This window comes from Haemaphysalis longicornis, unplaced genomic scaffold, assembly GCF_048455015.1.
Source record: "Haemaphysalis longicornis isolate Haplotype H1 unplaced genomic scaffold, Haemaphysalis longicornis Haplotype H1 scaffold_14, whole genome shotgun sequence".
Taxonomy (NCBI): domain Eukaryota; kingdom Metazoa; phylum Arthropoda; class Arachnida; order Ixodida; family Ixodidae; genus Haemaphysalis; species Haemaphysalis longicornis.
In genome coordinates, this window is record NW_027526245.1 from 21,942,755 (window position 1) to 22,014,843 (window position 72,089).

At 49.2% G+C, this 72,089-nt stretch overlaps 1 protein-coding gene across 1 annotated transcript; it reads left to right on the forward strand.

The window, feature by feature from the left end:
* Positions 1 to 5,243: 5,243 nt before the first annotated feature.
* LOC144164801 (uncharacterized) lies at positions 5,244 to 59,107 on the forward strand. Its single transcript, XM_077695068.1, has 4 exons — positions 5,244 to 5,488; positions 18,510 to 19,236; positions 25,342 to 25,403; positions 58,975 to 59,107. The coding sequence occupies exons 1-4, from the start codon at positions 5,244 to 5,246 to the stop codon at positions 59,105 to 59,107; spliced, it is 1,167 nt and encodes a 388-aa protein (XP_077551194.1).
* The last annotated feature ends 12,982 nt before the right edge of the window (positions 59,108 to 72,089 follow it).

Sequence of the window (72,089 nt, forward strand, 5' to 3'; positions counted from 1 at the left end):
TCGTTCCCTGAAACAGTGCTCGCTCGACAAATATGGTCACGTATGACACCGTTGCTTGCGTCAATCGGCCAGTGTCGTCTGAGACAACCCCAAAGCCCCACAGTGCTGTGCAGCTAAACCAAGCATAGTGCGCGCAGTACCAACAGCAGTACGCATCAGTACTTCTATGTTTACATGTGCTTTCGTAACTTCCACTGTTTGTCCCACCATTCTTATTGCTTTGTAAAGAATGTGCCCTAAATTTAAGCGCAAATCGCTCGTTCGGCCAGCTTCTAAGCTCTACCTAATTTGCGTCTGCCTCTGCCAGCCTCCGCCAATCGCAGAGCTGGCTGGAATGACATCATAGATTCTGTGGCGGGAAATGATCTGGTGGGTCGCATGGCCAATCCCTTTTTTTCTAATTATGTAGCTTAGTTGAGCGAAGTTTAATTTAAAAGTGGTGTCAGTATGGTTCTAACGTGGCAATCTCTCGAATGAAGCAAACTTGTGTTTTGTCTTCATGGCGCCTTTAAATAGAGGAATCAGAATAAATTTTAACGCTTGGCCAGGCATGCGTCAGAGTGAACAAGGCTTCCGTATGGAAGCCGATACGTCTTGTTTTTTAAACTAAACCATTGGTCGGCGATAACCAGTTTCTTCAACTATAAATATTTCAACCGCCCCGACGGGATTTCGTCCAACCTTAGATTTCGTGCGTCAGCGTGGCCCATCACTTTGTCTAAAAACAAACTAAAATTTCTATGTTTGCGCAGATGAGTCACTCGTTCGGCAGTTATCTATATATTGTGGCTCACTCACAATAAAACCAGTTGGAAGTTTAGCGCAGTTCTGGTCGTCCCCTCTCTGTCCTTGTCTCTTTTTGCGCTGGTTTTCCTTCAATAGAATATCGCATTTATTGTTCGCAGTGGGGACTAGTGGATGATGCGTAACTGTATAGGGGGAAGAGTTTGATCTTTGAGAAGGAAAGCAACGTTGAGAGGAGGAGCGACAACAGAGGTGGACGGGCAACTAGCAACGAAGTTGTCACTTGTGTCATTGTCCTCACGCAACATGACGCAACTGAGAACTAAGTTGCTAGCTGTCCATCGACCTGTGTTGTTCTTTGTCTGTAAGGTTCAAGCACTTCCCTCCAGCCAGAATAAAGCAGAGTCACCCTCGATATGCAGGACATGGCGGAAAATGCAGCAGTGTGCACATAAGCAGACAGCCATAAAAAATTGGCTCCAAGACGTCACAGAAGTTCATATATTACGCTTTTAAGAACGTCCCCATTCACCAGCGCCACAAAAGACGGCTGATGGTTTACTTCTTGTGCCCAAGCGCCTCCAACAGGTCTACAAAAGCCGCATATTGTAAAATTTAATAAAACAGAAACTAATCCTATAAGTCTGCAAATTCCGGGAATTTCTGGGCAGGGGCCACCACTTTTTTTCCTTTTCCTTTTCTTTTCCACGTATGTACTACGGGAGGTGTTGCTACAGCTATCAGTTGCTAAAAATCTTGCGGATTGAATTGTTGGCGGCTTTCAATATGACGTTTTCTCTACGCAAGAAATACAAAGCGACCTTTTTTACGTTGGTCGGTAGATGATAAAAAGAGCCCTTCCGTTGTGAACGTATTGTGACACCTGCAAAGTATACCAAACAGCAAGCGTTGGTCAGTATGTATTTGTCTGTTGTAGGTTGCACATTTTAATAAGAAATTAACTCAGGTGTTCCTCTAAGAGGAAGTTCTCAGGGGCAATGAACATGGCACCGTTTTTTTTTCAAAAAAAAAAAAGACGATGCCGAGGAAACGTGCAGGACATGACGCCCTTACCTTGAGAAATTTGGAACTTTCGGTGGAAAACGTAGACCTTTTTGAGCAGTTCGTGTACCTTTTCTATCTCAGCAGCCCCAGGAAAAAATTATAAGGGTGCTCACAACTTTCTAAGATTTTGAACGTGGAAGCACACTTGGACATTATGTAGATCTGACGTTGAACGTTCTGTTGGATCTGCATGTAGCAGTCGTCGGTTCAATGCCGCAACTTTATTCATAGCCGCTTCATTCCAGCGGCGGTAACGACGAGCGGCAATTAGAGCTGCGGTAGCCTCTTCCGCCGTGGCGTACTTTCCCGGCATTCTCCGCCTGCGACTAGAATAGAGTCCGTCGTCACCCTTTGGAATGTAGAATGAAGCTGTCAGCAGATCTTTTAGCCTAACGCAACCACTTTTCTATCAAAAACTTATTAACACGTTGTATTTTGCTTGCTCAGTCGCGTATCATCGAATGTGGGCGCCTGTCGAAAAAATTTCAATGTGGATCTTGCGAAGGGCATTTCGTGGGTACTAAAAAAACTGCAAGAAATAACTACGCAGGCTTCGCAAAGCAGTGTTCGGGCCTTCCTGAGAAAAAAAACCGAAAATCTCAGAGTGACCTGCATTGGGTCGAAGAGCGGGGTGCTGAATGCGACTTTAAACCTCCATTCCGCCACCACATCTCACTGCATAAGCTGCAAAACGGCGGCGCTCCCCGCTCTAGCCACACTAAGAAGGCAATAACAAAATTTGTCCTCGCGCTCTTTAGCCGCGCAACTAGATAACAGCGGCCACCTCGAGCCCCTGTTGGGCCACGGGCCTGCTCCGGCCGAGGTAGCCGTGGGCGTCAAAATTTTGACAAACTGTGCACTTACGCCTTAATTGAGGTAGAATGTTTCCGAGAGGAGGGAATGGCGGCACGCTTGCCAGGTTTCGCTCTGTGTGGAAAGGCACGACTTGCACTGCTGCTACACTTGTTAAAACGAGAAGTTGCTGAAGAGAGCTTTTCCAGCGCAGCGTTCTCTCCAGGACCTTCGCGTTTATCGCAAGTAATCAGCTTGATGGAGCCCATACAGCATGATTTCCGGGTCTATGGGGAAACGTCGCCGCAATCGTCCGCACAGCTTCGTAGTGAGCGTTCGCCTTTGCCTCCGGGACAATCCTTCCCGAGCTTCGCTCTTACAGGAAAAGACTGAAGGTTCTTCAGCACTCGCTCATGGGAACGGAGGAGGTGTTACTGTGGCAGCTCGACACAAACACGTCGCGCCACAGAAACAGTACCCAATTGTTTCTCGAACTTCTGTCGTCACAACGGCCGCACGGTGATCACGCAGAAGAGATACTCTACGCGATGTGGAGTACACGAAGATGATTCAGTACATTGTGGTTCGATATATTGGCAATCCAGTATATTGACATTGCTACCCCCGCAGACCCTCGTCTCGGAAACAAATACCGGAGAAGCGATCCGTGCTCAACGGCACGCTCTATATACTCCACCCAGATTTAGCTAGCGAGCAATGGCTCACAAACCGGGCAGCCTGGGCAACACATCGGCCAACGTAGCACCGGATTACAGAGGGCCCGACCGCTTGTCTCCTTACTTAGAACTGCAGATTAAGTAAATTTTCTTTTCTCTTTCTCTCGGCCGTTTCCCTTCGGATATTGCACTACGTGTGCCGCTCTTATAAGCACACCTCGCACAATGCACTCCGAGCGCTGAAACTGATTCGGTGAAATGTGCTGCTAATATATAAACGACGCTCAATTATTTGAGCAAATTATACCTGGCTCATTTTATATAAAAAATTGGCCGCGTATCGGCTCCTTTCGTTGCGAATGTCGACAAAAGACGTTAGTCTTTGTCGACATTTGCCAAGTAAAGGTCTCCCTTCGCTTCCCCCCTCCCGTCGCATGTTGTTTTTCTTGCGTAGCGCTCCTCCAAAGGTAAACGCGCTAAACGTTCGCTCAAGTCAATTTAAAATTACCGCGTTCCACTGCTTCGGGTGGGTGCCTCGATGCCAGCGCTGCCGCACGGCGGAGGCGCGCGTTAATCGAGGCACCCGACTACAACGTTTATAGAACTCCGTTGCCCTAGTACACGTGCGTTCCAAGCAGAACGTCGAACCTATCTAGTAGAACACTTCGTACCTGTTGTCGCTTGAATTCTTAAAATGCCGCCAGAAGCTATAGTGGCGCGGGCAGCAGCAGGCGACAGTGTGATTTTTTTCTGCAGTAGATGTAGTAATTAATTTATCAACACTCAAGCATCTATGAAGTTTTATTATAAAGAAACACTGTAAATATCCCTTGTGTATTAATGTTCTGTCTTATACTTGCGTAATGTCTTGATCTTGTTCAACAATGTTGACAAGTATATATATATATATATATATATATATATATATATATATATATATATATATATATATATATATATATATATATATATATATATACCCATATGAACATATAAACTAGACTTAGATGTTTAGATTTGCAGGTGACTGTATAAGACTATTGCGCAGACTGCGTTTCACTTTGGCCGGGTGGCTAAATCGAGTCGCAGACAAACAGACATACAGACAGGCCAAAATTTCTTGGTTTAAGGAGCCCAAGAAAGACTATCGTCTTAAAAAAAATAGTCGTTCTCCAATACCTCATAGTGTAAACTTCAGCCACAAGATAATGTACTTCGTCGATTTTCACATTCCGGATGCTTCAGAAGACATTAACTTTGCACTGCAGGGTCAAGCTACTGCGTATGCTTTTCTTATTCGTTGACTTTCATTCACTGTTCTCTTGTTACGTGCACCCAATCATATATGCGACGAGAACAAACACTCAGTGTTTACGTGCGATGGCTCAAGCTACATTACAAAAGAGGGGATGTCTTTCAGTTAATTGCGTAATAACCGGTACAACAGGTTTTCCCAGAGTTGTTTTGATATCGAATATCCCTTACATGACTAACCGGGCTGTCAGTGTGGGTGCCGTCGTTCCCTCTAAACAATCTTGTTGCGTTATGACACACCACTGAAATAAACCGCCGCGGGCTAGCTGTTTGCGTTGCACCCACGGGTTGGCCTGACGGTTCTTTTACCTACTTTTCGACCCACAACGGTGCGCGCTGCTTGCGCCGGTAGGGTTACAACCAGAGCAGACCGTACTTCGTATGCTGAGATTCCGGTCTCTGCCAAGAGTTCTGTCGATTTCCAGTGGGATAGCTGTTTATTGTACTGATTTCCTGCACACTGTCGCAATTATTGGTGAAATAAACGAGGTGTTCTATGCAGGGAAGCATGATTTCTGATATAGAAGTCACGTCGTTGCGGTGCCAGTGTGCGTGTAATACTTAGTACTTGGATTTCACCATGTTGTGGCGCCAATCCGCACCACGGACACAAAGGTGAATTGCAACAAACAAATTTTGCAGCTGATAAATATGCCGGCCGAAGAGAAGCCCCTTGTGCCGCCGCGAAACAGCGCACCGTCCGGATCCGCTCCGCCAGCGCCGAAGACCTCGGCCCCATCCTCCAAGAGTGAGTCGCCCGGTGCGAGGTCTCCGCAGACCGGGACGGCGTCCGGAGCAGCCGCGGGCCCAGCCGCACCACCACCGCCCCAACCGGGACAGCCGGGGATCACGTCCTCAGATGAATCGGCTGGGAGGCCCCACAATGAAAGGGCAGAGTAAGTCCTCCCGCAGTGAGGCTGGTCACTTCCTGCACGGATGCCCCGAATGCCAGAAGCAGCATTCGGAGCGGGATTGAAGCACAGGGATCTCCTTTTCTGAGAGCCGCAATCAGTGACAGAAGGAAAATTGCTTACGGAGATGAATTCCTATTACAAGTTCTATAACGTCTAGCATCGAGCGCTGCATATTTTTTGCTTACCGATTGAAGGAAGGACGCTAGCGTCAAAGCGTCACATGAAGATTAATGAGTGCATGGTGACATCCACTGACTAATCGTCATGCGTCGTTTTGACACCGCAGCGCATGAAGGAGCTTTGGATGCTGGTTGTGGGTGTAGGGGTAAAGAATCCTTCTTGTCGACTGCTGAGTAGCCACACAGCGCAAAGAATGTCAAGGAAGCGCGAAAAGTTCCTAGCTGTAGCCAAATGTTTACTCACGTAACGGCAATGAGACTTGCCTTCGTCAGAGTATAGCTACATAATTTTGCTGTCACACAAACATTTGGAACGCATTTCTTATTTTCGCAACTTTCACCAACAGTGACGCCGTCGTGTGGTGGCCGCCGGAACCAGTTGAAAGATTATACGCCACTGCGTCGGCTGTAAACGCTGCACCCAAACATCGGTTCTTCTCTCTGTGTTTTTACGTTTAGTGGAGTGTGGCTTCGAACTAGTTGTTGTCAGTGGTCCACGGTCTTGTTTAGACAGGCAGACAGACAAGGAACTTTATTGGTGGTCCTGAGAGACTCCGATGCCCCCCTTTTCAGAGAGGTGGTGAAGCCGAGGGCCGCTCCCACGTTGGGACGGGAAGTACAAACTTCACCGCCGCATCGTGGGCTCTCAGGACAGCCCATAACTGACATGAAAACTCTGAGCTCCGTAGCGCAGAGCTCCACTCTTCGGTGAAGCTATTCGGGCCTCTCTGTAACGAGGGGCATCCCCAGGAGGAGGAGAAACACTATTTTCAAACTGGGTCTAGGGGAGAGGCGTGGCGGAGGATGCGATCTTTTCCGCGACCTGGGCGGCTCGGTTGGTTAGTGCCAACTGCACTTCCGGGTCGGACCTCTCCAGGGCCTGCTCCCAGTGTAAGGGTGAAGGAAAAGGGGGAAATGGGTCGTGGGGACACTCGCAAAGGGAATGGTAGCGGGTATCCGGCTGGAGACATTGAGGGCAAAGAGGCGAAGCAAAGATTGGGGTTGATGCGGTGAAGAAAAGTTCGTCAGGGGGTTGTGTGGGTTTGAAGTAGCCGCCAGTGGCGAGCGGCTTCGTGGGTGAGGGAGGGTGTGGGGGAGGATATATCCTGCGGAGGAGGAGGAAGTGCTGGGTAATGTCCCGGTACGAAACTAGAGCGTCTCGGAAGCTGGGGGTGCCGTGGGTAGAGCCAAAAGGGCCTGCTCGGGTGACAAGAGCTAGAGCTGTACGGTGGGCTGCTTCATTGGCTTCTGTTCCCGTGTGGCCCGGGGTCCACAGCAGAGCCATGGGGTGTGATGGTGTTCTGCGGCAGAGGATTTTGAGGACGATTGGGGAGAGTAGCCCTGCAGAGAAGTTGCGAATTGCCGACTGAGAATCCGAAAGGACAACTCTGGGTGTGGGAGACTGTACTAGGGCGAGGGCGATAGCCGCCTCCTCCTCAGCGGTAGCTGATGTCGTATGTAGAGTTAGTGCGTCCAAGGGAGGGCTGTCGAGCGATGAAATGACGGTTGTGGCGAAAGCCCGCTGATCGTGGTAGCTATCTGCGTCGACGTGTAAATGATGCTAGGAGGGAGGGAATGTGCGCTGCAGATGTCTTGCCCTGGCCAGTCGGCGGTCGGCGTGGTGGTGGGGCTGCATATTGCGAGACAGTGGGCGAAACATGCAAGAGTTGGCGTAGAGTAGAGGGAATAAGGGAGGACATAGGTGAAGGGAAAGGGGAGGTCAGGTTGGCCGCTGCGAGAGGGGCGCGGCTGGGATACGTGCGTGATAGTCTGGCTATCTGGGCTGTGCGGTGGGCTTCGATGATTTCATCGACGGTGTTGTGAATGCCCAGGGCTAATAGACGGCTGGTGGGGGCGCTGTGAGGTATTAGAAGCGCAACTCGGTATATGCGTCGTAGTAGGCAACCTAGTTTTGTTTTGTCAGAGGCATTGAGTTTGCAGTACGGGAGGTAAAACGTAAAGCGAGAGAGTACGAAGGAATGAAGAAGTTGCAAGCGTTCAGGTTCGGAAATGCCGTGACGCCGTGTGGTGATTCTTCTTAGGAGGTTGAGCGTTTGAAGTACGTGCGATCGGAGTGTAGTTAAGGTGGTCGCGCTGCCCCGGTTGGCCTGAAGGGTGAGACCTAGCACGCGGAGGGAGGAGACATGAGGGACGATATGGTTGTCGACGTAAACTGTGATGGGGGGTTCCGTGGGGGGTTGCTTGCAAGGGGGTTGCAAAAGAAGTTGGTCGGATTTGTGCGAGGACCAATAGAGGACTAACTGAGAAGCAGTTGCTTGGACAATGTCTGCGCCTTGCTGGAGTGTGTGTTCGATTAGAGCATCGCTACCTGATTTGACCCATAACGTGATATCGTCTGCATAGACAGAGGTGTGGAGATTTGTGATGGAGGAGAAGGCAGTGGCCATGGGGATCATCGCCAGATTGAATAGGAGAGGAGATATTACCGAACCCTGAGGTGTGCCTATTGCAGGGAATGGGAATTTCGAGGTTTGGAGGGGTCCGAATCGTAGAGTGGCCGTGCGGTCACGAAGAAAGGAGATGTGAGAGTAGGTACGCGCACCGAGTCCAATCGAGTTTATAGAGTTAAGAATGGTTACGTGAGAGACGTTGTCGAATGCTTTGTGGAGATCAAGTGCCAGAATGGCCGAGGTGTCCGCCTTGGAAGGGTTAGCTATAATGTCATGATAGAGACGGAGGTGCGTATCCTGTACGGACAGCCCTTGGCGAAAACCAGTGAGAGTGTGTGGGAGCAGGTGATGGATTTCGAGGTAGGTGGGGATCCGCGTGTTTATGATATGCTCGAGCAGTTTTCGAAGACAAGAGGTGAGTGATATCGGACGGAGGTGCTCCAATGTAATCGACACGGTGGGTGCCGTGACCCACGGAAGTGGGAAACAACGGCCAAGGCAAGAAACGGCGAAAAATGGCCGAAGGACATTTACGTACCGTGCGATCGCTGCGCGTCCCAAGGGTGGTCTTTCCGGGGAGTCTCCTGCGCGCATCCCCCGTCGCCTCGTAGGGAGAGGAGGGAAGCGCGCGAGGATCGCCCTCGCCCCACCAAGGAGAAGGACATCACTAGCGCCTCCTCGCCCCGATTTGAGGGGCTTGGCCCCCACATCCCCCTCTCCTTAAATGCCCCCCTGACGGTCGGAAAGCCGGCCATCAGGTACTCATCCCAAAAGAACAATCTTAATGTAAGTAAACAAAGCTAGTGCCCACCAGCCTCTACTCCAGCCCTTAAACAAACACTGCATTCACAACGCACGCTACACATTCTTAAGATATACATACACACTATGAACAATGTGTGAAACAAGAAATGTACACTATAAACAATACTCTACTCACTTGGTGAGGGAACTAATATTACGCATACAGAGGAGATCAACTAAGGTTGAACTACGTACACTATACTACACGAACACAGCTGTTACTTATATTACACAACCTACGGTTAATTATAATGCACTAAGAACACTTAATTACATTACATTACGTACACCTCATTACATTACACTAGATACACAGGTGTAGAAAGGTACACAGAGGTGGAAAAATTGCACTAAGTCCGCAAAGGGCTGCAGTGATCATCACTGGGCTTCGCATTGTTTGGCAGTACGGGGCACAAAGGGGCGAAAAGATCATCCCGCTGTCAGCGTTCGTTGTCGTCACTTTGGGGTGCTACGAGGCTCACGAGGGGCGCAGATAATGGGCGGACGCGCAGGCGCGATTCCACCGTTGCGTCGAGCCGTGTCGCTCCGCAGAGGGATGGAGAGGGAGGAAGCAGCGCGTGAGCCGACGACCCACCAGGAAGGCACCTCAGCACGTGCACCGGCTGGAAGCCAGGAGTCGGGATCGGCGCTGATGAACGGGGCAACAGCCAGAGAGGGGAGCGGCCCGAGCTTTAGTCCCACGCAAGGAAGGAGGGGGGTTAGGCTGAGTCGAAGGCAGCCCAAGGTCAGCTCGGCCATTCAAGGCGCCCGCATTCCTGGAGACGAAGGGCACCTCTGCGCTCGGTTGTCGGCGTCCCTGGCCGCAGCTAGCTAGCCGAAGAGGCCACGGTGCCGGCACACACCACGCGCACTCATACACGCCAGTCTGTGGTGTTGCCCGCGAGGATGGAACGCGGGGGCGGAAACAAACACCGGAAGCACATTTTTCCCCCTCGGCAAGCGCGCACACACGCCACATTCATCAAGGCAGCAGAAGCACAAGGATCGCCGCGGCGAACGGACGACGCTTTCGGCAAAAGTTCACGCTCAGCAGACGCCAAAAAAGCGTTCGCACACACGTACACCACACTGCTTGGGCCGAGAACACGCAACAAAACAACAGCAGCCGCAGTCCCGCGCGGGCGAGGCCCGCGAAAATCGTCCTAACGGCCGAGAAGACGCGGAGAACGAACCGACGGGCAGTAACTCAGTCACTCCACACACAAAATGAACACACACACAACAGATGAGATAACGAAAGCTACCGCCAACCCCTGCAAAACGCCGCTCCCGATCTCCCCCCCCCCTCTTCCACGCAAGGACGAGACGGACCGCGGCAGCGACAAGAAACGCGGGGCTGAGGGAAACCAGAGTACGGACTCGCCCAAGCAAGGTGGCCATCACCCTCTCTAACCCAACGTTACTGCTCTAACCCGCGTCTCTCTGCCGCGGAGAAGCCCAAAACAAAATACACACTAAACCACCCTCGGAATTTCCAAGAACCGAAGGAGGGGAAAGAGACGGCCAACAGCCCCGAGTTCCCCCCTCCACGGCGAAGGCGAAAGCCATTACGCTTCTGTTTTTTTTTTCGTCTTCTCAACACTGTCGAAACTAAATCTCTTTTACACTTCTCTATACAGGATGCTTGGGACTAGAGAAAGAAATGCACAATTCTTATCACAACCATACGAGCACTGCCATGGAAAGCTGCGAGCATGTACACACAGCGCCAACACTAACAATACACATCAAATAATTCACAATAAGAAAAATGCGTTCTCTCACTTACATAGCGGGATGGAGAAAGGGTCAACGGGCTCACCAGGAATCGCCTCGGGAGGATTGTTGACAGGCTGGTGTGCGCGTGCGGGGTCATCAATCGGTTGTAACCGTCATCAGACCAGGTGACTCCACAAAGGTGATATCGGCAGAAACGGTACAATGTGTCCGCCCAAAGCAGTCGGACATACCGAAGGTGCTCGGGCCACGCGACGGATAAGCCGGGCGCGGTATTGCGACGTGCTCCAGGAATAATCCAGGTGCACAATTTCCACACTATGCTGGCTGCACATGACTAAGATCATCACAAGCCAGGTGTCTCCCAACAATAGAAAACCCAATTAAATAACTAAAAACATCCCACTTGACACCTGCCAGTGACACTGCGGCTGATCATTTACAAGATCTTCGAGCCTACCAGACTGTATGGCCAAGGTGAGCCAAAACAATAACGCAACAATGCGCCTAACTGACTATTCGGGACTTCCGCCTTTAACCGCTCATACTCATCGACGGTGACGATGTATTACACCACGAGCCCCCAATCGGCCTAGCGAGACACTCATCCCCGGAACCACCAGCAATACAAGCTGGTCCCTGTCCCCAGCGCTCGTTGCAAAGCAAGTCAACGTCACGGCGCTCCGCCTGCCAAAGGCGGCCGAGAAACTGCTCGGTAAAGGCCGATCCACAGGACGGACCGAGTCCGCGGTCCGATCGGTCACGTGATGCCGCGTCACGGCCCGCCGCGGTCCGATGCAGCGCCGAGAGCATCCACACGGCGGACCGCCGTAGCAGACGACAGAGCGGTCCAACCAGCAACACTCTCCACCACAGTGCTTCCAACCAGACGAACTCGCGAACCCATACGAACGGCTCGCGCCCGCGCCGCACATGTTTAATGTGTATTTTGCGCTTGGTTTCGCCAGGCCTCTCAAGCTTGGACGTTCCCCGTCTTCCCTATAGGCGGCGTAAAAATCGACGCCCCACGTGACCAACCTAAAGCGCTGTTTTCGACCATCAAGCCCAGCAGACGGCGCAGGCAAAATGTTACTTTTGGTATAGAATACAAAACATTCATTCCGTGACTCAAAGAGCCCACACAGTTCGCTTACAATGTGTTATTTAAAAATACTATTAACAAGTTCCGCATCAAACATCCGTTGAGCAAAAATGTACGCAACTTTTTACGAACAGCCGACTGGTGCACCACCTCGTTTCTGAATTCGCAACCACAAAGCCGCCAATTCAAATTGAAACCGCTGCAACGGCCGACCATTTCAATGTGCGCGGAGCACCGGTTTCGTGACTGTTATTGCTGTTAAGTGCTTTTGCGTCCATCAGTTGTTGAGAGGACTGGCAAAACACGGGAATTGAGTGCTTGTGGAATGACAAATGTGGGAAATTCCGCATCGGAAGGCAGCTGTCGAGGCCAGAATATTCGATTCTTCCAACAGAAGGTGAGTGTTATGCACTCCGCTAGAAAGATGGTGCAAAGGAAACCGTTGTCGCCGTCAATACTTCATTTGTGCCCTTCGTTCGAAATCTTAGCGCAAGTGAACGAGTTGTTATGGCAAAAAAAAAATGTTGTCACGAAAGCGACGTACAATTGCAGCGATCGAAATGAAATGATGTCCTGGCCTCTGTAAACTTGCGGATGTCAATAAACGATTTGTTCTCACTTGCTGCTCACTGTGGTCTGTGCCAGTCGAGGCCATCTGGTCACCTGGCGTAACATCACTTCACTAGCGCGGCGCAAGTAAACACGCGACCAGCGTGCCAGCCAGGAGCCAGCAGGAGCAGCCACGGCCGGACTCGACGCCCCTTTCGCGCGCGGGAGGAGGAGAGTCGAGTCCGGCCGTGGAGCAGCGAGCCGGCGGCCGCCGTGCGAGGGCAGCCATGTTACTAAGGAGCTCAAGCGGCCTGTGCAAAAAGCATCCGCCATGTTTACAAAGCCGTGTTTACAGCGCCATCAAGCGGGCGTACTGGGTAGTTCACGATGCCGCCACTACGCTTTTTCTGGCACTACAGGCAAAGCTAGACCTTTGCTTCTCTAAAATCCTCCCTGTTCTGTGGTTTCGCGGTTCCGCACGCATTTTGGAGCAGTCGAAATAGAAACAGAGCGCAAGCGTCGTTTGGCCGCTATGGCGTTAGCTTTGTACGTTGATGAAGAAGACTACCCTGCGCCGAAAAGGTCGTGCTGGGTTAAAAAGTGGATGTGTCGAAAAGAGCTGGGACTGCGGAACCAAGTTGTGGCGTGCGGAATCCAGAGCAGAGCGCATCCACACGGCGGGCCGGCTGAGCGGACCGGGAATGGCCGACCGTCTGAACACGCAAGCTGGAAGTTGGAACACAGGCGCCGTTTGGCCGCAACAACATGTTGTAACGCACAAGCCTGCACGAAACGTTTCATCCCCACAGTAACAGCCACCCGCGTGCCAGCCGGGTGGGCGCGCTCACGCAGCCGCCGGCGTCGTTCGCACGAAGGCGACACTACCAGCGGCAACGGCGGGGTGATGCGGGCTGCATACTGCTCGTCACCGCTCGCTGGAACCGAACGCTTCCCGTAAATTGAGTCCACATGCCTGAAACAAAGTGATAATGATGGCTAGCATTGCACCAGTAAGAGTCGTAGGACTCGCTAGTAAAAGCGCGGATGAAGTATGCGTCGCGATTGTAAGCCTAGCCCGCCGCCTATCCCAGCGGGGGTGATTGACAGGCTCCTTCGAGCGCTTCGGTACAGCCGCGCTGCCTGCGCCATTCTCTATTGGCGCAACTGGACCCGGCTCCGCCCACGCGGCGCGGGAGCTGTCAGACCACGCTGGCTGATGTTGCGGTCCGCCGTCGAGACCGCGGACCGAAAAGCCTCGGCGAATAGTTGGACCGCGAAGACCGCGGTCCTGCGCGGTCCAACGGCGGTCCGCGCGATCTGGTGACGTCCTGTCACGTGATGCACGGACCGCGGTCCAAATAATCGTTTTGGTCCGCCGTGTGGATCGGCCTTAACTAGCTCTTCGGGGTGAATACCTACGATACATGGCATCCCCACAGAGGGAACCGGGCGCATTAACTCGTATAGATACGAGATCAAGCACTAGCTTGAATACTCCGCATTGTGGAATGAGGTTACTCCAATTCAAGCATCTTCTTTTAGCACCCGAGCGTGGGTTGCGTCAAAATAAACCTCAAAATCGAACACAGCACGAAAGCCCTATGTTCTCATGCTCGAAGCAAGGAAAACCTCGAGCTCTCGAGCTCCGCCGGCATCCACAAAACGAGGAGCCGGTCCGGCCAGCGGCCCGAATGCGGGCTCTCACCGGAACGTACACTGCACGCAACTAGCGTGCCTGGCGCGGCCAGCCGATTGCACAAGCAAAGCTCGCTACGGTATGGCAGCAAATGAGCAATCAAACGCTGCCCCACGTTGGGCGCTAGAAATGTGGGCATCATTTTATCCTTAATCCTTGCCGTTAGCATTAAGGAACAGAATAGAATAATAGAATAACGCGCCATCGTTATTCTCACTGCTCTCGCTCAGCACCGAACTGCCCTGCCGAGAGACTCTGCCCACAACGGGTTCGAGAGCGAGCCACGACTGTCGCCACGAGTGTACGTTGTCAGTCACTCCACATGGAAGCGAAATATTTCATAGTACAGGGGTTTATTTTATTACGCGAACAACCACGATAGAAACGCTACACTGCACTACGCACTTAGCCCCTGGGGCATACAGCCGTCAGCGTGTGCCCAGCCCGTAGTCGGGCAGCAGTTAGCGTCCGCCGGCGTTGGCCGGTCGCAACGCTCGCTGGCGTAGAGGAAGGGGGCTCTCTGTGGCCGCTACACATTTCAAGCCATTGGACTCGACCGGGCGGCATCGGCGCTCGTCCGCTGACCTTAGACGGCGCAAGCCGTCACATCGCGGACGCGGGGGCAACCACCAACGAGTGAAATATGCCCGCGGAGACTCGCCGGGCATCTTAAATAAACGCACTGACGCAAATCGAGGCATGCGCTAATCGCCATGGTGGCTACCACCTGGCTACCACCTGGCTACAACCCTCAACCTGGCTACCACCCTCAAGCGTCAGATACAGTTGTAGTGAATATAAATACCCCAGAAAGTGAAGGAGAACACAGTCGCCCAGATAGCCGTTCGAGATAGCCCAGACTCGTAAGGCATTCGAGAAGTATCGAATATATATATATATATATATATATATATATATATATATATATATATATATATATATATATATATATAATATATGGAAATATTACTTTGGAGAAGGTAGCGGCCTCAGACCTCTGCCAACGTTTCGACAAAGAGACTTACCTTTTTCAAGGCATCAGGGTGCATCTCTGGCACACTGTTTTATAGATACAGATTGAGTCGGAAAGAGAGGGGGAGGTTGTTAAGAGCGGGACCGAAAGGAGGACAGCAGAGTGGGTCACCGTTCGGTTGAAAGTATCGAAATAGTAAGAGAGAAAGGGAGGTGTGGTTATTGTGACAGGACTGCGCAGTAGAGAAAGAGGGAAGACTACGCGAGGGTCGGAGAAAACCGGGGGGAACAGTTTAAGCTGGGCTGCGGTGGGGCCGGGCGAACTCAAAGGAGGCTTCAGGGAAGATCGGGGACAAGAGGGGCGTCTTGGGGGTGCAATTGCAAGGTTAGTGAACTGTGTGTAAGAGAGAAAACGCGTAAACAGCAATAGCCGGTATAGTTTGAAGAATTCCGTCTGGGGAGGTCAGTGCTCGCTGAAGAATAGAAGGGGTACACCTGGGTCTAACCCACGCGGAGCTTTGCGGTACATTCAAGGACTTTTCTGTTTTCTTTCTTTTCTTTCTTTTTCCCTTTTTCCTTTTTGCGTGTGTGTGTAAAGCAGGTAGTAAGATGAAATGCCGAAGGTCGAGGGAGGCGAGTGCGCGTGGTATGTCGAAATCAGCTTGGAGCAAGACAGGAGAAAGAAAAGGGGAGGGGGAGAAAAGCACAGAAATTGTATTCAAGTATCAGCTTTGGGGATGGGCAGGCAGGAATATTGCAAATGGAGATGCCCACTTCTTGTAAGTGCATTATTTTTCTGTTCGATTAGGATGCCGTAAGGTTTCTAAGCGGCCTTTCGAAGCACTGATTCCAGCCGGCTCCAGGCAGTTGAATGTATGGATTAAGTACGATTGTCTGTATTTCCGGTCCCTTGGAGACTTAAAGCTTGACTGCAGAATATAGAGCTTGAGATCATGGAAATTGTGGTTCGGCTGGTTGAAGTGTTGCGCTACTGCTATGAAGCCACTGTTATGAGTGTCGGCCCGATGTCCATTCAGGCGTAAGTTCATAGGTTGACTCGTTTCTCCAATGTACTGCTTTTGCCAGAATGAGCATGCTAGCATATACGCAATGTTAGAGGAATTGCAAGTGAAGCTTGGATTATTCTTGTGAACGTATTGGCTGGCAGTGCTATTGACAATGCAATCCGTCTGCAGATGTTTGCAGGTCTTGCATCTAGGGCGGAGGCAAGGGCTGATGACTGGTTCCTGGGAAGCGCTAATTTTGGCATGCACTAAAATGTATTTTGTGTTCTTTTTTCTTTTCTAGGTAACTCTTGGGGCTTCCGGAAACGTCTTTTTAAAACTCTTTCGTTACCACGCCTATTCAAATCGATCACCGGTGACCGATTATTTATATCGCCTATTTCGACATGTTGTAGTCGTTTCTCGTACACCTAATGCGGCCAGTGGTTAGTCTGGGCACTGCCCTTTTAGAATCAGTTTAAATTTTCCCGCTCCGGCGATATTGAGATTTTTGACGGCGTTTTTTGCGAGCTGAGGTGCGTGTGTTTTTGAGGAAGGGGGCGTGGCTGCTGCACTTGAGAAAAAAGGATGCAGGTCGTGGTTAGGCTGCATTATAATCATATTTTTTTATTTCAAAGGCTCCTGGCAAGTCAAATACCAAATAATGCGGTCAACTTTGTAATCCGACAGCGTTGAGAGGTGATAATTACTTGAAAACGGCCCCAGCTATTCACTAATGATCTTTGGTTAGGACAAAGGGCAGCTTTATTCTACCAAAGCTTATTTCCGATTGTCCCCCGCATGTCTAGCAAGTGTGCCTGACATTTTCAACCAGTTTCGATTTCGTTTTCGCATTGCAAAATTCATATTTGGCGCTACTACGCAGCTACCCAACTACAAGCTCATTTCCCATGGCGCCTCCGTTGCCCGCTACTGCTCCTCAAAACAAGCATTCCGCTCGCGCTTCAACTTTATCTACGCCTTGCTTCTGCGATTAGACCTTCCGCTGAAAGTCAAACGATAACACCAAGTCGTCAGGTATCAGTTCAGACAAGGAGAACGCTTCCAATTGGCCTTGAACACCACCAGCTATTCACCGGCCAGTTTCGGTTTCATACGAGGGTATTTCCGGAGATCTAGTGTCGCTTCTTAGTAGTACTGTCTATTCTGACAGTCTCCAACAGCCTTGTATTTGTTTCTTTTCGAAATTGTTAGGTGGCGCTGCAATGTAGTAGGCTCGAAGTGCTGAACTCGCTTCACAGCCCGACGGCGGCTTGGTGAAAGCTTGCTGGGCATGATTCTAGCGCATCGTACCTTATTCCTGCAAGCAGGGCTACCAGAGTGAGTCAGAATATGATAATAAACTGCAAATGAAAGTTCTGACGGATAAGTGATCATCAGAACGTCAACAAGCATCCACCAAAGAGTTTCGTTCTCAATTCCAAGCGGATTTTTTCACATCGCTTGCTTGCCTTCAATATTGTGCCGGTCATGATCATTGAAAAGGTGTTTTTAAATCACGTGGAGGCTAATTTGGGCCTTTAATAATGTCAAACCACCAGATTTTTTCTAGAGAACTATCCAAAATAGCAAAACCTGAAATAGAGGTTGGGCTTCACCACATGGCTGGGCACCACCCGGGCTAACATTTTCTTTTATATCTGACAAATTGTACTGCGCAACTCAATTTTTTTTCTAGGATGGGTTTTTGAAATGTCTACCTACAAAATGTATATTCTAAATTTTTTCTACTACTGGTGGTTTATTATACACAACTTATTTTTTTCTTATTTTCTTCGACGTGTTGACAAAAATTTTGAAATCGATAATTTTTTTCGGAATCATTATTTAGGAAAATATTATTAAAACTGGTGTCTTTGGAAAGCGCGTAGAATAATCTGCATTTTATGTCACTGCAATGCGTGCCTAGCCAATATGTATAGCACAAAAAAAATATTTTGTTAGACCCTGCAAATTTGGTCAATTTCCCGCGGTAACGAAAGAGTTAAGTCGGTAATTACTGGCTAGAATGGGGTAGTATTTTCGCAGGATGTTGTTTATGTTAGGGAGCGCGTTTGAGAATTTGGTTATTAAGGCTGTTGGTCGGGCGCTTTCGTTTCGAGGTTGTTGCTTGAGCACTTTGTCCCTTTCTAGCTTGGATGCTCTTTCGTAAGCCATATCCACCGAGCTGACCGGGTGATTCCTGCTTTCCAGGGTGGACTTTAGTTCATTAAGGTGTTATATATATATATAGTCGGTGTTATCACTGCATACACTTCGTAGTCTGGTAGCCTGTCCTACAGATATACCTTGTTTGCAGTGTCGTGGGTGATGACTAGTGTAGTCTAGGTACTGTTGCCTGTCCGTTGGTTTCCTATAAAGTGTGGTTTTCAGTTTACCATTGTCAAGAACAGCGGTGTCTAGGAAGTTCAGTTGATCCGAGTACTGGCATGAGAACCCAATGGTCGGATGCGAAGAATTAAGATGCGAAATGAAACTTTCTAGGGCTGTGCGGCCGTGCTCCCAAATTATGAAGATGTCATCTATAGTGGGCTTGGCAGGAGCGGCGTGAGCACGATGCCTGATCGCTGCTTGCTTTTGCAGTTCGCTTTTTGGTCCGCCGCTCTGCTGGCGTGTTCTGCTGAGCCAAGGATCGTGCCTTACCCATCACCCTGGCCGGCGCATGCGAACTTTGCGGTCGCTCCGAAATTTCTTATCGACGACGTGCCCGGCAGACTGGTGATGCTAGATAGCCCTATCTTGGGCTGCCTGCCTCGCTTACCTTGCCGGGATGCCTGCAACGACCCCTGGAAGACGACGAACTCCTGGCCAGTGACGTCACACTCGACCCGTTTAAAAGGACTTCACGCCGTCATCTTCTTCAGTGGGCTAGGCAGGAGCGGCGTGAGCACGATGCCTGATCGCTGCTTGCTTTTGCAGTTCGCTTTTTGGTCCGCCGCCCTGCTGCCGTGTTCTGCTGAGCCAAGGATCGTGCCTGACCCATCACCCTGGCCTGCGCATGCGAGCTTTGCGGTCCCTCCGGAATCTCTTATCGACGATGTGCCCGGCAGACTGGTGATTCTAGATAGCCCTATCTTGGGCTGTCTGCCTCGCTCACCTTACCGGGATGCCTGCAACGACCCCTGGAAGACGACCAACTCCTGGCCAGTGACGTCACACTCGACCCGTTTAAAAGGACTTCATCCCGGCATCTTCTTCAGTGGGCTAGGCAGGAGCGGCGTGAACACGATGCCTGATCGCTGCTTGCTTTTGCAGGTATGTTACCTCACAGATGCTGCGTGCTTTAGAAGCAATGATCGTTTTCTGCTGCTGTGTGCCTGCCCACGAAGTGTTGTTTCCTGTTATTCACACATTGCGTTTTGCTTACATCGTCTTATCCTAAGCGGTGACGTTGAACTGAACCCGGGCCCTGCCAAGGAATCCGCTCCTAAGGTTACTAATAACACAAGTGATTCTGTCAAACGACCATCGACTCGCGCCAAATCAGCTTCTGATGTATTGGTAGCCACTCCTTTTCCGGGCGTTTCTGATTCATTCGCGGAAACTCTTGCGCAGATACTGGCTGGTCAAAAGCCAATCGCGCGCGATATCTTTGAGATTAAGCAGTCCTTCAACGCCCGTCTTGAGTCTCTTGAAGCGCGTGTGTCTGCACTCGAATCAAATCCGGCATCTTCCGTGAACAGTTTGTCTGAGCCAGAACGTTCGAGATTTTGCACTTATCACAAACAGTATCAAAACTTGTTTCTAAAAACGACGAACTAGAAAATCGCTCTCGAAGGAACGACATTATCATCCATGGTTTGCCTGAAGAATCAGAAGAAACAAATGTTTCCTTACTCGCTACCGTTGCGAAATGTATGTCCGAGCATTCGGGAATGGTGTGCCCTCGTACTGAGCGCTGTCACCGAATCAGTACGGCGCACAATGGTCTTCCACGTCCAGTCATTCTCAAACTGTTGGATTTCGGAGATAAAATGGATATTCTGAGCAATGCTCGAAAGCTAAAAGGTACTGATTTCCGCATTACTGAAGATTATTCTGCACGAGTACGTTCGTTACGTAGGAAACCTTGGGAGGCCACCTCGTCTCATTGTAGCAATGGTTCCACAGTTAAAATACGTTTCGGCCATGTTTACATTGACGACACTCGTCATGACTGGGACACTAATCTCAATATGCTAGTTAAAAGTCGGGTTAACGTAAACCGCCCCCCCTTCTGTGCGTGCATCCGTTCAGTCTAGTTGTTCGTCGCCTGCCTGATTTGCACGTAAGCTACCAGATAACCTCACCCTCCTTAATCTAAACGCCAGAAGTATCACTAATAAATTTCCAGACCTTCTTGCTCTTGTCTCCTCGTATTCCCCCCCAATCACCGAAATATGGTTACATGATGGCATACTTGATTCAGAATTTACCCCACTAGGATTCATCGCAGTTAGGTCTGATCGCTATAATATGAAAGGCGGTGGTAATGCTTTGCTACTGCGTTCTGACCTTAAGTTTTCGGTGTTGCCTTCTCCAGCTGCGACTGGATCAGTATGGTGCAAGCTGCATCTACCTAAGAAGTCAATTGTAATCGGTGTATTTTATCGCCCTCCTGGGTGTTCGGTTGAAAGCATTCACTCCCTCAGTCAATTCATTCTTGAACATAACGTTTCTGCGGCACATTTCGTTTGCATGGGTGATTTCAATGCACCTGGGGTTAACTGTTCGGCAATGACCTGCAGCGGTCGCGATACCATTATTAACAAAGCACTCCTAAATTTGTCGCTCTCTGCTGGGCTTCTCCAGATCGTTACCGGCACCACAAGGTCCAACGCCCTACTGGATTTAGTTTTTCTTAGTGCTCGTGCTGAGCAGAATGGCTTCACTCATGAGATAATTAAAGGAATATCTGACCACAGTGCAGTTGTTGTTAACCGTCCTTCTTCAGTGCCTAAACCTGGTTCGCTGTTCACAACTTTCCCTGTCTTCAATAACACTGATGATAATTCTATTATCGAGGAATTGTTCGATAGCTTTGAGGCATTCAGCGAGCTCAGTCTCAGTGGTGACACTAACGCCCTTGTAGAATTCTTCGAGCGGCTTGTTAACTCCTGCATACGGCACTTTATCCCATTAAAGAAGAAGAAGACTAATTCCAGTGTTCCATGAATGAATCGCGACATTCTACACTTATCACGCCGTGTGAATTGCCTCAGGCGATCTAAACGTAACAATAACCCTTACACTATTACCAAGTTCAAACTCGCGAAAAAAGAACTTCGACGGATAACCAACTCGGCTATGGATTTTTATTATCGTGTACAGCTTCAAACTTTGCTTATAAGTAATCCCAAAAAGTTTTGGAGTTCTATCCTTACCAAATCCACTTTACCGTCTTCATTCACTTCTGATGGCAAAACATTATGTGATGCAGCTGACATATCAAATGCCTTGAATGACTATTTTAGTTCCAATTTTTCTGTTGAGAATAACGTTGTGCCTCCCTTCCGAAATCGCCTTTCAAATATCTCCATTGGGATTATTACAATTACCGCAAAGGGCATTCTGAACCTCATATTGAATCTGGACGCAAAAAAATGCAGTGGTCCTGATTGCATTCCCAATGCATTTCTACTCTGGTATTCCCAGTGGTGTGCTCGGTACCTTGAAATTATTTTTAACTCATCGGTACCGTTCCCTCGTCCTGGAAAATAGGTAAAGTTCTTCCTCTGTTCAGATCCGGCGATGAGCACTCTTTTTCCAATTATAGACCTATTTCATAAAACCTCATACTCTTGTAAAATGGTTGCACATAATCTTTAAACATATCATGAACTTCCTCGAGTCTAATAACATTCTGTCCAATTTTCAACATGGGTTTCGACGCGGGTTCAGCACGGTGACGCAACTTATTGCCTTTTCACATGTCATTTCCATGAACCTTGACGCAGGAAATCAGATTGACGCCATCTTTATCGATTTTTGCAAAGCCTTTGACACTGTTACTCATTCAAAACTCTTGCACACATTAAATAAGATCCTCAATAACTCACAATTAGTTCACTGGATTTCTTGCTTTCTTTCGAACCGATCTCAATTTGTGTACTTTGATTCCGTTGCTTCTTCCCCGGCAAAAATCACTTCTGGTGTTCCGCAGGGCTCAGTCCTCGGGCCTCTGTTATTTTTGCTTTATGTTAAGGACTTGCCTGGTATTGTTCACTCTAAGATTCGTTTGTACGTTTATGATTGTGTTTTCTATCATGTAATTCACTCGCCCAATGATCACATCGTTCTCAACGATTCATTTGCATCTTTCTGCAACTGGTGCCGTTCCTGGCAAATGAATATTAACTACAAAAAAACTGTGTTCATGTCCTTTACTAATAAATTACTTCTTACAGATTTCAACTACTCATTTAATGGACTGTCCCTGCTGAGAGTTTACCAATATAAATACCTTGGCGTGCTTTTTACTCCTAACCTGTCCTGGTCCCTCCATATTGATTACATTACTTCTAAAGCCCGAAAAAAACTTGGTTACCTCCGTCGTACACTATCTGCGGCCCCTAGCGATGCAAAACTGTGTACAAGACCCTTATCCGCCCAGTGCTCGAATACGCGTCACCTGTATGGAACCCCTACAACCAGTGCGAATATAACAAATAGAATCGGTACAGAAAAAGGCCATTAGATTCATCTTCAGGCGATATGACTCTGCTTTTTCACCTACGTCAGCATTACCATTTTTGAACCTATCTCTACTTTCATCGCGAAGGAACATTGAGTCTCTCAAGTTATTATATTCTATAATTTCTTCGACGTGCAAACTTTCCAAAGATCTGTACTTAACATGTTCCAGACCTTCATCAACACGCCACTACCATCCTTTGAATATGACACCCTTCTACGCCCGTGCTAACACGTTTAAATTTAGCTTCTTTTCACGAACCGTTGAACTTTGGAATAACTTATCCGGTGACATACGTTCTTTGCCCTTAAACGAATTCTTGTTTTCCATAAAAACCCTTGGACAGCTTCTTTTGCTGTTTGTTTGCTGTGCACAGTATGCACAGTATGCACAGTTTTGCACAGTATGTTTGCTGTGTTCTGTTCCTTGCCGCCATGTCTTCATTATGCCACAATGTGATGCCATGTCTTGCCACTTTGTATTTTACTTTCCTTCGCAAAGTATTACACCATGTTTGTTTTGTACCAGCCTGTTCCCCACTCCTGCCATAGCCCTTAAGGGTTGCAGTATGTATAAATAAATAAATAAATAAATAAATATCGAAAATAAACCTTCGGCTTGAGGGGGAAAGAGTCTAAGAGGGAAGCTTCAAGTTGTCCCATAAAAATGTTGGCGTAGGTGGGTGCGAAAGGAGTGCCCATGCTCTTTCCAAAAACTTGCAAGTAGTAAGATGAGTCGAACTGGAAATAGTTGAGAGTTAGAACTAATTTTAGTAAAGTAACGTAGATTTCCAACACATGTTGGTGCCGGTTTTCTGCTAAGGCCTTTGATGTATTTTCTATTCCGTCAGTGATGCGAATGTTCGTATAGAGGGCGGAGACGTCGAGCGTGACCAGAAGGGCGTCATTGGGTATTTGCCCACAATCGTTTATTGCTTCTATTATGCGGTGGAAATGGGGGTGTCCTTAACAAATGAAGGAAGAGAAGTCAGAAGGTCTGCCAAATGGTGATTCAGAAACGCAGACAATGTTTCCGTGGGGTCTTGCTGTTAGAAACTATGGGTCTTCCCGGAATGTCAGCTGACAACAATGCTTCTGTTGACTTTATGGATTTTGGGGAGGAGGTAGAAACGTCCTGCTTGCTTGTTCGTCGGTCTAATGTAGTTTAGTTCTGTTGTGGTGATTGATTCTCTGGCCAGCAGATCTTTGAGAGTGCGAAGGATCGTTTGACTGTATTCGTTGCTGGGATCATGGTCTAGAAGCTGGTAGTGACCATGGTTGTTAAGCTGCCTATAGGCCTCATCTTTATATTTTTCCATTGGTAAGACGACAACGCTACCTCCTTTGTCTGGAGGTTTAATTATTATGTCTGTTCTGGCTGCTAGGTAATTTAGAGTTACTTCTTCTGAGGGGGTCAAGTTCCTGTGTTTATTTGATTTCTTGGTTGAGAATAATATTTCTTTTGACACTGATTTTATTTACAAATCGAGTTCTGGAGATTCCTCGGAATCTGGCGTCCAAGTGCTTGGTGCACAGAGTGCGTGGTCATTGATTTCACTATTGTCTTGCTTATCGGAAAAGAATTCCTTCAGCCTCATTCTACGGGTAAATTCGGTGAGATCCTTGTGTAACTCGTATTCGTTCACGTGGTTGTTGGTAAGGCAGAAAGTGAGGCGTCGTTCTAAGATAACTTTTTCGGTTGTCGATAATGTTTCTGAAATATCTATAACGTTGCTGTTGCACGTGACGGGGGAGGTGGATACAACATTCTGTTTGGGAACAGGTGTCATGTTGCTGTTACTCCTACTGTGGGAGCTAGATTCTACATTTTGGTTATTGGCGGGAGAGAAAACTTCCACCAAAGCAGATTCTGATGTGTCTGCGGGGGCCGCCACATGATTTAGTGCCACGTCTTCCGGCTTAGCGAGGACAGGAGGTTCAATGGTGCAATGTGCGTCAGGCAAAAGGAGCTGGTCACGTTCAAATTTAACTCTTTCTTTCTTGCACAGTTCGTGTTTTTTAGTATTTCAAAAGGCATCAAGGTCAATTTTCTCTTGCTCAGTGAGTGGAATGATTTCAATCTGCTCATTTGAAACCCTAAGTTGTTTGTCACAGTGCTCTCTGAGAATCTCTAGAAGGGAAAGCGATGCACGCTTGAAAGTGTCCTGCCATTTAGCTTCTAGTTGAGGGGGGAGAACTCCAAGGGAGCAAATAGCTTTAAGGCGGAGGCCTTTAGGGATTTTCGTGGCTTGGAGGTAAGAGGAATAGGTGTTGAATTGAAATGTGTAGTGTGTTTGTTTGCCGACGAGTTTTCGAACCCGAAGGAAAGCGCGGGATTGGAGGGGCAAGGTGTGCGGTCCGCTCGGTGCAGGTCATTTTCGTTTGTTCCGAGTGGACCTACGGGATGGTTCTTTTTTTTTTCGGAGTCTGTTGTTTACGGGGGCTGTTAGGGGTGATGTCCACGCCAATGCCTGTTTGGGTGCTTGTTTGCGTTTTAGTGCGTATTAGTGTCTGTGTGAACAGCGTGATGTCCTTGGTTGGTCGTGATGTTGCTCTCTTACGTGCTGTTCAGGTGGTGTTGTGGCTGCATCTACCGTTTGTGTGCTCGCGTCACATGTGGGGTTCTTGTGGGGACAGGGTGGTTCGCTACTTTTGGGAATGTCAGGTTTGGTCTGCTGCTCGGTGCAGGCCACTGACGGGCCGGTGGTGCCGGTAGTGGAGAGCGTCACCTCAAACGACTTGCTCAGCCTGTACGTGAGGTTATTTGCCATTATCCAAACACCTCGGAAGTTAGGGTGTAATTCGTCTTTGGCCGGATGTCCCTGGGGGTCATGATAGATATCTGTGTGGTAGATGATGTCCACGTTTTGCTGGGTGAGTTCTAGGTCAAGGTCTAGCCACGTGAAGGTCAAGGTCAAGGTCTAGACAGTATTGACCGGCTTAAAAAGACGTTTCCGGAAGCCCCAAGAGTTACCTACAGAAGAAACAAGAACCTAAAAGACATTTTAGTGCATGCCAAAATTAGCGCTTCCCAGGAACCAGTCATCAGCCCTTGCCTCCGCCCTAGATGCAAGACCTGCAAACATCTGCAGACGTATTGCATTGTCAATAGCACTGCCAGCCAATATTTCACAAGATTAATTCGAGCTTCACTTGCAATTCTTCTAACATTGTGTATATGCTAGAATGCTCATTCTGGCAAAAGCAGTACATTGGAGAAACGAGTCAACCTATGAACTTACGCCTGAATGGACATCGGACCGACACTCATAACAGTGGCTCCCTAGCAGTCGCGCAACACTTTAACCAGCCGAACCACAATTAACGATGATCTCAAGCTCTATATTCTGCAGTCAAACTTTAAGTCTCCAAGGGAGCGGAAATACAGAGAATCGTACTTAATCAATTAATTCAACTGCCTGGGGCCGGCTGGAATCAATGCTTCGAAAGGCCGCTTAGAAACCTTACGGCATCCTAATCGAACAGAAAAATAATGCTCTTATAAAAAGTGGGCATCTCCATTTGCAATATTCCTGCCTGCCCATCCCCAAAGCTGATACTTGAATACAATTTCTGTGCTTTTTTCTGTGCTTTTCTCCCCCTCCCCTTTTCTTTCTCCTGTCTTGCTCCAAGCTGATTTCGACATACCACGCGGACTCGCCTCCCTCGACCTACGGCATTTGGGCTTACTACCTGCTTTACACGCACACACGCAAAAAGGAAAACGGAAAAAAAGAAAAAAAGAAAGAAAACAGAAAATAAGTCTTGAAAGTACCGCAAAGATCCGCGTGAGTTGCACCCGGGCATACCCCTTCTATTCATCTGCGAACACTGACCTCCCCAGTCGGAATTCTTCAAACTATACGGGCTGTTGCTGCTTACGACTTTTCTCTCTTACACACAGTTCAGTTACCTTGCAATTTCACCCCCAAGACGCCCCTCTCGTCCCCGATCTTCCCGGAAGCCTCCTTTCAGGTCACCCGGCCCCACCGCAGCCCAGCTTAAACCGTTCCCCCCGGTTTTCTCCGACCCTCGCGTAGTCCTCCCTCTTTCTCTACTGCGTGGTCCTGTCACAAGAAGCACACCTCCCTCTCCCTCTCACTATTTCGCTCTTTTCAACCGACCGTTGATCCACTCTGCTGTCCTCCTTCCGGCCGCGCTCTTAACAACCTCCACCTCTGTTTCCAACTCAATCTGTATCTATAAACCAGTTAGCCAGAGATGAACCCTGATGCCTTGAAAAAGGCAAGTCTCCGTGTCGAAACGTTGGCAGAGGTCTGAGGACGCTAGCGTCGCCAAATTTCTATCTGGTGACCATCTTCAAAGCCCTCTCCTTCCATATATATATATATATATATTGTAGTGAAGAATATTAGCTATGCTCCGAAAAAGCATCGGAGGCGTCATTACCCAGAATGGGTCATGTTGACCAGTACGAGCAGCGTCATCATCAGCAAAAAGGCTGTCGGAAATCCTTATCGCCATCGCCTAGAACGACGGGGTTCACTCGGACTGCTTCGCTCGGCTCGTGTCTGCTTCCCTGGTCCGCGATTGCTGACCTCTCGGCTTCAGAAAGATCTTCGGCAATAAATCACCTTTCAAGTGGTGAAGGTGCGTGGTCACGCCTTAATCCTGGAACTCCGGAGCCGGAAGTTACCCTCGGCCATGAACAACCAACCGAACCAGAGTGGTACGCCCTCATCGCCGACGTTGATGTGCTACGGTGCTATGCAGCGAGAACCTCCATTCTTCAACGGAACCGATAATAACGACGCCGAGGATTGGCTGTCCGTGTATGAACGCGTAAGCACTCATAACCGATGGGACGACGCCATGAAACTGAATGACGTCGGCTTCTCTCTGAAGGGCGCCGTCGAGTTATGGTATGGGAAAAACCAGCGTGACTGCCGGACGTGGTCTGAGTTCAAGGTAAAGTTCCTTGCGGCCTTTGGGCGTTCAGCGGTGCGCAAGCTTGAAGCGGAGCAGCGTCTGCGTGTTCGAGCACAGCAGGCTGGCGAGAACTTTATTAGCTATATTGAAGACGTCGTGGACCTATGTAAGCGCGTCGACCCATCTATGGCGGAAGCTGATAAAGTCAAGCATATTTTAAAAGCCATAGATGACGACGCCTTCCAAATGCTTTTGTCCAAGGACTTGAGGACGGTTGCCGATGTCGTCAAGCTGTGCTTAAGCTTTCATGAACTGAGGAAGCAACGGCCCTCACTCGAAAACCTCTTTCACGGGATGGCTCTGGGTTGAGTTTGGCAGCGGTTTCCGCCGATTCCGCGCTCTTTACGCAAATTAAAGACTTCGTGCGTGAGGAAGTGGCGCGACAGCTGTCCCTCCTACCCTCCACGACGACGTCGGTGTCCGCGCTAGAGCCTGCTCTCAGAGATGTCATCCGGGGTCAAATTGCTGAAGCACTTCCACCGCCGCCTCCGCAGTACGTGCCAGTAGCTGCGCCAGTCACTTATGCCGAAGTCCTCGATAGACCATTGCAGCAGCCTGCCGTGACGTTCCAGCCGACATTCCCAGTTCGCCCTCGGGTTCCGCCCTCGGTGCTTCCTCAACCTCAGTTCGTGCCGCAACCCCGGAGTGTATGCCGTACACCGGACAATCGCCATATCTGCTTTGCGTGCAGGATGCCTGGGCACGTTGCACGCTATTGTCGTCGTTGTCCGCCGCCAACCTGGAACTCTGCGCCTGCAGACTTCCCTCAGTCGCCTCAAGTCCATGTGGCGCCCCGCTCGTCGTTCCCGACGAGGCAGCACCCAACAAGCTCTAAGTTGAGCTACTTCAGAGATTCCGTTCGTCTTTCGATTTGTCGCACAACGCGCTTGGTCGTACGTCCACTGTGGAGCACACCATCGACACTGGAAGCCATGCTCCTTTTCGGCAACGGCCGTATCGCGTCTCCCCAGCCGAGCGTCGCACCATCGAGCAACACGTCGATGACATGCTCCAGCGTGGCGTTGTTCGACCCTCAAGCAGTCCCTGGGCATCTCCTGTCGTTCTCGTCCGAAAAAAAAATTCACAGCATATCCACGGGGTGAATGATGATGAGTGGGCGAAGCTCGTGAGGGGAAATCATCGGTAAAACCGTGATTCTTTAGTGAAAGTTCGCCCACTACATCTGTGTCCGAACGTAACGTCTAGAAAGTCTCGCTTAAACCGCGCGTCGGCACCTTGGGGCTGAGCTCGCCTGATGCGTTTTGCAGACGCCTCACGAGCTCTCACTGCATCGGGGTCTGCCTGCCGATACGCGCGCTTTCTCGCCGCTTCCCGTTCTCTGACGTTACGGAGATCCTCTTCGCGCCGCAGCCGTGCCGCTTCGCGTACGGCAGGGTCCTCGCGCCGTTGCCGTGACGCTTGGGCCTCTCGTTCTCGAACGCTGGGATCTTGGCGGCGTCGTCGCGCAGCCAGACGACACGCTTCGGCCTCCCGCTCTCGTACGGCAGGATCTTGGTGGCGGCGTCGCGCAGCTTCACGGAGCGCTTCTGCCTCGCGGGCTCGCACATCTGCAGCCTTATCCATCGGGCGACTCCGAGCGCGCGCCAACAGCGAACGGATTTTATTACAACGCTCCCCGCCATCTAGTAAACAATCCAAGAACTAAACTAGAGGTAGCCACGCCATCTAGTAAACAATCCAAGCGCATCTTTTCATCATATACAAGTACCGCCATCTAGTAAACAATCCAAGAACTAAACTAGAGGTAGCCACGCCATCTAGTAAACAATCCAAGAACTAAACGAGAGGTGGCTACATACATACGTCGAAGATGGACAGACCCACGCCCTAAGGAGCTTCGCCCCTAAAGGATGGCTGTATTCAATTTTGTGTAGACTATCGCCGCCTCAACAAAATCACGCGCAGGGACGTCTATCCGCTCCCTCGCATAGATGATGCTCTGGACAGCTTGCAGGGGGCAGAATTTTTCTCGTCACTTGATTTAAGGTCCGGGTATTGGCAGGTTCCTATGGCAGACGGTGATCGCCTGAAAACAGCATTTGTCACACCTGATGGGTTGTACGAATTTTATGTCATGCCGTTCGGGCTGTGCAACGCCCCTGCAACATTTGAACGCATGATGGACAATGTTTTGCGCGGCCTCAAGTGGAAGATCTGTCTTTGCTATCTAGACGACATGGTCATCTTTTCCGCCGATTTTCAGACGCACCTTCACCGTTTGGAGCAAGTTTTAACATGCCTTTCACGAGCTGGGCTCCAACTTATCCTAAAAAAGTGTCGTTTTGTCGCCACGAAACTTACCATCTTGGGTCACGTTGTCTCCAAGGACGGCGTGCTCCCCGACCCAGCCAAGCTTCGCGCTGTCGCCGAATTCCCGAAGCCAAACAACATAAAATCCCTTCGGAGCTTCATTCGGGGCTTTGCTCGTACTTCCGACGCTTCATTCGCAACTTTGCTTCCATCATTGAGCCATTGACGAAGCTCCTCGGTGGTTCCCGTGACTTGCCTGCCTGGTCTCCGGCCTGCGACCACGCGTTCCATACTTTGCGCCGTCTCCTTACATCGCCACCCATACTTCGACACTTCGACCCTACAGCGCCCACCGAACTTCATACTGACGCCAGCGGAGTTGGCCTTGGGGCGGTGCTTTGCCAACGTAAACAAGTTTTCGACGAATATGTCGTCGCCTATGCCAGCTGCACCCTAACGAAGCCAGAATCCAATTATACAGTTACCGAGAAGGAGTGCTTGGCCATCATCTGGGCGCTTGCTAAATTTCGACCATATCTGTACGGCCGCCCATTTGATGTGGTCATTGACCACCACGCCCTGTTTTGGCTGTCTTCTTTGAAAGATCCGGCAGGTCGTGTGGGGCGATGGGCACTTCGCCTCCAAGAATATGATATACGAGTGAAATACAGGTCTCGTAAGAAGCATTCGGACGCCGTCACGCCGACGCTCTCTCCCGTTCACCCGCACCTGCTAATCTATCGGACTCTCCGGGTGACCTGGCTTCTCTTGCTGTGACTGACATGGCAGCTGAGAAACGGAAGGACCCATGGATTGTTGCCCTTCTTACCTCGCTCACCAATCCTTCCCAAGCCGTAACGACACGGTAGGCAAGCATCTCACTTTGCAGTACGCGATCAGCTGCTTTATCGACGCAACTACTACTTGGATGGCCGCAAATGGTTGCTCGTGATTCCACAGCATTTGCGGTCCGATGTTTGTGCCTTGTTCCACTCTGATCCCACATGTGGTCATGTCGGCCTACTGAAAACCTATGAACGTTTGCGTCTTCGTTACTTCTGGCGCGGGATGTACAACTTCGTGCGAAAATACGTTCGATCCTGCCAAGATTGCCAACGCCGAGGCTCGCCGGTACCTCACCTCTGTGGTCCGTTACAGCCGCTGCCTTGCCCAGTGAAACCATTTGACCGTGTGTGCATTGATCTGTACGGACCGTTAACATGCACAACCGCCGGCAACCGCTGGGCTATAGTTGCCATCGATCACTTGACGCACTATGCTGAGACCGCCGCTCTACCAGCTGCTACCGCACGGGACGTCGCCTCGTTTCTCCTGCGGCGTTTTATACTCCGTCACGGTGCGCCTAAGGAGCTGCTCAGCGACAGGGGCCGCGTCTTTCTGTCTGACGTCGTCGCGGAGCTTCTTAAGGCATGCAGCGTCATCCATTGAACGAGCACTGCCTACCATCCGCAAACGAATGGCCTCACGGAGCGCTTCAACCGTACCCTCGGGGACATGTTGTCCAAGTACGTTACGTCTGACCATGGCAACTGGGACCTTGTACTCCCTTACGTGACGTACGCCTACAACACCGCCATACAAGCGACGACGGGTTTTTCTTCGTTTTTCTTCCTATATGGGCGGGAGCCATCGTGCATGCTGGACACCATCCTTCCCTACCGCCCTGATGTATCCGAGTGCACGCCGATTTCTGAGGCTGCCAAACACGCCGAAGAATGCCGCCAGCTTGCCCGTTTTTTCGTCACTGAAGAGCAGGAGCGACAAAAGTCCATCACGACTGGCGAGCCCGCACCCGACTTCGTTCCCGGTTCTCTCGTGTGGCTCTGGGTACCCACCAGGACTCCTGGCCTGTGCTCGAAATTCCTGTCGAACTACCAGGGGCCGTACCGTGTTGTTGAACGCACTTCCCCGGTGAACTACGTCGTCGAGCTGCTACCACCTTCCCAGGATCTCCGACGCCGTGGATGTGACACAGTGCATGTTGCTCGTCTCAAGCATTATTATGACCCGCTCGTCTCGGCATCACCTTGAGTCGCCAGGATGGCTACCCTCTTTTCCGGGGGGGTGATTGTAGTGAAGAATATTAGCTATGCTCCGCAAAATCATCGGAGGCGTCATTACCCAGAATGGGTCATGTTGACCAGTGCGAGCAGCGTCATCATCAGCAAAAGGACTGTCGGAAATCCTCATCGCCATCGCGTAGAACGACGGGGTTCACTCAGACTGCTTCGCTCGGCTCGTGTCTGCTTCCCTGGTCCGCGATTCCTGACCTCTCGCCTTCAGAAAGATCTTCGGCAATAAATCACCTTTCAATATATATATATATAATTTATATAATTATATAATATATATAATATATTATATATATTATATATATAATTATTATTATATATAATATATTATATATTATTATATATATATTATATAACATATATAATTTATATATCAAAGTTGCAGTCCTTGTTGCCAGTGCTGTTTGGGGTTTTAACAGTGTTTCTATAGTTCCGAATAAAGTATGACTGCCTTTTTTTTCATGCAGGAATAAATAATTGAAAATTCAAGTCGGGAAAAAATGCGCCGTTTTTTCCGGAAGCGGGAATCGAACCCACAACCTCCGCTTAACGCGTGCGGTGCTCTACCATTGAGCTAGTTCCGCGGCGACTCCTCTCTCGACTATACCGCGGGGTTTTGTATTTACGACTGCTCCGAGCCCGGTCAACTAGCACCGCCCCTCGACCACCGCGGGAAGACGTAGAACGTCTTTTCCCAGCGGCCGCACGTAAGACGTGGTCGGAAGTCGGGGATAGCCAAAGGCATTTGAGACTGCTGAAGCCAGAACCCTCGTAATGCATTTTGTAGAACAGAGACGTACGGGACGAGGGATTTCGTAAGGACACATATCAAAGTTGCAGTAATTATTGGCAGTGCTGTTTGGCGTTTTAAGTGTTTTTATAGTGCCGAATGAAGTATGATTGGCTTTTTTTTATGCAGGAATAAATACTTGAAAATTCAAGTCGAGAAAAAATGCGCCGTTTTTTCCGGAAGCGGGAATCGAACCCATAACTTCAGCATAACGCGTGCGGTGCTCTACCATTGAGCTAGTTCCGCGGCGACTCCTCTCTCGACTATACCGCGGGGTTTTGTATTTACGACTGCTCAGAGCCCGGTAAACTAGCGCCGCCCCTCGACCACCGCGGGAAGACGTAGAACGTCTTTTCCCAGCGGCCGCACGTAAGACGTGGTCGGAAGTCGGGGATAGCCAAAGGCATTGCTGACCGCTGAAGCCAGAACCCTCGCAATGCATTTTGTAGAACAGAGACGTACGGGACGAGGGATTTCGTAAGGACACATATCAAAGTTGCAGTCCTTATTGCCAGTGCTGTTTGGCGTTTTAAGTGTTTTTATAGTGCCAAATGAAGTATGATTGCCTTTTTTTTATGCAGGAATACATAATTGAAAATTCAAGTCGAGAAAAAATGCGCCGTTTTTTCCGTAAGCGGAAATCGAACCCACAACCTCCGCTTAACGCGTGCGGTGCTCTACCATTGAGCTAGTTCCGCGGCGACTCCTCTCTCGACTATACCGCGGGGTTTTGTATTTACGACTGCTCAGAGCCCGGTAAACTAGCGCCGCCCCTCGACCACCGCGGGAAGACGTAGAACGTCTTTTCCCAGCGGCCGCACGTAAGACGTGGTCGGAAGTCGGGGATAGCGAAAGGCATTTGAGACTGCTGAAGCCAGAACCCTCGTAATGCATTTTGTAGAACAGAGACGTACGGGACGAGGGATTTCGTAAGGACACATATCAAAGTTGCAGTCCTTATTGCCAGTGCTGTTTGGCGTTTTAAGTGTTTTTATAGTGCCAAATGAAGTATGATTGCCTTTTTTTATGCAGGAATAAATAATTGAAAATTCAAGTCGAGAAAAAATGCGCCGTTTTTTCCGTAAGCGGAAATCGAACCCACAACCTCCGCTTAACGCGTGCGGTGCTCTACCATTGAGCTAGTTCCGCGGCGACTCCTCTCTCGACTATACCGCGGGGTTTTGTATTTACGACTGCTCAGAGCCCGGTAAACTAGCGCCGCCCCTCGACCACCGCGGGAAGACGTAGAACGTCTTTTCCCAGCGGCCGCACGTAAGACGTGGTCGGAAGTCGGGGATAGCCAAAGGCATTGCTGACCGCTGAAGCCAGAACCCTCGCAATGCATTTTGTAGAACAGAGACGTACGGGACGAGGGATTTCGTAAGGACACATATCAAAGTTGCAGTCCTTATTGCCAGTGCTGTTTGGCGTTTTAAGTGTTTTTATAGTGCCAAATGAAGTATGATTGCCTTTTTTTTTATGCAGGAATAAATAATTGAAAATTCAAGTCGAGAAAAAATGCGCCGTTTTTTCCGTAAGCGGAAATCGAACCCACAACCTCCGCTTAACGCGTGCGGTGCTCTACCATTGAGCTAGTTCCGCGGCGACTCCTCTCTCGACTATACCGCGGGGTTTTGTATTTACGACTGCTCAGAGCCCGGTAAACTAGCGCCGCCCCTCGACCACCGCGGGAAGACGTAGAACGTCTTTTCCCAGCGGCCGCACGTAAGACGTGGTCGGAAGTCGGGGATAGCCAAAGGATTTTGAGACTGCTGAAGCCAGAACCGTCGTAATGCATTTTGTAGAACAGAGACGTACGGGACGAGGGATTTCGTAAGGACACATATCAAAGTTGCAGTCCTTATTGCCAGTGCTGTTTGGCGTTTTAAGTGTTTTTATAGTGCCAAATGAAGTATGATTGCCTTTTTTTTATGCAGGAATAAATAATTGAAAATTCAAGTCGAGAAAAAATGCGCCGTTTTTTCCGTAAGCGGAAATCGAACCCACAACCTCCGCTTAACGCGTGCGGTGCTCTACCATTGAGCTAGTTCCGCGGCGACTCCTCTCTCGACTATACCGCGGGGTTTTGTATTTACGACTGCTCCGAGCCCGGTCAACTAGCACCGCCCCTCGACCACCGCGGGAAGACGTAGAACGTCTTTTCCCAGCGGCCGCACGTAAGACGTGGTCGGAAGTCGGGGATAGCCAAAGGCATTTGAGACTGCTGAAGCCAGAACCCTCGTAATGCATTTTGTAGAACAGAGACGTACGGGACGAGGGATTTCGTAAGGACACATATCAAAGTTGCAGTAATTATTGGCAGTGCTGTTTGGCGTTTTAAGTGTTTTTATAGTGCCGAATGAAGTATGATTGGCTTTTTTTTATGCAGAAATAAATACTTGAAAATTCAAGTCGAGAAAAAATGCGCCGTTTTTTCCGGAAGCGGGAATCGAACCCATAACTTCAGCATAACGCGTGCGGTGCTCTACCATTGAGCTAGTTCCGCGGCGACTCCTCTCTCGACTATACCGCGGGGTTTTGTATTTACGACTGCTCAGAGCCCGGTAAACTAGCGCCGCCCCTCGACCACCGCGGGAAGACGTAGAACGTCTTTTCCCAGCGGCCGCACGTAAGACGTGGTCGGAAGTCGGGGATAGCCAAAGGCATTGCTGACCGCTGAAGCCAGAACCCTCGCAATGCATTTTGTAGAACAGAGACGTACGGGACGAGGGATTTCGTAAGGACACATATCAAAGTTGCAGTCCTTATTGCCAGTGCTGTTTGGCGTTTTAAGTGTTTTTATAGTGCCAAATGAAGTATGATTGCCTTTTTTTTATGCAGGAATAAATAATTGAAAATTCAAGTCGAGAAAAAATGCGCCGTTTTTTCCGTAAGCGGAAATCGAAACCACAACCTCCGCTTAACGCGTGCGGTGCTCTACCATTGAGCTAGTTCCGCGGCGACTCCTCTCTCGACTATACCGCGGGGTTTTGTATTTACGACTGCTCAGAGCCCGGTAAACTAGCGCCGCCCCTCGACCACCGCGGGAAGACGTAGAACGTCTGTTCCCAGCGGCCGCACGTAAGACGTGGTCGGAAGTCGGGGATAGCCAAAGGCATTTGAGACTGCTGAAGCCAGAACCCTCGTAATGCATTTTGTAGAACAGAGACGTACGGGACGAGGGATTTCGTAAGGACACATATCAAAGTTGCAGTCCTTATTGCCAGTGCTGTTTGGCGTTTTAAGTGTTTTTATAGTGCCAAATGAAGTATGATTGCCTTTTTTTTATGCAGGAATAAATAATTGAAAATTCAAGTCGAGAAAAAATGCGCCGTTTTTTCCGTAAGCGGAAATCGAACCCACAACCTCCGCTTAACGCGTGCGGTGCTCTACCATTGAGCTATTTCCGCGGCGACTCCTCTCTCGACTATACCGCGGGGTTTTGTATTTACGACTGCTCAGAGCCCGGTAAACTAGCGCCGCCCCTCGACCACCGCGGGAAGACGTAGAACGTGTTTTCCCAGCGGCCGCACGTAAGACGTGGTCGGAAGTCGGGGATAGCCAAAGGCATTTGAGACTGCTGAAGCCAGAACCCTCGTAATGCATTTTGTAGAACAGAGACGTACGGGACGAGGGATTTCGTAAGGACACATATCAAAGTTGCAGTAATTATTGGCAGTGCTGTTTGGCGTTTTAAGTGTTTTTATAGTGCCGAATGAAGTATGATTGGCTTTTTTTTATGCAGAAATAAATACTTGAAAATTCAAGTCGAGAAAAAATGCGCCGTTTTTTCCGGAAGCGGGAATCGAACCCATAACTTCAGCATAACGCGTGCGGTGCTCTACCATTGAGCTAGTTCCGCGGCGACTCCTCTCTCGACTATACCGCGGGGTTTTGTATTTACGACTGCTCAGAGCCCGGTAAACTAGCGCCGCCCCTCGACCACCGCGGGAAGACGTAGAACGTCTTTTCCCAGCGGCCGCACGTAAGACGTGGTCGGAAGTCGGGGATAGCCAAAGGCATTGCTGACCGCTGAAGCCAGAACCCTCGCAATGCATTTTGTAGAACAGAGACGTACGGGACGAGGGATTTCGTAAGGACACATATCAAAGTTGCAGTCCTTATTGCCAGTGCTGTTTGGCGTTTTAAGTGTTTTTATAGTGCCAAATGAAGAATGATTGCCTTTTTTTTATGCAGGAATAAATAATTGAAAATTCAAGTCGAGAAAAAATGCGCCGTTTTTTCCGTAAGCGGAAATCGAACCCACAACCTCCGCTTAACGCGTGCGGTGCTCTACCATTGAGCTAGTTCCGCGGCGACTCCTCTCTCGACTATACCGCGGGGTTTTGTATTTACGACTGCTCAGAGCCCGGTAAACTAGCGCCGCCCCTCGACCACCGCGGGAAGACGTAGAACGTCTTTTCCCAGCGGCCGCACGTAAGACGTGGTCGGAAGTCGGGGATAGCCAAAGGCATTTGAGACTGCTGAAGCCAGAACCCTCGTAATGCATTTTGTAGAACAGAGACGTACGGGACGAGGGATTTCGTAAGGACACATATCAAAGTTGCAGTCCTTATTGCCAGTGCTGTTTGGCGTTTTAAGTGTTTTTATAGTGCCAAATGAAGTATGATTGCCTTTTTTTTTATGCAGGAATAAATAATTGAAAATTCAAGTCGAGAAAAAATGCGCCGTTTTTTCCGTAAGCGGAAATCGAACCCACAACCTCCGCTTAACGCGTGCGGTGCTCTACCATTGAGCTATTTCCGCGGCGACTCCTCTCTCGACTATACCGCGGGGTTTTGTATTTACGACTGCTCAGAGCCCGCTAAACTAGCGCCGCCCCTCGACCACCGCGGGAAGACGTAGAACTTCTTTTCCCAGCGGCCGCACGTAAGACGTGGTCGGAAGTCGGGGATAGCCAAAGGCATTGCTGACCGCTGAAGCCAGAACCCTCGCAATGCATTTTGTAGAACAGAGACGTACGAGACGAGGGATTTCGTAAGGACACATATCAAAGTTGCAGTCCTTATTGCCAGTGCTGTTTGGCGTTTTAAGTGTTTTTATAGTGCCAAATGAAGTATGATTGCCTTTTTTTTATGCTGGAATAAATAATTGAAAATTCAAGTCGAGAAAAAATGCGCCGTTTTTTCCGTAAGCGGAAATCGAACCCACAACCTCCGCTTAACGCGTGCGGTGCTCTACCATTGAGCTAGTTCCGCGGCGACTCCTCTCTCGACTATACCGCGGGGTTTTGTATTTACGACTGCTCAGAGCCCGGTAAACTAGCGCCGCCCCTCGACCACCGCGGGAAGACGTAGAACGTCTTTTCCCAGCGGCCGCACGTAAGACGTGGTCGGAAGTCGGGGATAGCCAAAGGCATTTGAGACTGCTGAAGCCAGAACCCTCGTAATGCATTTTGTAGAACAGAGACGTACGGGACGAGGGATTTCGTAAGGACACATATCAAAGTTGCAGTCCTTATTGCCAGTGCTGTTTGGCGTTTTAAGTGTTTTTATAGTGCCAAATGAAGTATGATTGCCTTTTTTTTTATGCAGGAATAAATAATTGAAAATTCAAGTCGAGGAAAAATGCGCCGTTTTTTCCGTAAGCGGAAATCGAACCCACAACCTCCGCTTAACGCGTGCGGTGCTCTACCATTGAGCTAGTTCCGCGGCGACTCCTCTCTCGACTATACCGCGGGGTTTTGTATTTACGACTGCTCAGAGCCCGGTAAACTAGCGCCGCCCCTCGACCACCGCGTGAAGACGTAGAACGTCTTTTCCCAGCGGCCGCACGTAAGACGTGGTCGGAAGTCGGGGATAGCCAAAGGCATTTCAGACTGCTGAAGCTAGAACCCTCGTAATGCATTTTGTAGAACAGAGACGTACGGGACGAGGGATTCCGTAAGGACACATATCAAAGTTGCAGTCCTTATTGCCAGTGCTGTTTGGCGTTTTAACAGTGTTTTATAGTGCCAAATGAAGTATGATTGCCTTTTTTTTTATGCAGGAATAAATAATTGAAAATTCAATTCGAGAAAAAATGCGCCGTTTTTTCCGGAAGCGGAAATCGAACCCACAACCTCCGCTTAACGCGTGCGGTGCTCTACCATTGAGCTAGTTCCGCGGCGACTCCTCTCTCGACTATACCGCGGGGTTTTGTATTTACGACTGCTCAGAGCCCGGTAAACTAGCGCCGCCTCTCGACCACCGCGGGAAGACGTAGAACGTCTTTTCCCAGCGGCCGCACGTAAGACGTGGTCGGAAGTCGGGGATAGCCAAAGGCATTTCAGACTGCTGAAGCTAGAACCCTCGTAATGCATTTTGTAGAACAGAGACGTACGGGACGAGGGATTCCGTAAGGACACATATCAAAGTTGCAGTCCTTATTGCCAGTGCTGTTTGGCGTTTTAACAGTGTTTTATAGTGCCAAATGAAGTATGATTGCCTTTTTTTTTATGCAGGAATAAATAATTGAAAATTCAATTCGAGAAAAAATGCGCCGTTTTTTCCGGTAGCGGAAATCGAACCCACAACCTCCGCTTAACGCGTGCGGTGCTCTACCATTGAGCTAGTTCCGCGGCGACTCCTCTCTCGACTATACCGCGGGGTTTTGTATTTACGACTGCTCAGAGCCCGGTAAACTAGCGCCGCCTCTCGACCACCGCGTGAAGACGTAGAACGTCTTTTCCCAGCGGCCGCACGTAAGACGTGGTCGGAAGTCGGGGATAGCCAAAGGCATTTCAGACTGCTGAAGCTAGAACCCTCGTAATGCATTTTGTAGAACAGAGACGTACGGGACGAGGGATTCCGTAAGGACACATATCAAAGTTGCAGTCCTTATTGCCAGTGCTGTTTGGCGTTTTAACAGTGTTTTATAGTGCCAAATGAAGTATGATTGCCTTTTTTTTTATGCAGGAATAAATAATTGAAAATTCAAGTCGAGAAAAAATGCGCCGTTTTTTCCGGAAGCGGAAATCGAACCCACAACCTCCGCTTAACGCGTGCGGTGCTCTACCATTGAGCTAGTTCCGCGGCGACTCCTCTCTCGACTATACCGCGGGGTTTTGTATTTACGACTGCTCAGAGCCCGGTAAACTAGCGCCGCCTCTCGACCACCGCGGGAAGACGTAGAACGTCTTTTCCCAGCGGCCGCACGTAAGACGTGGTCGGAAGTCGGGGATAGCCAAAGGCATTTCAGACTGCTGAAGCTAGAACCCTCGTAATGCATTTTGTAGAACAGAGACGTACGGGACGAGGGATTCCGTAAGGACACATATCAAAGTTGCAGTCCTTATTGCCAGTGCTGTTTGGCGTTTTAAGTGTTTTTATAGTGCCAAATGAAGTATGATTGCCTTTTTTTTTATGCAGGAATAAATAATTGAAAATTCAAGTCGAGAAAAAATGCGCCGTTTTTTCCGGAAGCGGAAATCGAACCCACAACCTCCGCTTAACGCGTGCGGTGCTCTACCATTGAGCTAGTTCCGCGGCGACTCCTCTCTCGACTATACCGCGGGGTTTTGTATTTATGACTGCTCAGAGCCCGGTAAACTAGCGCCGCCCCTCGACCACCGCGGGAAGACGTAGAACGTCTTTTCCCAGAGGCCGCACGTAAGACGTGGTCGGAAGTCGGGGATAGCCAAAGCCATTGCTGACCGCTGAAGCCAGAACCCTCGTAATGCATTTTGTAGAACAGAGACGTACGGGACGAGGGATTCCGTAAGGACACATATCAAAGTTGCAGTCCTTATTGCCAGTGCTGTTTGGCGTTTTAACAGTGTTTTATAGTGCCAAATGAAGTATGATTGCCTTTTTTTTATGCAGGAATAAATAATTGAAAATTCAAGTCGAGAAAAAATGCGCCGTTTTTTCCGGAAGCGGAAATCGAACCCACAACCTCCGCTTAACGCGTGCGGTGCTCTACCATTGAGCTAGTTCCGCGGCGACTCCTCTCTCGACTATACCGCGGGGTTTTGTATTTACGACTGCTCAGAGCCCGGTAAACTAGCGCCGCCCCTCGAACACCGCGGGAAGACGTAGAACGTCTTTTCCCAGCGGCCGCACGTAAGACGTGGTCGGAAGTCGGGGATAGCCAAAGGCATTGCTGACCGCTGAAGCCAGAACCCTCGTAATGCATTTTGTAGAACAGAGACGTACGGGACGAGGGATTCCGTAAGGACACATATCAAAGTTGCAGTCCTTATTGCCAGTGCTGTTTGGCGTTTTAACAGTGTTTTTATGTGCCAAATGAAGTATGATTGCCTTTTTTTTATGCAGGAATAAATAATTGAAAATTCAAGTCAAGAAAAAATGCGCCGTTTTTTCCGGAAGCGGAAATCGAACCCACAACCTCCGCATAACGCGTGCGGTGCTCTACCATTGAGCTAGTTCAGCGGCGACTCCTCTCTCGACTATACCGCGGGGTTTTGTATTTACGACTGCTCAGAGCCCGGTCAACTAGCGACGCCCCTCGACCACCGCGGGAAGACGTAGAACGTCTTTTCCCAGCGGCCGCACGTAAGACGTGGTCGGAAGTCGGGGATAGCCAAAGGCATTTGAGACTGCTGAAGCCAGAACCCTCGTAATGCATTTTGTAGAACAGAGACGTACGGGACGAGGGATTTCGTAAGGACACATATCAAAGTTGCAGTAATTATTGGCAGTGCTGTTTGGCGTTTTAAGTGTTTTTATAGTGCCGAATGAAGTATGATTGGCTTTTTTTTATGCAGGAATAAATACTTGAAAATTCAAGTCGAGAAAAAATGCGCTGTTTTTTCCGGAAGCGGGAATCGAACCCATAACTTCAGCATAACGCGTGCGGTGCTCTACCATTGAGCTAGTTCCGCGGCGACTCCTCTCTCGACTATACCGCGGGGTTTTGTATTTACGACTGCTCAGAGCCCGGTAAACTAGCGCCGCCCCTCGACCACCGCGGGAAGACGTAGAACGTCTTTTCCCAGCGGCCGCACGTAAGACGTGGTCGGAAGTCGGGGATAGCCAAAGGCATTGCTGACCGCTGAAGCCAGAACCCTCGTAATGCATTTTGTAGAACAGAGACGCACGGGATGAGGGATTCCGTAAGGACACATATCAAAGTTGCAGTCCTTATTGCCAGTGCTGTTTGGCGTTTTAACAGTGTTGTATAGTGCCAAATGAAGTATGATTGCCTTTTTTTTATGCAGGAATAAATAATTGAAAATTCAAGTCGAGAAAAAATGCGCCGTTTTTTCCGGAAGCGGAAATCGAACCCACAACCTCCGCTTAACGCGTGCGGTGCTCTACCATTGAGCTAGTTCCGCGGCGACTCCTCTCTCGACTATACCGCGGGGTTTTGTATTTACGACTGCTCAGAGCCCGGTAAACTAGCGCCGCCCCTCGACCACCGCGGGAAGACGTAGAACGTCTTTTCCCAGCGGCCGCACGTAAGACGTGGTCGGAAGTCGGGGATAGCCAAAGGCATTTGAGACTGCTGAAGCCAGAACCCTCGTAATGCATTTTGTAGAACAGAGACGTACGGGACGAGGGATTTCGTAAGGACACATATCAAAGTTGCAGTAATTATTGGCAGTGCTGTTTGGCGTTTTAAGTGTTTTAATAGTGCCGAATGAAGTATGATTGGCTTTTTTTTATGCAGGAATAAATACTTGAAAATTCAAGTCGAGAAAAAATGCGCCGTTTTTTCCGGAAGCGGGAATCGAATCCATAACTTCAGCATAACGCGTGCGGTGCTCTACCATTGAGCTAGTTCCGCGGCGACTCCTCTCTCGACTATACCGAGGGGTTTTGTATTTACGACTGCTCAGAGCCCGGTAAACTAGCGCCGCCCCTCGACCACCGCGGGAAGACGTAGAACGTCTTTTCCCAGCGGCCGCACGTAAGACGTGGTCGGAAGTCGGGGATAGCCAAAGGCATTGCTGACCGCTGAAGCCAGAACCCTCGTAATGCATTTTGTAGAACAGAGACGTACGGGACGAGGGATTCCGTAAGGACACATATCAAAGTTGCAGTCCTTATTGCCAGTGCTGTTTGGCGTTTTAACAGTGTTTTTATAGTGCCAAATGAAGTATGATTGCCTTTTTTTTTATGCAGGAATAAATAATTAAAAATTCAAGTCGAGAAAAAATGCGCCGTTTTTTCCGGAAGCGGAAATCGAACCCACAACCTCCGCTTAACGCGTGCGGTGCTCTACCATTGAGCTAGTTCCGCGGCGACTCCTCTCTCGACTATACCGCGGGGTTTTGTATTTACGACTGCTCAGAGCCCGGTAAACTAGCGCCGCCCCTCGACCACCGCGGGAAGACGTAGAACGTCTTTTCCCAGCGGCCGCACGTAAGACGTGGTCGGAAGTCGGGGATAGCCAAAGGCATTGCTGACCGCTGAAGCCAGAACCCTCGTAATGCATTTTGTAGAACAGAGACGTACGGGACGAGGGATTCCGTAAGGACACATATCAAAGTTGCAGTCCTTATTGCCAGTGCTGTTTGGCGTTTTAACAGTGTTTTATAGTGCCAAATGAAGTATGATTGCCTTTTTTTTATGCAGGAATAAATAATTGAAAATTCAAGTCGAGAAAAAATGCGCCGTTTTTTCCGGAAGCGGAAATCGAACCCACAACCTCCGCTTAACGCGTGCGGTGCTCTACCATTGAGCTAGTTCCGCGGCGACTCCTCTCTCGACTATACCGCGGGGTTTTGTATTTACGACTGCTCAGAGCCCGGTAAACTAGCGCCGCCCCTCGACCACCGCGGGAAGACGTAGAACGTCTTTTCCCAGCGGCCGCACGTAAGACGTGGTCGGAAGTCGGGGATAGCCAAAGGCATTGCTGACCGCTGAAGCCAGAACCCTCGTAATGCATTTTGTAGAACAGAGACGTACGGGACGAGGGATTCCGTAAGGACACATATCAAAGTTGCAGTCCTTATTGCCAGTGCTGTTTGGCGTTCTAACAGTGTTTTTATAGTGCCAAATGAAGTATGATTGCCTTTTTTTTTATGCAGGAATAAATAATTGAAAATTCAAGTCAAGAAAAAATGCGCCGTTTTTTCCGGAAGCGGAAATCGAACCCACAACCTCCGCATAACGCGTGCGGTGCTCTACCATTGAGCTAGTTCAGCGGCGACTCCTCTCTCGACAATACTGCGGGGTTTTGTATTTACGACTGCTCAGAGCCCGGTCAACTAGCGACGCCCCTCGACCACCGCGGGAAGACGTAGAACGTCTTTTCCCAGCGGCCGCACGTAAGACGTGGTCGGAAGTCGGTATATATATATATATATATTGTATAGTAAAAATGGGTATACCTTCTAACAAAACTGTATCGGTCGACGTTTCGATCGGATGCCGAAAGATCGGCATCCGATCGAAACGTCGACAAATAAACAGGTTTGTCAGAAGTTATACCCATTTTTTACTATTTGCTACGGCAACCAAAGACAGCCCTTCTCCAAAGTATATATATTATATATATATATATATATATATATATATATATATATATATATATATAGAAATAAGGGTTGGCAGTAAGGAAACCTGGGAAAGCAGAGGGGAGGTTGTGGTAGGTCTTTGAAACAGATAAAGAATTTGGAAAGAAAGATAGAAAGCGGAGATAAAATGCCCGCCAGGTGGGATCCGAACCCACGACCTCCAGAATACCGGTCTGGTGCGATAACCACTACGCTACCAGCGGGGCGATCCCCCCCCTTCCCCTGTGACGTCTCGGGGTGAAGGGGACTTTCTTTTAATCCCCGCGCCGTGACTCGAGTGTCTACGACATGTCGAGAGTGGTTAACCCGCGTTGAAACCGTAGCTGCTTCCGTAGCCTGCTTCCAAAAAGGGACCAACTAAGCAACGTCGTTACCTCAACCGACTCCAATTTTGTAATTATTACAGAAACATGGCTAAACCCGTCAATAGGTGATGCAGAAGTACAGCTCTCTTTCCCAGATTTCGACGTCTTCCGATGTGATTGGGTAAACAGGCGAGGCGGCGGTGTCTTGTTGTGTGCCCATCGTAGTTTGCAGTGCTGTCGTGTTGTTATCAGTTCCCCACTCGAAATTCTGTTTATTCGATGCACAGCTGCCTATCCTCCTGTCATAATTGGCGTATGCTACCGCCCCCCAGATGCCGACACATCATTCGTACTCAATTTCCACGACGCGTTGCAGTTGGTCTCAACCCTACACCCCAACACGCGTATTGTAATTTTTGGTGATTTTAACTTTCCGGCTATTGACTGGTGCAACCCTGCTATCACGCCGGCGTACAAAAGCGTTGAAAGCGATTTCATAAACACGTGTCTTTCGTTCGGGCTTTCGCAGTTGGTCACATCTCCCACAAGAACTGCAAACCACACGAACAATCTACTTGACCTGGTTCTTGCCTCTCACCCAGATATTTTCTCTCCACTACTAGGTGACTTCAATGCTCCCCATAGAGAATGGGGCTATAAACGTAACTCGAGAAAGGGAAACAATATCATTACCGCAACGGAGATCTGCAACCTAACTCTCGTCAGTGACCCTAATCAACCAACCAGAACTGGCGGAGAAAATGCAAGGGATACATGCCCCGATTTAACCTTCGTAAAGGAGGAAGAAGACGTCGTGTGGACAAATTTAGGAGAAAATTTGGGCAGTGATCACTCGATAATTAGTATCTCAATCCGGACTGTCCAATTTCGGAGGCGTCTCGGGACAGTTAGGATTACCGATTGGAAAAAGTTCAGGGAATACTTGAGTGGTGACAGCAATCCGGAGGAAGTAACTTCCATCAGGGAATGGTGTGCCAACGTGAAAGAAAATTACAAACGTTCCACAGCATTTTTACAAACTTCAACGCAGACTCCAAATATCGACTCCCATCTGGCGCACCTATGGGAAGCAAGAAATAGCCTGACGAGAAGGTGGAAGAGGCAAAAGAGAAACCGAAAGCTAAAAAGAAGGATTGCAGAAATCACTAAGAAAGCGAGTGAATATGCCGATGTTTTAGCAAGACAAAATTGGAACCATTTTTGTGAATCACTGCAAGGAACGTTGAGCACCTCAAAAACATGGGCGATCCTTAGAAGCATGCTAGACCCCCTTGCAACAAGGATGGAAAGCAACCACATGCTCAAAAGGATAGCCCATACATTTGAAGGTAGCAACGAGGACCTCATTGAAGCCTTAAAGAAAAAACTCAAAGGCAAACAGGTCCCAGAGCCCTACAGTGAAGTGTACAGGGGAAAACCAAACCAACTTCTGGACCAAGACATCACCAAGGAGGAGGTTTATAGCGCCATTATGGCTGCCAAAAAGAACAGCGCCCCAGGATCCGATGGTATAACAAATGCGATGATCAGGAACCTCGGTGACAGACAAGTAGAAGAACTAACAGAATATATTAACAATAATCTGTGGATCAAGGGCGAAGTCCCTCCCGATTGGAAGCACTCAGATGTCATAACAATACCGAAACGAGGAAAAAAGCCAGGAATCGACGCACTGAGACCTATATCTTTGACATCATGTGTGGGAAAAATATTCGAAAGAGTCGTTATAAACAGACTGTCAAACTTCATCGAGGACAACAACCTTGTACCACACACCATGTTGGGCTTCAGAAAGGGCATCTCCACGCAGGATGCATTTCTAATCCTCAAAGAAGAAGTGCTACAGAACATCCCAAGAGGAGGCGAACACCTTATCTTGGCTTTAGATTTATAGGGAGCCTTTGATCATGTGTCCCACAGGGCCATTCTACAAGCACTTAACGAATTACATTGCGGAGTGAGGACATACAACTACGTCAAAGCCTTCTTATCAGACCGCACAGCATCCATTGGGATTGGAGACGTTCGCTCCGAGGCCTTCAAAATGCCAAACAAAGGAACACCACAAGGATCTATCATCTCCCCCTTGCTTTTTAATATTACAATGATTAACATAGCAAAGAAACTCCAAGACATCCCCGACATAGGTTCCATATTGTACGCCGACGACATAACCATCTGGGCCACTAAAGGCTCCCTGGCTCAAAAGGAACAGGCACTCCAAGAAGCCACGAACTGGGTGGAAAAGTTGGCAAGGGATAACGGCCTAAAGTGCGCACCAGAAAAATCCGAAGTCATCAGAGTCCACGACGCCAGATATAGGAGCCCAGGGGAGGTAAAAATCAAGGTTGGGGACCACGAAGTAGCAGAGACAGACAAATTAAGAATCCTTGGGATGATTGTTCAAAGCAATGGCAGAGCAAACTTTACAATTGCAAAAATTAAAAAATCAACGCTGCAAATTGCCAAGATAGTTAGGAGGATAACCAAAAAGAGAGCAGGGCTGAAAGAAGAAGAAACCTTGCGTATCATGCAGGCCTTAGTAGTAAGCAGAGTTGCTCACAGTCTGCCTTTTCGCTCTCTAAACAGGCAGGAAAAGGAACAGGCCAACGTTATATTGCGTACTGCATACAAAGCGGCTCTCGGTCTTCCCAACTACACGGCAAATGAAAAACTCATGAATCTCGGCGTGTCTAACACTTTTGAAGAAATTTGTGAAGCTACCCTTGTTTCACAAAAGGAAAGGCTGCAAAAGACAAGAACTGGCAGGGCCATTCTGCAAAGAGTAGGCTCCAGGTTAGATGTACAATCAATTATCGACAAAGAAGACCTAAGCAACGCCGCCAGAGAGAAATTGAAAGCGCTCCCCATTCCAAGAAACATGGACCCCCACTTACATGAAGACAGAAGGAAAGCCAGGGTCAATTTCTTACGCAGAAAGTTGGAAAAAAACCCAAACGTTGTATATACAGACGCTGGCTTTTACGACAATACCAATGCTTCCCTAGTCATCGTCGATCAAGAAGGAGTAATCAGGGACTGTCTCACATTAACGAACACCAGCACAGAGGAGGCCGAAACTGGCGCCCTTCTATTGGCCGTAAGGTATGGAGAATTCCAAGGAAAAAGCCTCCAAATAATTACGGACTCTAAGAAAGCCGTACAAAACATTATAAATGGCCGAATCCACAAAGGGCTCACAAAAATGTTACCTGTAAATATCACAAAGTTCCAAAATATCATTTGGACACCGGGACATGAGGAGCTTGAGGGTAATGAGAGAGCAGACCAAGTTGCGCGAGAACTTACTAACCGCTCAGCCAGTAGTCTTAGCTTACTCACATCTCTCCCCAATACCTTCGGTGAGCGACTCAACATTCAAAGGAAAGCCAGAGCTCTCTTTCCTCCACCAGATAAAAGCTTAACAGCTGCAGAGCATCAGTCTCTTAGACAAATACAGACGAACACCTATCCCAACATCCTCAGGCTATCGAAGATGTTCCCCGAGAAATTCACAAACGCATGTAATAAGTGCGGTGAAATATCCACCCTATTCCATGCATCCTGGGGTTGTCGTACTATATGGCCCTCAGTAAACACCAACACCAAGTTATATAAGCTATGGGAGGCAGCTCTGGCCAGCTCTGACCCTGGGGTTCAGAAGTATCTGATCTTTAGGGCCAAGACTGGGGCAGAGGAAACAGGGGCCCTGGAAGGAGGGAACCTACCCTAGTTCAATCAAGACCTTTCAGTTCAAATAAACGTTTCATCTCTCTCTCTCTCTCTCTCCACTCACCCATCTGGATGGTATCAGTGACCACGCAGTCATTCATGGTACGTTTCATTGCCTACACAAACGCCCAACGGAAATGTCGAAAACAATAACACTTTACGATAAAGGAAATTATCTCGATATGAACGCTGAACTGAGCCACTTTTGCGATTCGTTCTTGTTGGATTTCGAAACCCGCACGGTTGAAACAAATTGGTCAATCTTTAAGTATGAAATGCAACGTTTGATTGCAAAATACATACCTACAAAAGCGATAACAGAGCGGATCGCATCCCCGTGGTTCAGCGTTACTTTAAAACGGCTCGAAAGAAAAAGAAATAGGCAATTCAGAGCGGCAAAATCTTCCACCGACCCACACACATGGGAAAAATATCGAGCAACATCGAAAAAGTTCGATTCACTCCTGTCTAAAACCAAACGTACCTTCTTTTCGTCGACACTGCCAGCCCTCACTCGCACTAATCCTAAGCAGTTTTGGAGGACCATTAACCCCAAACACGCAAACCCTACAGTTTCCTTGCTTGACTCCTCAGGAAATGCTATTCCTGACTGCAAGGTTGCCGAGTCCCTTAACGCCACATTCTGCTCAGTATTCACCCGCGAGCCAGAGGACGGCCCTGTGTCCCTTTCTACTAAATTGCCCTCCATCATGCCGAGCATTACATTCCAACCACACGGCATTTCAAACGTCATTGACTCCCTGAAGCTATCTTCAGCCTCAGGCGTCGACGGCATCAATGCAAAAATTCTCAAAAACACCAAACACCTCACTAGCATCATTCTTAGCCATATTTTCAAGCAGTCCCTCTCAACAGGTTCCGTTCCCCAAGATTGGAAAACAGGAAAAGTTGTGCCTGTCCCCAAGAAAGCCTCAGATAACGCCTTTCGTCCAATCTCTCTTCCATGTGTTTGCTCTAAAATAAGGGAACATATCATTTACACGCACATAGCTAGCTTTCTTAAATCGGCGAAGTTCTCTCATCCCAATCAACATGGCTTCCAAAAAGGTCTCTCCTGCGACACTCAATTGGCACTCTTCCTAAGTGACATAAATTCTAAATTAGACATTAACGTCCCCGTCGATGCTATTTTCATAAATTTTGAGAAGGCCTTCGACAAAGTTCCTCACAGGCGTTTGCTATCTAAACTTTCACATATAAACCTTGATGAACATGTATTTGTATGGCTTTCAAACTTTTTAACCAACCGACAGCAGTTCGTCCATGCTAACAACAGTTCTTCCTCCTTATCCCCTGTCATCTGAGGTGTTCCTCAAGGGACGGTCCTCGGGCCCTTACTTTTTCTCATATACATCAACGACCTAGCAGATAATATTTCTTCAAGCATTCGGTTGTTCGCGGATGACTGCGTCATTTATCGCCCCATTATCGATCCCACTTATAACGTAGCACTCCAGCAAGACCTAAGGAAGGTAGATGAATGGTGCAACAAATGGCTCATGGTTCTAAACGTTCACAAAACATCCATCATTTCATTCCACAGGCGTCACTCCTATTCCACGTACAAATATTTCTTAAGTGGCTCCGGTATATCTCCTGTCTCGTCCACTAAATATCTAGGTCTTCTTATTTCTCATGACCTTTCATGGACATCCCACATAAATCGCATTACCAGTGACGCGAATCGCGCGCTGGGCTTCCTCCGATGTAATATAAACCTGGCTCCGTCCACAGTTAAATTATTGGCCTACGAAACGCTTGTTTGCCCTAAGCTGGAATTCGCGTGTGCAGTCTGGGACTTACCGCAAGCTAACTCATGTACCATCCTCGAATCCGTCCAGAACCGTGCGGCCAGATTCATCTTTTCTGATTATTCATACCACACAAGCGTAACACATCTTAAACGTAAAGCTAAATTGCCAAGTCTCAAAACACGACGTACAGTAGCACGATTTTCCCTCTTCCACAAATTCTACTACTCGTTATCATGCGAAAGCCTCTGTATAAAAACTGCTCACCACCCATCGAATCGCCTCAACCACTCAAAAGCAGTATACCCACCTCACGCACGCACGACCACCTATCTAAATTCATTTCCTGTTTTGACAGCCATTGAATGGAACAGCCTTCCCGAAAGTGTCGTCACCCAAACAAACCCGACTCAGTTCAAAGCTGCCGTAGAAAAACTTTTGCACTGATTATTTTTGTGTCGTGTATGCGATTATCTTTAGTGGTGTTATCTACTTCGTGGTTGGCATTGTATGTTTTTTTATCAACAGAGCGTGCTTTATACCCTCTGTATTCGTGATGCGCTTGTTCGGTGGGTTTTTTTTTTGTTGTTGTTGTTGTTGTTGTGTAATTTTCGTGCTTCAACACCCCTCATGTAAAACCCCACCCATTGGGGTCTTTGAGGTATCTGTAAATAAAATAATAAAAAAACCCTCTTAAGCTCCCTATGGCACCAAGACTGCCAGAACAGAGGCCATCGCTATGCATGTAGCGAATCAGAATAGGAAATGAGGGGCTCGTAGAAATAATGCAGAAATAAGATGATGATGATGGTTGCATTTTAATGGCGCAAGGCCAGCTGGGGCAAAGAGCGCCAAAAACAGATGGTTAGCTAGAACAGATTAAAAGTGTATACTAAAATTGAATAGCAACAGAGGTAAAAACAAATAAAGACAATGGAGATGGCTGGTGTAGAGGGCCAGGTTGTGATTATGCATGATATGATATGAGTTCAGAAATTGAACTTCTGATAGATACTTAAAAACACGTTTGACAGTAAACATTGGTTCATCGCCTAAGAAGTACGATGGGTGGAGTGGGATTTGTTGTCTGTAGATTTCTGGAAAGTGTTTGCGTCGTGTGGTGTGGAGTGCCTTGCATGTGATTAGTATGTGAACTACGGATAGGCCGTCTCCACACCTGGTGCACACGGGTCTCGGAGACCCAGTGAGCAAGTGCGAATGTGTTACATAAGTGTGGCCTATCCGTAGCCTGGATAAGGCTACTTCCGTGTGTCGGTCTTGTTTGTCTGTTATGTATCTACCTAAGTGTGGCTTTATAATGTAGAGTTTGTTCTCTGTTTGTGTGTCCCATGTTTCCTGCCAAGATTTGCGCAAGGCTGTACGTACCAGTGGCTTCAGGTCGAGGTAGGGAACGCATGGTACATCTATGCTACTGCGGAGAGCAGCCACAGCGGCACTCTGGTCAGCTATTTCGTTCCCCAGAATGTCACTGTGACCTGGAACCCAGTAAATAATTATTTTTTGTTTTCAGTGATGAGCAAAGGTTAAGACTTTGATTAGATGCTGGAGGACAATGTTTTTTGTGGTTTGAAACAATGTAAGGCTGTTACCACACTTAGAGAGTCTGTAAAGATAATGAAGTGTTCTGTTCTAATTTGTGTAATGTGTTGCACTGCTAATAAGATACCATGTGCTTCCGCCGTAAAAATGCTGCTATTTCTGTGTAACGTCTTCGTACTGCTAAAGTTGGGGCCGTGTGCAGCGCGTGCGACGGCTGAAGAAGACTTCGAAGCATCGGTGTAGAAAGTGGTGTGGGGGTATTTGTGTTATAACTGAAGAAAGTGCTTTAGTATAAGTTCTCTAGGCCCATTTCGTTTGTTGGTATGTTTAAAAGAAATATAACACGAAATTGCTGACCTCTCCCAAGGCGAAATGAGGTCAGCAATAGAACACTTCATGCTCTCCTCAAATGAGATCCCTAGTTCCTCAGCGAGGGCTCTTACTCGGATAGAGAAAGGAGAGGGTATCGATGGCCGTGCTGCGAACAACGGATCGCATGAGGTGTTGCTCATGATAAAACTACATGGGTGGTTTTTTACAGAAGTCGCCGCCTTAATAGCATACAGCAATGAAGTATACGAACGCTGGTGTTCAAGGCTCCACCTATCGCACTCTACATACAGGCTTTCAGTGGGACTCGTCCAGAACGCTCCACATGCAAGACGGAGACCCAAGTGCAGCACTGGATCCGACATTTTTACAGCCGTTTTACAGGCGGACCCGTAGACGACACTCCCGTAGTCCAACCGTGAGCCAATAAGACTGGTAAAAACGCGGAGCAGTATTTGCTTGTCCGCTCCGTAGGAGCAGTGCAAAAGGACCTTTAGAATATTCATGGTTTTGAGGCTTTTCTGTTTCAGGTGTTTTATATGGGGAATAAATGTCAGTTTTTCATCTAGTACCACGCCTAAAAATTTGTGTTCCTTTTTAGGAGGGAATGAGACACCTTTAAGCTTAATGTTAGGATCACCATGGATTCCGCGCCTCCTTGAATATAAAACGCAGGTACGCTTGTCTGGATTAAGCTTAAATCCATTCCTGTCTGCCCAGTCAGCGAGTTTGTTGACACCAAGCTGGACTTGCCTCTCGCAAACGGACAGATTATATGATTTGAAGGAGATTTGAACACCGTGTACATATAGCGAGTAAGAAATGGTTGGTGGCAATCCTTTTCCCAGCGAGTTCATTTTTATAATAAACATCGTGCAGCTCAAAACACCCCCTTGGGGCACACCGTTTTCCTGGACGTGAACTCGGGAATGTCTATTGCCTACTCTCACACGAAAAGTTCTCTCTGACATGTAGCTTGCAAGAGTATTTAACATGTTGCCTGACAAACCAAAAGACTTAAGGTCGCTAAGAATTCCATAGCGCCATGCAGTATCATACGCTTTTTCAATATCAAAAAATACTGTCATGCAATGCTGTTTATGAATAAATGCATCTTTGATGTAGGATTCTAAGGCAACGAGTTGATCATGTGAAGATCGCCCTGCCCTGAAGCCTGCCTGGCAGCTCTCGAGAAGTCCATTGTACTCCAGGAAGAACACAAGTCTCCGGTTAATCATCTTCTCGAAAAGCTTGCAAAGGCAGCTCGTCGGGGCAATGGGTCGATAGCTAGCGGGAAAGGAAGGGTCCTTCCGTTCTTTCATGAATGCTACAACTATGGCCTCCCTCCAATACTTTGGAATGTGCCCCGAAAGAAATATCTTGTTGTAAAGGTGAAGGAGTGTTACAAGAGTGTCGGTGTGTAAGTGCTGTATCATTGTACATGTAATGTTGTCTGGGCCTGGAGCTGAGGGTTTACACGTGCCTGGAGCAGCCTTCAGCTCATGTAGTGAAAACAGGGAGTTGTAAGAAGTCTGGGATTTGTTGTTGTCGCGTAGGGACTTCTTTTCACAAGGGGCTTTATGTTTCAGGAAAGTGTTTGTGTAGTGTGCAGAGCTTGACACGTGTTGAAAGTGTTGTGCAAGTGTGCTAGCCTGATCTTATAGTGTGTCCCCAGTCGTGCTGACCAAGGGCAGGCTATGTGTATGTTGTCCTTTAAGTTTACGTATTCGTGTCCATACCTTGCGTGTGTCTGTGTATGAGTTAATGGATGTAAGCAAGGTGCGCCAACTCTCTCGTTTTGCCTCACGGCGCACACGTTTTCCGAACGCCTTGGCCCGTTTGAACAAAATGAGGTTACCCTACGTGGGCTACCAACGGAGGATACTCCACGCCTTGTTCTGGGCCTCCCGCACACGCCTACAGTCCTCATTCGACCACGGCCTCCGCTGGGGTCGGGGGGCACCAGAGGCGTGGGGAATGGACTTTTCGGCGGCGTCGAGAATGTGTGCCCTGAGGAATTGAGCGGCTTCATCCACGTGTAGGTGTCTTATGGTTGTGTAGTGTAGTTTCGATGTCTCTGTAAATGTGTTCCAGTTAGCTCGTGCTTCATTGAACCTACTATGGGAAGATGAACTGCTTGGGCGTTTACCTATAAATGTTAGTGAGGTGGGGAAGTGGTCACTGCCATATGGGTCAGTTCCCACCCCACTCGAGAAGAGGTATGAGAACTGCGAAGCCAATAGCCAAGTCAAGGTATGAGTATGTGTTGTGTCCTATGTTATGGTATGTAGGCTGTTTATTGTTGAAAAGTCATGCTTTTGAAGATGTAAGGCGACCTCGGGCATCCGTACGAGTAGAGCCCCAAAGACAGTTGTGTGCATTAAGGTCGCCTGTTAGGATGTATGGTTCGGGCAGCTGGTCGTCCAACGCCTCGAAGTCAGAGCTCGAAAGTGCAAGCTCAGGAGGAATGTATATGGAGCATACCGTTATCAACCTATTAAATATTATTGTTCGAATTGCTACAGCCTGAAGGACAGGGTTCAAAGTGACAGGGTGGCATGCTAAAGATTTCCGGGCGATTATGGCCCCACCCCCAGAAGAGTGTGTGCAGCCATCCCTGTCCTTTGTGTATACCAGGTAACTATTCAAGAAATTTGTGTGTTTAGAATTCGAATGTGTTTCCTGAACACACATTACACTTGGCTGATTAGCATGCACTATTTCGTTTACATCGTCAAGATTTTTAAAGAGGCCTCTGCAGTTCCATTGTACTATGTTCTCTCTTCCCATTATGAAGTGTTTGGAGCTACTGGACTGCGTTGTTTATGAGTAGTTTTTCGGGGCTGTGACTCTCGTCTTTTTTGGCTTGTCGGGAGGCTTTGGCGTCGGGACGCGTTCCTTGCGGTGCACCGCAGACAAGAACGGACCGACGTCCATTTCATCCTCGGATGTCCTCGGAGTGCCTGAGGGATCAGGCTCCTTGGACCGCGAACCCTTTGGGGCGCGCTTTTCCTTGCCCGCAACCACCGAGGGATTCAGGAACGCCTCGGATGGCGCAGGCGGTGCGGGGGGGGGGACCTGCCGCTGGTTCCCCCGTCTCCATCTCTTCTGCGCCCTCGCCTGTGGTTTGGGACGCTGGAGCGGACGTGGGGGATGCAGCATCACTCTCACCCGACGTGGTTGCCACTACAGCCGAGGCTGGCTCAGCGAGCGGTGCGGAGGCGGGTCGGGCTGCAAGAGGCAACCCAGGGGGGGCGGGGAAGGAGGCGGCGGGTCCAAGTCCGACTCTCGGTACTAGGTCCCCGCCGAAACAAGACGCCGCTCCGCCCCCCGGCGAGCTGCGTCGGCGTACCTCCCCAGGGGGAAAGAGGCGAACCTCTTTCGCGCCTCTGGGAAGGTGATGTTTTCAGTGACTTTGATGTTAATGATTTTCTTTTCTAATTGGAACTTTTCGGATTTTATGGAATAGGCCGCATGTGGACCCTGGCAGTTTACGCAAAGAAATTGTTGAACGTTGCAGTTGTCGGACGGGTGGTCGTGCTGGGCGCATTTTGCGAGGTAATTTGGCCGCGACAGGAGTTTGTGCCGTGCACGAACCGTTGGCACTTGAAACAGCGCCGCGGGGTCGGGATGTACGGCCGTACTGAACATCGGATGTAACCTGCGTTGATGAATTCTGGAAGGGTGGACTTGTCGAAGGTTAGGATGAGGTGCTTAGTCGGTATTTGTTTATCGTCTCTGCGGATGGTTATGCGCCTGACCGCGGTTACGCCCTGACTACGAAGGCCCTCGAGAAGGCCAGCTTCAGATTCATTTAGTAGGTCGTAGTCGGAAATCACGCCCTGGGAGCTGTTTAGGCTGTGGTGGGGCGAGACTCGGATTGGGAGATCGGCGATGCTGGTTTGAGCAAGAAGTTTATTGGCATGTTCCTGGCTACTGAACTCGACAAGGAGTTCACCGGTTCGATGTTTTTTGGCCTTATACGACCCTCCAACAATACATTCAAGAAACTTTGAAATGAGGAATACCGACTGTGAAGCAAGAGATTTTGATTGGTCTACAGATTCCATCACGATGAAGCGAGGATATTTGTTCGGTTTCGGAGGACTCAAGTCAGGAAGTGGTGGAAAAGAAACTTCGGTGTGGCCCCTTTTCGGGGGCCGATCACGTTTGGGGGGGAGTTTAGAAAATGCCATATAGCACAGTATAAAAGGAGGGAGACGGAGGTACTTTCTCCTATGACCTTACCCTGGTAGTTAAAGAGGACCCGGAGCTCCCTGTTTGGTAGACAGGCAGGGAGCCCATCGGCCGGAGCTTGACCAAGGCTCCGACGGCCACCGTTCACGGCTTCTAACCCTTTACCTTTCAACTTCTAGCCACGGTAGGTAACAGCCTAAGTATGGGGGGCTCGGGGTACGCGGTGTCGCCACTCACCGTCACCAAGATTACTCAAGGTGCCTCTTGCGGGAAACACCGAAATAAGGGTTGGCATTCAACTCGGAAACCTCGGAATTCAAGAAAACCTCGGAAAGCAAAGGGGAGGTTGTGGTAGGTCATTGAAACAGATAAAGAATTTGGAAAGAAAGAAAGAAAGTGGAGAAAAAATGCCCGCCAGGTGTGATCCGAACCCACGACCTCCAGCATACTGGTCTCCAGCATACCACCTCCAGCGTACCACTACGCTACCGGTGGGGCAATTTTCCCTCCCGCTTTCCAGGTGTGATCCGAACCCACGACCTCCAGCATACCGGTCTCCAGCATACCACCTCCAGCATACCACTACGCTACCGGTGGGGCAATTTTCCCTCCCGCTTTCTGGGGTATTCATGTCAATGTAATTTTTTCCTGTGCTTGGGGGTGGTAGCCAGCGCCACTCTGACTTCTCGGGGTGAAGGGGACCTTCTTTTTAATCCCCGCGCCGTCACTCGAGTGTCTACGACATGTCGAAAGTGGTCAACCAGCGTTAAACTCTCTTAAGGTCCCTATGGCACCAAGTCTGCCAGAACAGAGGCCCTCGCTATGGATGTAGCGAATCAGAATAGGAAATGAGCTCGTAGAAATAACACAGAATTAAGGGTTGGCAGTCAAGAAAACCTCGGAAAGCAAAGGGGAGGTTGTGGTAGGTCATTGAAACAGATACAAAATTTGGAAAGAAAGAAAGAAAGCGGAGAATATATATATATATATACACGATAGAGAAGTCACACTGCAAAACATATTTATTCTAACGTGTCGACCGGCGGCTTGTCTTTTTCAAAGATACCCGTATTTTTTAATAGCGTATTTTTGAAAACGACCGGCCCCCGGTTAAAGCGTTAGAATAAATATTGTTATGTTTTTCAATGTGACTTTTCTACCGTACAGTCAACCTTATAGCCAGGAACCTTTTCTCTTATTTATATATATATATATATATATATATATAGACAGAAAATAAGGTTGGCAGTCAAGAAAACCTCGGAAAGCGAAGGGGAGGTTGTGGTGGGTCATAGAAAGAGATGAAGAATTTTTTTAGTCGAAAAGAAAGTGGTGAAAAAATGCCCGCCGGGTGGGATCCGAACCCACGACCTCCAGAATACCGGTCTGGTGCGATAACCACTACGCTACCGGCGGGGCTGTTTCCCCAGCACTTTCTCGGGTATTTATGTTAAGGTATTTTTGTTTCCTGCACTTGGGGGTGGCTACTTTCTATGACCCACCACAACCTCCCCTTTGCTTTCCGAGGTTTTCTTGACTGCCAACCCTTATTTTCTGTCTTACTTCACGGAGCCGCTAATTTCCCATTTTCTGATTCGCTGTATATATATATATATATATATATATATATATATATATATATATATATATATATATATATATATATATATATATATATTGTGAAGGCGAAAACCGAAAGGAAAAACTGAAAGCGCGTTCCGCGGGCAATCACCCACGAAGGAGGTGTATTCGAAGCCAAGCGGGGAAGGAGAGGAAGAGGAAGCGGGAGCTCGAGGGGAATAAAGCGGACGAACCTGCCTACCGGTCGCAGTTTCTTACAATGGCGCAGCCGACAAACTTCCGAAGCCCAGGCGGCGATCCGGCCTCAGGGACTGTACTTCGAAGCGGCAGAGACGTTCCATCTCTTCAAGCGCCTTCATCCGAGGGCAGCGCGCACTGGCGCGAATTGAGTACCAACACGCCGCCTAACGCCGCTACCACCGCTGATCTTCTTCACGCCGTTGTCGAGTTGACCCGACGATTGGCAGACTTCACCGGTTCCGTCTCAGCTTCATTCCTGAGTGGGGCGGCTTCAGCTTCGGTGGATTCCGCTGTCCCAGAGTTTCATGGCTTCCGCGACGACCCGGTGAGCTGGCTGCAGACCCGCCGCGGTGGCTCAGTGGCTAAGGCGCTGCGCTGCTGAGCACGAGGTCGCGGGTTCGATTCCCTGCCATGGCGGTCGCTTTTCTGATGGAGGCGAAAAGCAAAAACGCCCGTGTGTACGAGATTTCGGCGCACGTTAAAGATCCCCAGGTGGTCAAAATTAATCCGGAGCCCTCCACTACGCGCGCCTCATCGCCTGCGTTGCGTCGGCGCGTTAACCCTACAATCAATCAGAGCTGGCTGCAGAAAATAGACGCCTGTGCCGCTCTCCATGCGTGGCCTGAGAACGCCAAGCGGTCATTCGCTGAATCTCGACTGCGCGATGCTGCCCGAGCGTGGCATCTTTATGCTGGCCACTCGCACTCAACCTGGGCAAGCTGGAATGGGGCACTTATGACGGCATTTAGTGACCTGCCGGCCGCTCACGATGACCGCCTGATGCAAATGCGCGCGCGCCGCCAAGGACCTGGCGAAGACGTCGCAACGTATGTCTATGACAAACTGCAGCTCCTCTCTGCATGCAGCCTTGCCTGGGAGACTCCTGCTGCTAGGCAGTATGTTTTAGATGGCCTGGCGGACCCTCTTCATGCTGCAATTTTGACCGTGCAGCCGCCAGATTTGAGCCTACCGGCATTCATCCGTCTGGCTGCAGAACTGCAGGACGATACCGCACGCCGGCTTCCTGCCGCTACCACAGCCACTGTGGCACCGAACGGCCCGTCAACGTCAAGAAAAGGCGTTCTTCAGCCCCAGGAATGTCGTTCGCGCGGGCGCCCTGGCCCTAGGAACAAGGCTTGTTCGGCGCCACGGCCACAGATACACTACCAAGTACCTCCGCTGCCCATGGTTCAGGTGCATACAGAGGGGATCGGCGACGTAACGGCCCTGGTTGACACTGGGGCTGAGCGCACTGCCATCCACCGACGACACGCCTCGGACGACGTTATGAAGCCGTGGACACAACCACCGCTGCATGGCTTCGGGGGCTGTGCCTTGCCCGTAGGAGCCCTTGACCTGACCATAGGGACGGGGGCCGGCCGCCGGTCTTTCACTGCAATCCCGGTCTTTGAGGACCTGCCAGCAGACGTCATCCTGGGGGCAGACTACCTCCTTTCAAACGACGTGGAGGTACGCATCGAGCGTGGGCAAGTGCACCTGTGTCCCACTACCATCGGACAGTCCTCTCCGGCCATTGATAAAGGCGAACCAGCCTTTGCGGATGCTCTGTCCCATTTGCTTGAGCGTCACAAAGGTCTTTTCGCGGACGACACAGCGCACCTTCCCGGCACTAACCTCCTCGTACACACAATACCAACAGGCGATCACCCGCCAGTCTGTGTACCGCTACGTCGCTATGCTGAAAAGGAGCGAGCCGTGATCGACGAACAGGTTCTTGAGATGCTCAACGCAAGAATCATCAGGCCCTCGTCCAGCTCATGGGCTGCTCCCGTCGTCCTCGTGCGCAAGAAGGACGGAACGCTTAGATTCTGTGTTGACTACCGGGAGCTGAACAAGCTCACCGTACCGGACTCATACCCGTTGCCTCGCATCGACGACGCTCTCGACACGGTGCGTAAATCTACGTACTTTTCATCACTGGACAACCAGCCAGAAGCTCCTACCTAAGTTTGACGGGCCATTTGTCATCACGGAGCGCTTAGGCGCGAATACTTGGCAAGTGGCTACTCCCTCGGGCACTGCAAACCTTTACAAGCGGAAAAGAGACAACTTCGCTGTCCATGTGTCGCGCATGAAAAAGAAGATTGGGCGTGCAGACTGACACTTCGCCACGCTTCGGTCAGGCTCGCAGTCGTGGCCGAGTGTGAAGGCGTAAACCGAAAGCCAAAACTGAAAGCGCGTTCCGCGGGCAATCACCCACGAAGGAGGTGTATTCGAAGCCAAGCGGGCAAGGAGAGGAAGAGGAAGCGGGAGCTCGAGGGGAATAAAGCGGACGAACCTGCCTACCGGTCGCAGTTTCTTACAATATATATATATATATATATATATATATATTTATATATATATATATAGAACACGGAAAGAACACGGAAGAAAAGGCAGTACGAAAACACGATAAGAAGAAGCACACAAGCAAACACAAAATCAAAAACAAAAGTGAGTCCTGAGCGCTTCCTAAATGGTGTAAAAGTAGTCAGCGGGAAGGGAGAAGGGGCAAAAAAGGTGGGTGAAGGGAGACGGACATAAGATGGCAACACAGGCATAGATCTTCGATTCGGTCAAACTGCAAGGCCTCATGCATGCACGGCCCGCCCAGTCGATACATGGTCCCCGCACCATACTCAGAATTTCCTGTCACATTTTCGGTTTTGTTTTACTCCTGGTTAAGCCTACACCAGCTCTCGTCTTGGCGCCACTTCGACGAAACCGAGTGGTGTAGCAAAGCTTTGCCGCGCGGCCAGCGCGCCGCGGGATAAGTAACACTATTTGGTTTGGTTTGCGCCGCATTCTTCGGCCTTTTATCTGTCAGCGGTGCGGCGGTCATAATTCAGGCCACTGTGCGTCGGCGGGCCCGCGGGGCGCGCTCACAGCTGTTCAAGGTCACTGATGAGACGGGTCATGGTTGCCGAAAGGGCGGGGAAGGGGGGGGGGGGGGGGGGTGTTCTATAACGTTTGTTTTGCTTGACTTAGTCCCTAAAACGGGGTTTCCTTTTTTCCTTCTTGCTTTCTCTTTTTAAGTTGTATGCACGATCCCGGTTCCGCGCTCACCCCGTCCATCGCCCGCAAGGCCCGGATATTTGCGCCTAAGGCGCAGCTTTTTGCCGCAAGAATGAGAGGCGGCCCGGGTCCTCATTGATGCCATGGGTGAATGCCTGGAATTTATGTATAAAGTAGGACTCCATATGCTCGCGTTCGAGGTAAGAGCGGAAGCCGGACTGCAGGAGAGTGATTCTGATATGCTCAATGGAATGGTCCGGCAGGCGCATATGTTTGTAAAATGGTAGATCCCGCTTTGAGGCGACGTGGGAATTGTGGTTGTTGAATCTGAGCCGGAATGCATTCTCGGTCTGGACACTATAGTCATTGCGACACATTACGCAGTGCAGTCTGTATACGACGTTACTGGAATCACAGTCGCGGCTTTCTTTTATTCGGAAGGAAAATTTGGAAAAGTTAGATTTTGCCCTGTTGGTTGGGGTGATGAGGGGACAGATTTTGCAGTGCGTTTTCTCGCATGGGCGGCACCTGAGTGTTGTTTCGTGACCCGAATTTTAGCCTTATCAAGCATATCTCTGAAATTCTTTCCTTTAGGATACACTACACGGGAGGGTTCGGGGAAGATAGCTGACAGGTGCGCACTCTGTTTGATCATGTTTAAATGCTGCTCAGTATGTTGTTTAATCGTGGCATGTTCGCACCGTATGTTAATACCAGGTTGGTCTGGGGTGTTTCCTTTTTAGTGAATTGGCTTTTGGCAATTTTGACTGGCGGTCTGTTCGGCGGGCCCAGTTGATTGCGTCATCAATTATATTTTCTGGGTAATTTTGCCTCAGAAGGATGTTCTTTAGATTTTGCGAGTTTCTGTCAAATTCTTGGACATCAGAAGAGATTCGGCTGTATCTGTATGCCTGCTAGTATGGTATTCCAACTTTGCAATGTCGTGGGTGGTTGCTGTCAAAATGCAGGTACTGTTGGCGATCCCTGGGCTTTTTGTAGACGGTGGTCGCGAGGGATTTGCCGTGTACCTGAAGGGTTACATCCAAAAAGTTGGTAGTATCTAAAGATATGTCGTGGGTGAACTTGATTGATTGATGGAGGCAGTTAGATTTTGAAATGAAGTCGAGAAGGCTCGGTTTGTCGTGGTTCCATATCATGAATATGTCATCTATAAAACGCCTTTAAAACAGTGGTTTCTTTTGTTTCTTCTCAGTGAAAGGAGTTTCCAATGATGCCATAAAAATATTCGCGGAAGTTGGAACCATCCTTGATCCCGTCGCCGTGCCACTGATCTGAAGGAAGTGCTTTTTGTTGAATTCGAAGTGTTATAATTTAGTACAATGGTTAGAATCGTTGCGGGAGTTTCGCTCTCTATGTATATTGATGGGTTGTTTAAGCCAGTAAATGCGGCGACGGTCGCGGCGATGCCTTCCGAGTGGGGAATGTTTGTGTTCAATGAACACACGTCCAGCGCCACCAGAAAACACCCTGGGGAGATGGCGATACCAGAAATTTCTTGTAGAAAATGGCTGGTATCTTTGATGTAGGAGGGGAACGTAGGGGGGATGTCCTTAATTATGTGATTAATGAAGCTTGAAATTTTTTCTGTCACGGTCCCATTACTGGATACAATGGGTCTGCCCGGGTGGTTGCTCTGATGTATTTTAGGTAGCAAGTAAAATCGATTAGGGACAGAATATTCCGGTGACATAATTTTAGAGATCGCGGCAGTTATATTACCTTCCGTGACAACAGATTTGAGGGTGTTGTGAATTTCACTTTCATAGAATTTTGTGGGGTCATTTGGTAGCTCATTTGGTAGAATTGTCTGTCGCTTAGTTGTCGCATTCCCTCTTCCAAGTATTCAGACCTGTCAAGTATAACAATGGCTCCCCCCTTGTCTGCTGGTTTGATAATTATTCTGGTGTCCGCTTGAAGGGAATTTAAAGCTGCTCGCTCTTCTACTGACAGGTTGTTGCGCCCGGGTTGGTGCTGTGCATATGCCCGGATGACATCCTTCTGTACAGCCGCTATATACATATCTAAGTGCTGGTCTCGTCGGTCTTTTGGTGTCCAGGGTTTGTTTGACGCACCAGGCAGTTGTGTTTTTGTGTTGGGGTTGTCATGGAAGTATTCCCGGAGACGGCGATTACGTGCGAATGTGTCCAGATCCTGATATAGTTGGAACTCATTGAAATTTCCGGAGGCTGGGCAAAATGTCAAACCTTTTGAGAGAAGTTTTTCTTGAGCCGGGGATAATGTTTTGCTTGACAGATGTACCACGTTCCTTTGTTGTGTGTTCACGGGGCGAGATATAGCATCAGGACCTGGGGTGACGCGGTTGGTTACACGGGGTTGAATAAAAACTGGGGGGAAATGTTATCGCGTTGCAATTTCTGGATCTTTTGTTGTGATATGTCTTTCCTCTTTGTCGTCTCAAAGTTTTTAAGTTCATTGCATTCTAATTCGGATAGATTCGATTGTGACCTCTCTAGAATTTCAGCATCTAGAAGCTCCGTGACCAGTCTTCGGCTGTGCTGGGAAACAATCTCTGTGAGACCCACCGATGTGAGCAAAACAAACGTGATAGTACGCCCCCGCCCCTTTCCCCGCCTGTTCGGCAACCATGACTCGTCTCATCAGCGACCTTGAACAGCTGTGAGCGCGCCCCGCGGGCCCGCCGACGCGCAGTGGCCTGAATTATGACCGCCGCACCGCTGACAGATAAACGGCCGAAGAATGCGGCGCAAACCAAACCAAATAGTGTTACTTATCCCGCGGCTCGCTGGCCGCGCGGCAAAGCTTTGCTACACCACTCGGTTTCGTCGAAGTGGCGCCAAGACGAGAGCTGCTGTAGGCTTAACCAGGAGTAAAACAAAATCGAAAATGTTACAGGAACTTCCGAGTATGGCGCGGGGACCACGGGTCGACTGAGCGGGCCGTGCATGCATGCGGCCTTGCAGTTTGACCGAACCGAAGATCTATGCCTGTGCCGCCATCTTATGTCCGTCTCCCTTCACCCGCCTTTTTTGCCCGTTTTCCCTTCCCGCTGACTACTTTTACACCATTTACGGAGCGCGCAGGACTCACTCTTGTTTTTGATTTTGTGCTTGCTTGTGTGCTTCTTGTTATCATGTTTTCGTGCTGCCTTTTCGTCCGTGTTCTTTCCCATTCCCTCACCTTCCACCTTTCTAGCCAATCGGAATGCCTCACTTGTTCAAACTGTTTGAAACACCCCTCACCCGCGACCTCTCCTGGAGGGATGAGGGAAGTGACCCTCCCGCACAGAATTTGTTGTATAAATGCGAAATGTGAGAAATTAAAATACAGCCCTGAAGAAAGAGTTTCTAACTCCAAAACTGTTGGCAACAAAAAACGGCAAACGTGTCAACTTCTTTCACTATATATATATATATATATATATATATATATATATATATATATATATATATATATATATATATATATATATGTGTGTGTGTGTGTGTGTGTGTATAGTCTGAAAAGATAAAAACTCACACAGAGCGCAAAAAAATAAGGTTAGTAGAGACAGAGACAAACGAGTAAGACGTAGAAAATAGAAATAAGTTTACTGACGTTTCCGGGAGAGGACTCCCTTTCTTCAGAGTACAAAATCAGTTTGTTTCAGAGTTATATATATACAGAAAATGTAGCAGGGGCGAGGGCAAGGTAAGAGGAGGGAGAGTTTGTACAAATGGATCATGGTTGGTCTGCCCATACACACCTGTTCTGAGAAGCCGGGTAAGGTGTGTGTATGTGTACAGAACGGGTGTGTATGGGCAGATGTTCACCCTTTGTGAGCATTTGCATATGTTCTTTGAAACTTCTTTGTTCCGCGTGACTAATCGTTTTGCCCATGTCAAACACGTGCATGGGCATATCTTGTTTTGACCCCTCTTTCACCGCCGTTGCCACGGGTAAAATTACCCTGTTAATTTTTTTCCCGCTCTTTGTATACCAATGTACATTCATTTCCTGTCGAAACTGCCTGTCCTACTGCTTTTGTGCGCGAACCGTGCCTCCCACCAACAGAAGCCACGTGTCTCTTGTTTCAATGACCTTAATCGGTTTCTTAGAACGGGTGTGCATGGGCAGATGTTCGCCCTTTGTGTGCATTTGCATATGTTCTTTGAAACTTCTTCGTTCCGTGTGACTAATCTTTTTGCCCATGTCAAACACATGTGTGGGCATATCTTCTTTTGACCCCTCTTTCACCCCCGTTGCCACAGAGGAGGGGAAAAGTACCTTGTTATTTAATTTTTATTTATTTATTTATTTTTTTCTATGTGATTGGTTCTTCTCTCTCTCTCTTTTTCCCATGTTCGTACCACGTGACTGTGTGTTCTTATTATCCTTTTTATAATTTATTTTTCCGCTCTCTCTTCATTCTTTTGCTACCCACCAACCATGATCCATTTGTACAAACTCTCCCTCCTCTTACCTTGCCCTCGCCCTTGCTACATTTTATGTATATATATAACTCTGAAACGAACTTATTTTGTACTCTGAAGAAAGGGAGTCCTCTGCCGGAAACGTCATTAAACTTATTTCTATTTTCTACGTCTTTTTCGTTTGTCTCTGTCTCTACTAAACTTTATATATATATATATATATATATATATATATATATATATATATATATATATATATATATAACACAGAAATTCAACGAGCCCCTCATTTCCTATTCTGATTCGCTACATATATATATATATATATATATATACAGAAAGATAGGTCAGCAGTCTACAACGCCAAAGGAGGCATAGGGGCATGGTTAGGCTCTTTCCTTTTTTGCCACGGTTAATGAAGTAAACATCTTTTTTTAAATACACAGAAGAAAGAAAGAAAAACACGCGCCCAGAGTGGGGACCGAACCCACGCCTTCATATATATATATATATATATATTGTAGCAAGTATGTATGTAGCTTACATGGAAATGTGACGGGCAAGCCATAACGGGCAAATCGCCATATGTGGGAATGAGCGGGATGGCGACGAGGAAGAGGACGCTCTCGTTCATGCTCAGCCTCGCGTAAAGCTGGTCGGTTCGGTTCGCTGCTCCTGCGTTGACGCCTCGCCCACGAATAAATGAGCCGATCCTTCTACAGGAACGTCGAGTATCTCCTTTACAATTTTTGGTGGAGGTTGCGGCCCTACTCCGGTCCCCATCTGTCTATCCTGGAGCTGCGCAGTCGGACACTTCCCTCGAGGATGTCTCACGGTAACCACCACGAGTCCACACCTCCTGTGACACCTATCATCTGCCCTGGCACGGTCCGTCAACGGGATCCCCCCTTCTTCAACGGCACTGATGACCAAGACGCTGAGGACTGGCTCACCACCTTCGAACGGGTGAGCACCCATAACAACTGGGACGATAAACTGAAGCAGAAGAATGTCAGTCTCTCCTTTAACAGTGTTGCAGAGGCGTGGTATAAGAACCACGGGTCTGATCTCCGCACATGGTCAGACCTAAAGACCGAATTTACAAAAGTGTTCGGCCGCCCAGCAGTTCGGAAACTGCGCGCTGAACAGTGTCTGCGCGAACGCGCTCAGCGCACGAACGAAACCTTTACGTCTTACATCGAGGACATCCTTGATGTAAAAGGGGAAATAGTGCTATGACCGAAGAGGGGAAGATAAAGCATATCCTTAAAGGCATAGACGACGATGCCTTTCAAATGTTGCTCGCAAAAAACCCTCGCACTGTTGCTGAAGTCATCAACGCTTGCCAAGAGTTCGATGAACTCCGCAGAGAGAGGGCTCTCACCCGTAAACCAGCAGAACAAGGCAATTCGATTTGAAACTTAGCCTCCGATGATAGGGGTGTCCTCTTCGCCCGGATTCAGCAGTTTGTCCGCGAAGAAGTGGCTCGTCAGCTTTCCCTCGTTAGCGACGTAGCTAAACCGCCTCAATCGGATTTAGCCCCAACCCTAAGGAGCGTTATACAACAACAAGTGGCTGACGCACTTCCAAGCACTCGTACCGCCCAATTCCGCGGTAGCTCCAGTGGTATACGCCGACATAACGCCTCAAACTACGATGGCAGCTCCTTTGACCTTCGTCTACCCAGTGCCACATAGGCCTTTCACCTATGCCGAGACCGTGGCACAACCTTTCACTGGAACCATGCCGGGACCCTTCTTTGCGCCTCCTGCAAGCCCTGGGAGTCATGCCACTGCCGGGGTTCAACGTGTCCGGTCAATGCGTGTCACTCCGCATCCAGCGTCTACATTCGCGAATCCTTGGCGCACTCCCGATAATCGCCCCATCTGCTATTCGTGTGGGATTGCGGGACATGTGGCACGCTACTGTCGCCGTGGCATGAAGGGTGCGCGCAACTCATCGTGGTCCTTTCCCTATGCGCCCTCACCGCCCATGACGCAAGCCCCAGCCCCGTTTCCGACGACACCTACCTCGTCCGATGACCGTGACTTCGCCAGCCGCCGCTCGCAGTCTCCACGACGCCGCTCACTCTCTCCGATGCGCCGTCGCCCTACGACTAGTCAGACGGAAAACTAGACGCCGCAGTTTCGGAGGCAAAAACTGCGTCACCGTCGAAATGCCAAAGTCCTCCTTCTTCGCCGCCTAATTTAATCAAATTGTGTGTTGGTGGTGTTGCTACCCTGGCGCTCATTGATACTGGAGCTGTGGTTTCTGTTATTGACGACAAATTCTGCCGATCGTTACGAAAGGTGACGACACCTATATATGGTGTTACTCTGCGCACCGCTAATGCGCAACCCGTAGAACCCCTGGCCGCATGCACCGCTCGTGTTAGAATTCAAGGGGTCGTCTACATCATCGAGCTCATCGTCCTGTCGTCTTGCTCTCACAATCTCATTATAGGATGGGACTTCTTGTCGCGCCATCACGCCATCATTGACTGCGCGTGCGCTGAAGTAGAGCTGTTTCCGGCACTTGAAAACGATTGCGAGAAAGGCGCCGCAAAGTTGCTTGTTTCTGACGACACGGATATTCCACCGGATTCATCTGTGCTTGTGCCGTTGTCGTGCAGCAGTGTTTCGGACGCCACAGTCATATTTGCTCCTTCTGGTCTCTTTTCGCTTCGCAAATCCTTTCCGCTGCCGTTCGCTGTCCGCGACATCAAATCCGGTTCCTGTTTTGTGCCTGTCTCAAACCCTAATCCGTGCCCCATCAAACTCTTTCGCAGCGAATGCGTTGGCCTTATAGAAGAAATTGACCCTTTCGTTCTTATCGACGTAGCCGAAGACGTTTCTCCCGTCGATATTACCGCGCTTAGCTCCGGTTGCTTAGGTGATATCTCGCCTGATGCGACTATGTTGCCCAACGCTATCGACGACGCCCTTACTTCGACCCAACGTGACCAACTATTGACTGTTCTACGACGCTTCAGTACATCATTCGACTGTCATCACACTCCTTTGGGCCGCATGTCAACTGTTTCGCATCAGATCGACACTGGCACCCACGCACCATTGCGACAGCGACCGTATCGTGTGTCCTCCACCGAGCGTCGTGTCATTGAGGAACACGTGGAGGACATGCTAAAACGCGATGTCATTCGACCATCGATGAGTCCTTGGGCTTCTCCCGTGGTCCTTGTCAAGAAAAAAGATGGATCCATCCGGTTCTGCGTGGATTATAGACGTCTCAACAAAATAACTCGCAAGGACGTTTACCCGCTGCCCTGCATTGATGACGCTCTTGACAGCTTGCAAGGGGCCGAGTACTTCTCATCATTGGATTTGAGGTCCGGCTACTGGCAAGTGCCCATGGCCGACGCGGATCGTTCTAAAACAGCATTCGTAACACCAGATGGACTCTACGAGTTCAATGTCATGCCATTCGGACTCTGTAATGCGCCCGCGACATTCGAACGAATGATGGACAACGTATTGCGCGGTGTGAAATGGAAAACGTGCCTTTGCTACCTAGACGACATCGTCGTGTTTTCACCAGATTTTACGACCCACCTAACACGCCTGGAACAAGTATTGAAATGCCTTACTTCCGCCGGTTTGCCGCTGAACCTTAAAAAGTGCCGCTTCGCTTCTCAGAAACCCCCCATTTTGGGCCATGTGGTTTCGAAAGACGGCGTCCTCCCGGATCCAGCGAAACTCCGTGCCGTGGCGCAGTTCCCAAAGCCGACTACAATGAAGGACCTGCGAAGCTTTATCGGCCTCTGCTCTTATTTCCGGCGCTTTGTACGGAACTTTGCCTCCATCATTGCTCCCCTCACGCAACTTCTCGGTGGAAGTGGGGAAATTTCAGACTGGTCCTCTGATTGCGAAAATGCTTTTCTGAGGCTACGCCGTGTCCTTACGTCGCCACCCATACTCAGACATTTCGATCCACGCGCACCAACTGAACTCCACACCGATGCCAGCGGTGTGGGATTAGGCGCAGTCCTCGCCCAACGACTGGACGGCTATGAGGAATACGTAGTGAGTTATGCGAGTCGCACATTGACGAAGGCGGAAGCGAACTACTCTGTAACAGAGAAGGAATGTTTGGCTATCGTTTGGGCCATCAGCAAGTTTCGTCCCTACATGTACGGACGCCCGTTCGACGTCGTGACGGATCATCATGCTCTTTGTTGGTTGTCTTCACTAAAGGATCCCTCCGGTCGCCTCGCCCTCTGGGCCCTCCACCTTCAAGAGTATGATATCCTTTTGTGTACAGGTCAGGACGCAAGCATAACGACGCTGACGCCCTTTCTCGCTCTCCGCTTCCATCAGACGTCGCGAGCTTGTCGACGGCAGATAACTACCTGGCGCCTCTCGCCATAGCGAACATGGCTGCTGAGCAGCGTAAGGACCCGTGGATCACCTCGATTCTCGAGTATCTTTCACACCCGCCGGCAAACGCTGCTCCAAGATCACTCCGCCGACAAGCTGCCCACTGCACCGTTCGTGACTAACTCCTATACCGCCGCAACTACCATAACGACGGTCGAAAATGGCTCCTAGTGATTACTCGCCGCCTATGCAAGGAAATTTGCTCTTCCTTTCACGATGAAATAGCGTTGGGCAACATGACGCGCTGTGTGCTCACGCTGGAGTGCTGAAAACGTACGAGCGCCTTAGACTTCGCTACTACTGGCGCGGGATGTATACCTTTGCGAAAAAGTTTGTTAAATCTTGCCCAGACTGTCAACGGCGCAAGACTACTCCGCAGCACACCGGCGCTCCACTTCAGCCGTTGTCCTGTCCAGCGGGTCCCTTCGACAGAGTGGGCATTGATCTCTACGGCCCACTTCCCAGCACAGCTGCCGGTAACCGCTGGATCATCGTCGCCGTTGATCATCTAACGCGTTATGCCGAAACAGCTGCGCTACCGGCGGCCACGGCTCGAGAAGTAGCGTCCCTCTTCCTTCAGCGGTTCATTCTCCGCCACGGTGCTCCTCGCGAGCTACTCAGTGATCGAGATCGCGCGTTTTTATCCGACGTCGTGGAGACCCTTCTAGCTGAATGCAACGTTGTCCGCCGCAAAAGCACATCATACCACCCACAGACAAATGGTCTGACGGAGCGGTTTAACCGCACACTGGGGGATATGATCGCAATGTACATTTCCTCGGACCATTCCAATTGGGATCTCGTTCTTCCTTTTGTGACGTATGCTTACAACACCGCTAAGCAGACGACCACGGGATTTTCGCCGTTCTTTTTGCTCTACGGCCGTGAGCCTTCATGCATGCTGGACACTATACTGCCATACCGACCTGACACCTCCGAATTTATGCCAGTTTCAGACGTCGCTCGGCGCGCCGAGGAATGTCGCCAGCTTGCTCGTCGATTCACATCGGAAGACCAGCAGCGCCAGAAAGCACGTCACGATGTTTCTGTCACAGCTCCAACTTTCCAGAATGGATCACTCGTGTTGCTCTACGTGCCGTGCCCGACTCCCGGACTGTCGCCGAAATTTGTGTCGCAATACCACGTCCCCTACCGGGTTGTGGAGCGAACATCGCCCGTCAATTACGTTGTTGAGCCTGTAACGGCCACTTTAGACCGCCGCCGTCGAGGGCGTGAGACAGTTCATGTCGCGCGGCCAAAGCCCTACTATGACCCTTTCGTATCGTGTACCCCTTAGGTCGCCAGGATGGCTTCCCCTTTCCGACGGGGGTATTGTAGCAAGTATGTATGTAGCTGACATGGAAATGTGACGGGCATAAGCCATAACGGGCAAATCGCCATATGTGGGAATGAGCCGGATGGCGACGAGGAAGAGGACGCTCTCGTTCATGCTCAGCCTCGCGTAAAGCTGGTCGGTTCTGTTCGCTGCTCCTGCGTTGACGCCTCGCCCACGAATAAACGAGCCGATCCTTCTACAGGAACGTCGAGTATCTCCTTTACAATATATATATATACATATATATATATATATATATATATATATATATATATATATATATATATATATATATATATATATATATATATATATATATATATATATATATATATATATATATATTAAAAGAACCAGCAAATCGCCGCGCTCTAATAGGACACTCTACCATCATCGCTTCATCTTCATCATCTCGGCTTCTGGCATCATCACCGCTTCCTACGGGGTCTTCTTAGATCCTCGGCTCTCAGAATAAACCGCTCTCCTTTACGAGTCCTCGACTCTCTCAAGTGGTGGAGGGTGCCTTCGATCCTGCCGTCTACCTCTCCCGATCGCACAGCTGGAGCTTCGATCAGGTCGGCGCTTACCAACTAGCCCCATAGATCGCCAGAGCAGCAATGGTTGCAGCAACGCTGCAGTTCTCGTCCAGCCCGCCTTTACTGTCACCACCTCTCAACGCGAACCGCCCTGTTTCGCTGGCCTTCGGGGCGAAGACGTTGAGGAATTGCTTGACCAGTTTGAGCGAGTGAGCGCGTTCAACCGGTGGTACGACGCATTCAAACTGAAGAATATTTGCTGGTCCCTGAATGAAGTGGCGAAGACGTGGTTCCTCAACCAAGACGGCTTCTCTAATTGCGCGAACTTCAAGGAGGACATACTAAGATCTTCAGAACGTCCCCTGCTCGCTCAGATGATGCCAGAAAGAAACTTGATGCCCGTGTGCAAC

Bases quoted from the DNA above. Each gene is read 5' to 3' on its own strand.
- LOC144164801 (XM_077695068.1), top strand. From the start codon at position 5,244: ATGCCGGCCGAAGAGAAGCCCCTTGTGCCGCCGCGAAACAGCGCACCG. The intron at 19,237-25,341 runs GTATGTTACCTC...TGCTCGGTGCAG, and splicing joins ATCGCTGCTTGCTTTTGCAG to GCCACTGACGGGCCGGTGGT. The intron at 25,404-58,974 runs GTACGTGAGGTT...GTCTGGCTGCAG, and splicing joins TCAAACGACTTGCTCAGCCT to AACTGCAGGACGATACCGCA.